Source organism: Rutidosis leptorrhynchoides, chromosome 1 (genome assembly GCF_046630445.1).
Source record: "Rutidosis leptorrhynchoides isolate AG116_Rl617_1_P2 chromosome 1, CSIRO_AGI_Rlap_v1, whole genome shotgun sequence".
NCBI classification, from domain to species: domain Eukaryota; kingdom Viridiplantae; phylum Streptophyta; class Magnoliopsida; order Asterales; family Asteraceae; genus Rutidosis; species Rutidosis leptorrhynchoides.
The window spans coordinates 523,429,479-523,501,567 of record NC_092333.1 but is presented as its reverse complement, the minus strand read 5'-3'; the positions used below and the strand labels follow the sequence as shown (position 1 = coordinate 523,501,567).

Sequence of the window (72,089 nt, the reverse complement as noted above, 5' to 3'; positions counted from 1 at the left end):
TAGTAGTCAAGAGACATGGAAAGACTTGCTATGAATTGCTACATAAAAGGAAGCCTAACATTAAACATTTCGAACCCTTTGGTGCACCGTGTTCAATCATGATACGAGATACTGGAGGAAAATTTAATCCTAAGGCTGTTCCTGGTATATTTCTTGGTTATGGGAATCCAAACAAAAGAGTTTTCAACACTGTATCTAAACGTGTTGAAGAACATTTCGAAGTAGATGTTCAAAGAAATGCTGCTATTCCTGCTGGGAAAGGTTTTTCATGGCAGTTTGATTATGAAAATTTGTTTGATTCTTTTGGTCTTCCGTCTGTTGCTACTGATGATGAAGTTATTGCAAGATTGCTGAATGAAATGCAGACGTCTCCATCACAAATGGTTCCGAAATCTCAAACGGCACCACAACATCACCCAGTGCCGCAACAACAACTTGTTCAAGATGATGAAGAATCCGGTGATTATCAAGATGATCCATCTTATGATGGATCTGATTCTGAAGAGGAGTCATAACCTATAGACAGTGGCGAAAGTGTTCATAATCTGCTACAAAATGTAGAAGTTCAGGAAGAACAACCAGAACCTGAAGGTGTTCGTAGATCATCACGAACAGTTGTCCTACCTCGACACTTAGATGATTTTATTGTTGATTCGAAAGGAGTTTCTGGAGCACCATCAAATGATGCCTCAACGTCTGAAAATCAGAAAGCTTCAACTGAGAATGTTATGTAAGCTTTCTATTCTTCACTAAATAGGTCAGGCAAACTCTTCTTACATGCATATTCATGCTTTGTGTGTCAAATTAAACCAAATTCTGTTGAGGAAGCTCTTCTTTATGATGATTGGGTAAATGCCATGCAAGAAGAGCTTTTGCAATTCAAGCATTTAGGAGTATGGAAACTAGTGACTCCGCCTCATGGTTGCAAACCCTATGGGCTTAGATGGGTATGGAAGAATAAAAAAGACGAGCAAGGTATTGTAATTCGAAATAAAGCTAGATTGGTTGTGAAGGGATATCAGCAGATCCCTGATATAGATTATGATGAAGTATTTGCACCAGTGGCTAGACTTGAGGCAATTCGAATATTTTTGGCATTCGCATCTTTTAAAGGCTTCAAGGTCTATCAAATGGATGTCAAAAGCGCCTTTTTGTACGGGACTCTCAATGAGACCGTGTTTGTTAAACAACCACCGGGTTTTACAGATCCACACTCTCCAGAAAAGGTATATCGTTTAGAAAAAGCACTGTATGGGCTTCATCAAGCTCCAAGAGCGTGGTATGGTACGTTGTCCAACTATATGATTGATAATGGTTTCAGAAGAGGTGTCATCGATCAGACACTTTTCATCAAAGAAAAGGGCAAGCATATAATGCTAGTACAGGTGTACGTGGATGATATTATCTTTGGATCTACAGATAAGACGATGGTGGATGATTTTGAGGAGGTAATGCAGAAACGGTTCAAGATGAGTTCAATGGGAACTATCAAATTCTTCCTTGGTATTCAGGTTGTACAAACAAATCAGGGTATCTTTTTACATCAGACAAAATATGTATCAGATATTCTGAAAAGATTCAAAATGGAAGATGAGCGTCCTGCAAGGACGCCGCTATCGGTGAATCACGGGATTACACCGGATAAGGAAGGTGATAAGGTTGATCAAACATTATATAGAGCCATCATTGGTTCGTTGATGTATCTAACAGCGTCTCGCCCTGATATCATGTTCGCAGTTTGTTTATGTGCTAGCTATCAAGCAAATACGAATGTACATCATTTGCTTGTGGTGAAAAAGATTATGCGTTATTTAAAGCAAACTCCGAATTTGAGCCTATGGTATCCCTGTGATAATGATTTTGTACTGACGGCTTATAGTGATTCCGACTATGGTGGATGCAAGAAAGATTTTAAGTCAACATCAGGAGGTTGTCAATTCCTTGGAATCAGACTAGTTACATGGCAGTGCAAGAAGCTGACAGCAGTGGCCTTGTCCACTTGTGAAGCTGAATACATTGCTGCAGCAAGCTGTGCATCTCAGGTTGTGTGGATACAACAGCAGCTTCGTGACTACGGTTTGCATATTTCTAACACTCCTATTTTTGTTGATAATACTGCTGCCATAGCTGTTACGAAAAATCCTGTGAATCACTCTAAGACCAAACACATAGGGATTAAATATCATTTTATTCGAGACTGTTATGAGAAAAGGCTAATTGATGTTATACAAATTGGCACAACTACGCAAAGGGCTGATCTTTTCACAAAAGCTTTTGATAAACCGCGTTTTGATTTCTTGTTAACTGAGTTAAGTGTCAAAATATTGTCAGATGTCATTCCTGACGAAGAGACCAACGAGTAACTTCATTTTATGTGTTCTGCTTGCATAGCTGTATATACTGTGTGGTTATATTTCTTTTCTTTCTGATTGTTTCTGTGTGTTTAAAATCCAAAAACCAAAAAGATTTTAGATTTTTAGTATTTTAGGGGGAGTAATGAGTGCAACATCAGATATTCAAAAAAAAAAAAAAAAAAAAAAAAACGAGTTTGATCTATATAAAAATGGGATACGGACTTAATCATAGAATGAGATGATCATAATCACAATCATGTAAATATCTTGATAAGGAACTCATGGAAAGGTTTACAGCGGTTGAGGGTAGTCACTTAATTACCACAGGTGCATACTTTAAAGAAAATTGTTGAGGAAATCAACAAAAGGTGAGGGTATCCCCTATCATGACGTATAATCTAGAAACACATGATGTAGAATATCCCCAAGCAAATTCCAAATTGCTGCACCATTGAGTCTCACGACTAATTGGGATATTCAAGCGATCAATAAGCGTTGAAAATGTTCTAATTGACTATGCATACCGACTTCTATCAAAATTTAATTCTTGAATCGTACCTAAACTCCAAAATAGTAAGTTTATCTCAATAAGAGTGTCTTTCCTGTGAACGGGTTGAAAAGTGTGGTTCTATATTACAGACAGTCCATGAATGAATGATTTAAGTTAATTGATACACAAATGAAGAAAAGAGATCTTCATCGCAAGGAAGTCAATTCGAGAACTAAATCAAAGTCAAGACTGCAATGTGTTGTTTAAAAAAAAAAAGGCACATTGCATATCAAGTTATTATATCATGAAAACAAAAGTGAAATCATGGAAGACGAAAATATCAAGGTTAAGATAATGATGAAATCAAGAAGAGAAGTCTTTGCAAGAATACAAATGAGTGTGAAGATTACCAAGAAGAACTTAAATCATTCATACTTCAACAAAACCATTCTATTGGACTTATTATCATTGTCTGTGATATGGGATTGTACCCATTAAGGCCTAGACAGCGAAAGATGTTTTCAGAGAGATATTCTGAATACTCACTTATTAAGAAAGCTACGTCTTTCATTCCGTTTCCTCCAATAACTTTAATAATAAAGAAGGAATGAGATTGATAGCAATTGGTTGATTGCACGATTGATAGAATATTGAATATACTATGAGATCCATCAGAATCATATGAATTGAAAAGTATACGTTACGATAGAAGCTAATGGCTGACAGGGATATTCCAAAATTACTATGAGAATCTTCCTGTTCAATTAGACCTATCGTATGTGCTTGTGGTAACGGAAAGCGTCAATAGACTTGTGCTCAATTGACTACCTAATAAATCGTGCGATCTCAAATGATGTCTAAGTCAATGATTGAATCTAACATAGCAATATGTTAATGTAATTAATTAACTTGATCATCAAAATGTCTAAGAGGAAACTCTGTAAATGTTTAATGAATCTAGAAACCATGTTAAAATCTTTTCTCTGTTATTGTTTGCTTTTACTTGTGAAATTTTGTGTACATACTGTTGTCTGAATGTTAATTGAACATGTATACATTTTGATAATTTAGCTTCTTTAGGTTTATGACTTACAGAAACTGCTTCCTGTAAATAACATGTTTTATGCCATACAATCTTGGATCTTTCTTAACCTTGATCATTGACTTTCTGACATGAATTGTATTTCATTTGCATTGTTATTGTGAAATGTTTTAAAATCCTAAAAACTACAAAAAGATTTTTCAGTGTGTTGATATTTATTTTGAAAAATACAAAAACATTTTATTTGTTTGCTTATGTGAATATGTGTATATTTCCTTGAAGTTACAAATAGTGTCTCGACGTCAAAAAGAAACGAACTACACATCTCAAATCATAAACTTGTTAAAGTCTTCAAAACGAAAATATTTTGCGTGTAAAATCAGCCAGTGGATGTGAATAGAGGGAATTATCGGGGGTTATGTATCGAAAAATAATTTTTTTTTAATTAGGAGGAGACAGTCGACCGATTTGTACTATAAGTCGGTCGACATTGAACAAAAATCGACCGACTTACTTGCTTGTTACATATGTCGGACGTTTGTTACATATGTCGGTCGTTTGTCACGTGTATCGACCGATTGTCACATATGTCGGTCGACATAACACCAAAGTCGACCGATTGTCGAGCTGAGTATAAAAAGGCCTCAGACGGCCGATTTTCTTTATCTCGTGCGATTGTGGTGATTTACCAAAAATTCGAATTTTGCAAGGAAGAGTTTTTGATCGTGTTTTTCGTATACATCTTTGAATTGTGATTCCAGCGCCGTTAACCAATCTAGGTAATTCTTTTTAAATCGAAAGTTATTGAAGTTTTCGTGTTTACGTTTCTGTTTCGATTCAATGTGTGGTGTTTAGGACCTGTAATTGGTAATTGTTGAATAGATAATGTTAATCGGCCTCCTCTGTACATGTATTAGACTTTGATTGAGTCAAAACACCATAAAATCGAAGAATTTATGTTTAGATCTGTGTTTTGCTTCGTTTAATCAGTCGGCCGATTGTCCTTGAAAATCGACCGACTTAGCGTATGTCGGCCGACTTTATAAGTCAATCGATTTACCTGTATGTCGATCGACTGTCCTTGAAAATCGACCGACTTACATTGTATGTCGACCGACTTTTGTTTCCTGTATTTTTTTAAATTTTTCGATTTAACGCTTTTCGATTATTGTATATATGTTTGTATAGCAGAATAAATGGCTCAACTAGGTAGTCCAGTGAACGAAGACGTACATGAGGAAGAGGTGATTCTGTCCAAGAATCTTCCAGGCCTGACGGCAAGCGAAAATGCCAATCTAGAGGCATGTCTAAACGAGGAAGGACCTGAAGCAAAGGAAGGCTTCGTTGATATTATCAAATTCTTGAAAAGGTCCAGGATTCATACTGCAATAACTCTAGAATGCAAAGCATACTACTCACACCAACGAGAATTCTGGAACAATGCTTCTATCGTCACTGAACAAGGAAGAAAGGTAATACGAAGCAGCGTTGGTGGTACAATTGTAAAGATCTCGGCACAGACAGTTCGTGAAGACTTAGGTTTTCCAGATAATGATTCTATGCCAGTCACACTGAATAGAACTAAGGTCCGAAGGTGTCTAGTAAGATGTGGATACTCTGGTGATCCAATGAAAGGAGCTGTTAAGAGAACTTGATTCTGTCATCAATACAAATACCTAACTTTGGTGTTGTTGAGATGCATGAGTCCAATGGTAGGCGGTTTTGATGAGCTGAATGAGACTTATAGCTCAATGTTTGCAGCACTAGTTCTTCATGCGGACTTCAACTTCTCCGAAGTAATTTTCAGAAGCATGTTGGTGAACGTGAAAAAGAAAAGCCACTTAATGTTTCCTAGGTTCTTGCAGGTGATGATTGAAAAGCAAGTGCAAGGTTTGAATAAGGTTTGGGAGGATGAGATTAAGCTGAATCATCTGAACGATTTGACTTTCAATCGAGTCAAGCAAAAGAGAGGTCCGGATGAACCATTCAAGAGATTGGTTGGCCACCTCGCAAATGAAAACTATGTATGTCCACCAGGTGCTGCCTGTCGTCATGAGAACAGTACGTCTGGTAATGAAGATGATATCGTCGCAGTTGGTGAAGACGATCAAGAGGTTAATCAGCCACCGCCAGTTGTTCCAATTGAACAGATACTGGTTGATGAAGATGATGAAGGAGATGACCTTGACCCTGATCAATTCGAGCTGAGAAAGCGAAAACAATCTGAGGGTCCTTCGGTTACAACAAAGCCGAAGCAGAGGCGCATAAGATTCATTAAGAAGGCAAAAAGGACTGAGTCGTCCTCCGCTACTGAACAGCGACAATCACAGCAATCACAACCACAACGACAACCTTCAGCTGCTGCTACTCAAGAAAAACGTGCTGAAACTGATACAGGAGTTCATGCTGCTGCATCCACGACTGCTATTACACAAGATGCTGCGGTTTCTATATTAAGTGAGAAGGTTGTCAATATGGCTTCTGAATTTGAAAAGTTTAAAGAAAAAGCTGATGAACGAGAGAGAAGAAAGGATGCTGAGATTGCCAAACTGACCAAGCAGGTTGAAGATCAACAGGTTGAATTGAAGAAGTTACAAACTAAGTTTGATGCTCAGAATTTGCTGATTGTAAAGGCTGAGACTACAGCGAACAAGGCACTTTCGAAGGTGCTTGAGTGGGAAAATAATTTCGATATTGAGGCTGTTGATCTCGAGGAGGATATAGACTTTGGTAATTTTAACGATCAAGGCGAGGATGAGCTAGGTTTGGATATTGCTAAAGGCACAAGCGAGAACCCACTGTCAGTAATTCCTCTAAATATTGATTATTCTTTACGTGATTTTTTGGCAAAGCAGGATCGTCTGAATCACTCAGTTGTATTTGATGATTTAGAAGAAGGGGAGATCCCGCCGGATATAAGCGCTGAGGAGCAGGCCGAGCTAGTGCGTCAAGAGCAACAAGCAAGTACTTCAGCTGACGCAACTGCTAGCTCATCTTTTGAGAATCGTTACGATTCTTGTGATGATTTTGAGGAAATTGTCGTAAGTAATGAAAACGACAAAGATTTTGATGAAGTAATTATTGAAGATGAACCAATAGGTGATTTTCCAGAGTACGAATGTAATAACGATAAAGATCTACCTACATTTCAAGACTACTTCAAAATGAATGAAGAGCTTCTAAACCGTAAATGCGAAGAAAAAGAAAAGACCGAAGATTTGCCTCCAGGGTTTTTACCGGTCAAGATAAATAAAGAAAAGATAGAAGTTCTAGAAGCTGAGTGGAAGATCCTGTTGAGGATCAGAAAATATTGTGAGAAGCCAGCGCCGGAACCTGAATGGATGAATTACATTAATAGACCGGCGAATCTTTTGGCTAAAGGAAAAATAATTGCGTGGGCCTACATTAAAGAGTTGAATATATACGCAATAAAGAAGGAGTACGGAGTGGATTACATCAAACATGGATACTAGTTCACGTCTCTACCGTACTTTGAATTTATGCAGGTGGCTAGGCTCAAAATGTTATATAGGGATTATGACGGAATTCCTAATATTGTCTGCAAGAAGATAAGACACTCGTACTTGTCAAAGAACTTTGAGGGATTCGGCCCTCAATTTCCCACGATCACTTATCGAACAAACAAGAAAACGGGCGAACGAAGAAAGATTGTCAAATACAAGCCAGTAAATTATATGAGAAAGGTTCCTGTGATGAAAATGCCGCAGAACTTTAGCCCACGTTTTCGCTGGTGGTACTACGATGAACGCTCAGAGGAGGCAGTCATCGTTTTGGACAAATTGAAGGAAGATGAGACAGACTCGATACGGGTTTTAGATCCCGTTTGGTTGAGAAATTGCTGTGAAGCTGACATCTTCACATTGTACTACAATCGGATGCTGTACAGGCCAGAAAATAGAGTTCAAGCACAACAGTACATTCGTGTTGCAAAGGTTTGCTATTTGAACAATATGGTTACAGATCCGTACAGAGATTGAAGCAGATCGAAGACTTATGAGGAACTAGGTCTTAGGGGGAGTTTGTTAGTGCATATTTTGTAATCTCTAGTTCCATGAACTTTAACGTTTTATTCGATCATGTTGTAACCTGTAATATTGTTAAACGTTGATTGTCGATGTGTTATTTTATATTTGTAAACGTTTAAATATAATTCGTAATATTACTCGACAGTCGGCCGACTGACATGGTCAGTCGACCGACTGTCATTCACTGTCGACCGACATAGGAACTGAGGTATTTAAGCCTAATTAAACTTCATTAATTTGGTTAACAACTCAGCACATTACACACACACGAAAAACACTTCTTGGTCGAGTCTCTCTCAATCTTCATGTCCAAATACCACAGAATGTCAGTCTAGGCTTCGTGTTTATCAAGATCTAGTCTTGGTTTGACTTGTACGAACCCGAAAACCCATAGATATTCGTTTAAGCTCTTTCTATTGTTATTCCACCTCTAGATCGTGTTAGGTTGATTCTAAGATCCTCTCTCTTAGCGTCTACAGTTTCAACATACACTTCGATTGTTTTCAAGTTGCACACCAACAGATCTTACAACTAATTACGAGTTACAAGCCTACAATAAGCTACTAGCAGTGTAAACACTTGTATAACAATGACACAAAGGTAAAATAGTTTCTGGATATTTGTTTGTCTCTCATCCCCAACCATCAATGAAATCAAAGTCTTATTAACGACAGAAACATTAATTAATGGTCCGGAGGCGTACATCAATCAAAGTATGTTTAAGATAACAAATGAATAAACTACACATGTTGTGAAAGGTATATATATTACAGCCTTTTTTCAGGTAATATTTTACTTGGCCGTGCCCTTGGATCGGTTTCAAGGTTTCCTCCCGGGCAGCGATTGGGGCGGGGTTATTATCGCTGCATCGGAATAGTCGAAACGGGAGATGATCGCAACGGGTGGTTTAGTCCCTGATCCTATTCGCTGTCCAAAAAAAAAAAACCGAAACATTACCTGAAAAAAGGTCGCTTAATTGTATGTAGGGTAATTGTTGATTTGGAATTGTAACTCGTATCGATTATAATTTGAGCTCCACTTGGGTTTCAACAAAAAATCATACCATTGAGGAAAATAATGTTCCAAAAGAAGGACAATAACTCAGACCTTCAATAACGAAAAGAACTTATTAACAACTTAAACTATAGTATGCATTCGCACTTGCATAACTTTGTGTAAGCATTGAATAAAAACGAAAAAGAAAGACAAAAAACAGATTTGACTCAAACTAGTCAAACACATATCAGTTAATCAATTGGAATAGTAAGGTTTAAAAAATCAGACCATGGTAAAGCCTAATACAGCTTGCTCCTAATGCAACATTGCCAATCCATCCGTTCTATTTGAGCTGCAACCACACAACAAATATTAGGGTCATTTTATGTATAGGTTTCTTAAGTAATAAACGTTTTCGGTTTTCCAAACATTTAAACATCTGATTATTACAGCTTAAACAACAAAAGCCCATCGAAAAACCCATTCCTACAATCCGCTTAGCTACAGCTGGTAATGTTTTCAATTTATTCTGTATAACATAAGGTTTAAGATATGGCTAACCTCATTTTTAGATATGGCTCCCGAAGGAATTGGACAATACGCTTCATCAATGTCCCTATCCTACCAAATATTGATTGTATATTCAATGGAAACAAAAAGAAAAATGACATTATGAACTTTGATTGTCCAAAACATTCACGAAATGGAAATAAGAACATGAAATAATCAACCTGTGTGTAACCGGTTAAAAATGGGCCGGACATCATCATGCAATAAATTTATTTAGCAGCGTCTTCAACGGTCCATTCGAAGTTACCTGCAACGCAAAGAAAGTTTAAAACAGAACTTATATCAAAAGCTTGACTGTCGGTTTGTTTTGAGCATTTGACGCTTTCATCATGCGGGATCCACAGATTGAAGGTTAGAAGGCTTAGAAAAATTAATTATGCCTTAAACATGAATAGACTTAGTTCACTTAAAAAACTCGGATTCAGTTGAACATGGATCTTCCATATACATACGACTCCCCAAATTCAGGGACCATATCGTTTTAGAAGATCTGAATTGCACGCAAATATGTTTGATGGCTAATGAAGAGTAGCAACTCAATGTCTAACAAAAATAATCTTTCATGACATGTTAAAGGAAAAGATAGTTCATAAAACTGGAGCATATATATAATATATAAGAGTATAATATCACAGGCTGAAACTATAGAATAGATTAAATGATATGAAGATAATTCAGTTGTGCAAAGCAGAGAACCTCAAAGCTATTAGAAATAATTGACATGGTTGAAAATATAAAGAATGTTGAAGTGGGTGGTATCAGCTTAGGTGTTGAGTAACAGATTTTAACTTCTTAGATGTAGCTACAAAATCATAATTAGAAATTGAGATATATAAAAGTATATAAGGAAAATGCTTATAGATGAAAACTAGACAATAAAAAGAAAATAGTTATGGAGGCCAATACCAACATGATCGGAAAAACGTTAGAAACGATTACAAAGTTTATTGAGAAGAAATAACTAAATCAATGATGATGAGAACATCAAAGGTACCCCCTATCAAGAAAATCAACTCCACTAGTTTAAAAGCACAAAAAGGTTGAAATAGGTGTTTAATTAGGTGTTCTAGTTAGGGGATTCAAGTCCTTGAATGTGAGGTAAAATATATTATTGGAACGCAAAACAAATGAAGACAAAAATCAGTAAATTGTGCTTAAAACTACCATTAAAAAGAAGCAGAATAAATAACAAATAAGCAACAAAATCACAAAAAAAAAAAAAAAAAAAAAAAAAAAAAAAAAAAGGGTATATATAACAGAATTTACAATATCAAGAAAACAAGGCTTTCCGAATAAAATATTCACTCTATTTTATTAAAAAGAAGTGATATTTAACAATGTTTCTTGAAATACTAAATAAAAACTCAATTTTCCTTAAGGAATATACTCAGAAACCCTAATCTACAACCTGCTGATGATTCAAGATTAACAATTTAACACTGGTAAAGAAACACATTAAAGATGAATATGCCGTACGTATGTACATACATGTAAACAAAGAAACAAAACCCTAAATTCGTATTATCAGCAGCGTACCTGATGAAACTGTTGTAACAAAAGAAAAACCCTAAATTCGTGTGTATTAGCAGCGCACTTGATGAAATTGTTGTAATTATTTTTGCCTCAACATCACGAAATGAGATTTTGTAGCCGTTAAACAGAGGCGGTTGTATTTATTTTTTGGCCATCGGTATTTCTTTAGTTTTGTTTATTGTTTTTCATAAATATATATAACTAGTCGAAGTCTCGCTTCGGGTCGGGTGTTCGATTTTCAATGTATTTTATTGCGTTTAATTTGTAAAATTATTTCATGGCTAAAGAATGATGTCGTTGAAGCGCAACTCGAGTCGAACTAAAATGCATAACCCGTGAAAGATTTAAATATTATTTTAAATTAACAATATATGTCCATCTCCGCGTTTAGCTATGTAATTATCGACTTTTAAAAATTTAACGCAAATTCAATGTATATGAAAAGTACCCCAAATATTTAGCGTTTTTTAAAAAGCGTCCGTTTTGCGTATAGTTAGTGACATTGTGTTCCTAAAATTATTTCGAGTTTAACGATGGTGTCGGAAAAATTTTACTCGTTGCGAGCGAGAAGATATGACCCGTTGAATATTTGGGTGGAGTTTATTTAAGATTTTTTATAAAAATGGTTATTTGACACTTTACCCCTGTTTGGGGGGTCGATTTGAATATTTGAAAAAAATGTGTGGTCTTTGTTGGTGTTGTGAAATTTAATTAGGAAAAAAAAGGTAAAAGGACGAAAATGCCCCTAGTTACTATTCATCATTATACCTATACATCTAAAAGATATATACAACAAATGAATAGGAAACTCTAGGGGTTTCACACCTCCACCACAAAAGTTTTACTTTTTACAAATTGACCACACTTTTTACCACCCTTGTCTTTATAGTTTTCACAAACTTATCAAACACTTCTCACTTCTTATAATTTAACCACAAAACTTCTCATCCATTATAAATCCACCACATATCCTTTTTCAATTTACTAACTCCTCATCATCATCATCATCATCATCATCATCATTATTATTATTATTATTATTATTATTATTATTACTTTACTCACTATACTAAAACAACTACCAAAGTGAACAATAACTCACACGTGCTTCATCGGGTTGTACCTCACGCTTAAACAGTTGTACCCACAAGGGGTACTATTGTGCTACAGTAACTTCTTTTTTTTTGTCCCCAACAATAAAGAAGCAATTTTCATAAAAGGAACAACCCTATACATCAACTAACTTTTTTTTTTTGTCCTCAACGATAAAAGAAGCAACTTTCATAAAAAGAACAACCTTTCAATGTTACCAAAAGATGTCGGAATTTTTTTTTTTACAAAATAGATCAACCAATTTTTTTTTAAAAGCTCGAACGCTAAAAGAAACAACTTTCACAAAAAGAACAACCCTTCAACGTTAGATGTCGAAAAAAAATTCTTGTTTACCTATTATTATTATTATTATTATTATTATTATTATTATTATTAGATAATTATTATTATTATTTATTGCACTTTAAACTAATATATCACACAAATAATTTATTAAACTCACGTTACAACCCTTCAATTGGTTCAACGTGCAATTGCCCTTCCATGACTATTTATATTTTGTTATAATATATATATATATATATATATATATATATATATATATATATATATATATATATATATATATATATATATATATATATATATATATATATATATATATATATTATAAATGAATAGTCAATTATTGATACACAAAAGTAATATTATTGTATTACCTAAACTTGTGATATTTTTGCTATAAATAGCCATGAATGCAACCATTAAACTTGCATCATTTCTCACACTTACAAAGTGTTTCTTTCTTTCTCTCCATTATCATCTTTGTACTTACACTTCATTATTAGTATTCTTAATCAAGAATCAAACCAGTAAAGGTAGTTATAAGTCTACTGAATTATAACATCAATAATCAAACCACTAAAGGTAGTTATAAGCCTACTGAATTATAACACGTTATCAGCACGATAATCTTAATACTAAATATGGTTGGCTCTGCCACCTAAATGATATGTGGTCGGTTATACCACCTGAAAAATATTTGGTCGACAATGTCGCCTAATTATTATTTATGTTACTAACATTTATATTTCTATTATCTAAAATTTATATGGTCGACATTGTCGCCTAATTATCATTTATGTTTACTAATATTTATATTTTTGTTATATAACATTTATTTATGATTGCTTGCACATGGTTGACACTGTCGCCTACTTATCATTATGTTATCTTAAATTTATGTTTAGTGTTTATATACTTATGAATATAAATTGACTCTAATTTATCATGTTGTTTGTTTTAATTTTTGATAATAGAAAATGTCGAATCTGGAAAAGCTTAAATTTACTCCTTTAGAATCAACTGGAAACAACTACATGCCATGGGTTATAAAAGTAAAAATGCATCTTAAATCAATGTGCATTCTTGAAACCATAAATAAAAACAACACTTGTTTTGAAAAAGAACAAGCAACGGCATGTTGCTTTATTCATCAACATATTGATGAATGCTTACAAAATAATTATGTGACTGTAGAAGATCCCTATGTTTTATGGGAAGGTCTCAAAAGCAGATTCAATAATCAAAGAGAAATTTTACTTCCAGCTGCTATGGAACAATGGAGAACATTAAGGTTCCAAGACTTTAAGAAAGTAAATGAATACAGCTCAGATCTGTATAATACATGTTCACAACTTAAATTCTGTGGACATGAAATAAGTGATGCAGACATGATGGAGAAAACTTTCTCCACAATGAATGCTGCAAACATCACAGTGCAAAGAAATTTGAGAATGCTAAAGTTCAAAACATATCCTGAACTTAATTCATATCTCTTAGTTGCAGAGCAAAATGATGAGCTATTAATGAAAAATCAGCAATCCCGTCCTACTGGTACACTTGCAATCCCTGAAGCAAATACTGCAAATAATTATAAACAGAGGCAAGGACACAAGCAAGGTCGTGGTTATAATAACCATCACCATCATCATGCCAAAAGCCATAACTATGGTAGAAATCATCCTTATGGTAATGGTAATAGGCGTGGATGTGGTCGTGGTCGTGGCCGTGATGGTCAAAGAAATAATAATCCACGAAAATATAAATATCAACCACAAAACAAGCCCACTAAACAAGATGTTGAAGAAAATTCTTCTAAAAATTCTGAAGAATCTTGCTACAGATGTGGTAGAATGGGCCACTGGGCTAATACTTGCCGAACATCTAAACATCTTGTTAAGATGTATCAGGATTCGCTGAAAGATAAAGAAAAGGAAGTAAACTTTGTGGATTACCTCGATCCAACAGTCACTGAGAAACCATCTGATTTATATGAAGATTTCTTGAATGTTTAAGTTGTTGTGTGTCTTTCGAAAAATAAACGATTTAATATCGTCTGTCTTTGTCATTATGTTTGCTAAATGTTTCAGTACTATCTATTTGCGTGTAAAATATTGTGTAATATTAATGTACTCACTATTTATTTCTTATATATGAAATTTAATATGAATTTTGCTAGAATACAACATCAATCAAGTGGTGGAGATCTTTGTATAGCAGACAGTGGAACTACACACACTATACTTAAATCCGAGAAATATTTTATTGATCTAAAACCAACGGAAGGAACCATACATACAATATCAGGACCTGCTAACTTGATAAAAGGGATAGGAAAGGCAAATTTCATACTACCAAATGGTACAAAATTTTTAATAAATGATGCCTTATTTTCTCCCAAGTCAAGCAGAAATTTATTGAGTTTCTCCGACATATACCTTAATGGGTATGATTATCAGTCAGTGACAACAGAAAATGAGAAATATTTAAGTATCACTGACAAGAGTCATGTGGTTGAAAAACTGCCAAGACTTAGTTCTGGATTACATTATACACATATAAATGTACCAGAAACACATATGATAGTTAATGAAAAATATATTGATCCTGGTGTATTCAGTTTATGGCATAACCGATTAGGCCATCCAGGATCAACAATGATGAAAAGGATTATTGAATGTACTCATGGACATCCACTAAAGGATAGAAAAATCCATCATGATACAATGGTTCCATGTACATCTTGCTCTCTTGGAAAATTGATAACTAGACCCTCACCACTTAAGGTTGAGAAAGAATCACCAATGTTTCTTGAAAGAATTCAAGGTGATATATGTAGACCAATTCATCCACCATGTGGACCATTTAGATATTTCATGGTTATAATAGACGCATCTAGCAGATGGTCTCATGTTTGTCTGTTATCAAGTCGTAATGTGGCATTTGCAAAATTTCTTGCCCAAATTATTAAATTGAGAGCACATTTTCCTGATTACACCATTAAAAAAGTGAGACTTGATAATGCTGGTGAATTTACATCTCAAGCATTTAATGACTATTGCATGTCTATAGGAATTGTTGTTGAACATTATGTTGCTCATGTGCATACACAAAATGGTTTAGCCGAGTCACTGATTAAACGTTTACAGTTAATCGCTAGACCATTGATAATTAGAACAAAACTCCTTGTATCTATATGGGGTCATGCAATTTTACATGCTGCTGCATTGATTCGCATCAGACCGAGTGCAAGTCATAAATATTCCCCCCTACAACTTGCTTTTGGTCAAGAGCCAAATATTTCCCACCTTAGAACATTTGGTTGTGCATTATATGTTCCAATTGCGACACCACAACGTACAAAAATGGGTCCTCAAAGGAGGTTGGGAATATATGTTGGATATGAAACATCTTCAATCTTAAGGTATATTGAACCTATGACAGGTGACGTTTTTACAGCACGTTTTGCTGATTGTCATTTTAATGAAACATTGTTCCCTAGATTAGGGAGAGAAATGAAAAATAAAGAAAATGATGTTTCATGGTGTGAACCTCAATTAAAGTATCTTGATCCTCGCACAAAAGAATGCGAGACAGAAGTTCAAAAGATAATGCATATACAAGAACTTGCAAATCAATTGCCTGATGCATTTACATATACAAAAATGGTGACAAAATCATATATACCAGCAGTAAATACTCCAGCTCGAATTGAAATTCCAAAAGCTGGCAATAACGTCACTCATGAATCTTTGCCACGTCAGAAACGTGGAAGACCAATTGGTTCAAAGGATAAAAATCCTCGAAAAAGAAAGTCAGCTGATAATGAGGTAAAAGAAAGTGTTTAAGAAGAACTACAAATCAGTACTCCTACTGCAGAGGAGATTGATGATGTCAATACAGAAATTGCAATCAATTATGCATATTCAAAAATATTATGGAACCGAAATGAAATGAAAAATCTTGATGAGAAATTTTCATTTAATGTTGCATATGACATCATGAATAACGATGATGATCCAGAACCAACATCTATGGTTAAATGTCAAAATAGACATGATTGGGCTCAATGGAAAGAAGCAATACGAGCTGAATTAGAATCACTCAATAAAAGAAAAGTTTTCGGATCCATCATTCTCACTCCTAAAGATGTGAAACCTGTAGGATACAGATGGATTTTTGTCCGAAAAAGAAATGAGAAAAATGAAGTTACAAGGTATAAAGCTAGACTTGTAGCTCAAGGTTTTTCTCAAAGACCGGGAATTGATTATGAAGAAACTTATTCCCCTGTTATGGATGAAATTACTTTTAGATACTTAATCAGCCTGGCAGTTTCTAAAAATTTAGAAATGCATCTCATGGATGTTGTGACTGCTTATCTATATGGATCACTTGATAGTGATATATATATATGAAGATACCTGAAGGATTTAAGGTACCAGAAGCATCAAATGCAAAACCCAAAGAAATGTATTCGATTAAATTACAAAGATCTTTATATGGGTTAAAACAATCAGGACGTATGTGGTATAACCGATTAAGTGATTACTTGATAAGCAAAGGGTATACAAATAACCTTACTTGCCCTTGTGTTTTCATTAAGAAAACAATATCCGGATATGTGATCATAGCTGTTTATGTTAATGATCTTAACATCATAGGTACAAATAAAGAGATCCATGAAGCCATTCAACTTCTAAAGAAAGAATTTGAAATTAAAGATCTCGGAAAAACCAAGTATTGCCTTGGTTTACAAATTGAGCATATGCCTAATGGTTTACTTGTACATCAAACAACATATACTGAAAAGATTTTGAAACGTTTCAATATGGACAAGGCAAAACCATTAAGTACTCATATGGTTGTTAGATCACTCAATGTTGAAGCTGATCCATTTCGTCCATGAGAAGATCATGAAGATATTCTTGGACCAGAAGTACCATATCTTAGTGCAATTTGAGCTCTTATGTATCTTACAAATTGTACAAGACCTGACATTTCTTTTACAGTTAATTTGTTGGTAAGGTTCAGCTCTGCTCCTATCAAAAGACACTGGAATGAGATCAAACACATATTTCGATACCTTCGAGGAACTACTGATTTAGGATTATTTTATTCTAACGAATCAAAACAAGATTTGGTTGGTTATGCAGATGCAGGTTATTTATCTGATCCACATAAAGCTAAATCTCAAACTGGATATGTATTCCTAAATGGAGGTACTGCAATATCATGGCGTTCTAAAAAAAACACTTATTGAAACATCATCAAATTATGCCGAAGTGATTGCATTACATGAAGCTACTCGGGAATATTTTTGGTTGAGATCAATGACACAACTCATTATTGATTCTTGTGGACTAGAACGCGATAAAAGTCCAACAACTATCTATGAAGATAATGCAGCTTGCATAGCACAGATGAAAGAAGGGTATATCAAAAGTGACCGAACAAAACACATACCTCCTAGATTCTTCTCATACACTCAAAATCTCATTAAGAACAACCAGATTGAAATGAGATATGTTCAATCTAGCAAAAACTCTGCTGATCTTTTCACGAAAGCACTTCCAACTGCTATTTTCAGAACACACGTTCATAACATTGGCGTGAGACATGTTCAAAAGATGTAACAACTGAAGCGATGTCTACTTGAGAGGGAGTCAACTCCATGCTGCACTCTTTTTTCCTTAGCTAAAATTTTTCCCCACTGGGTTTTCTATAGCAAGGTTTTTAACGAGGCAGTAACTTACAGTTGATCTTCAACAAACAAAATTGCTATCCAAGGGGGAGTGTTATAATATAGAATATATAAATATATATTATATAAATGGATAATCAATTATTGATACACAAAAGTAATATTATTGTATTACCTAAACTTGTGATATTTTTGCTATAAATAGCCATGAATGCAAGCATTAAACTTGCACCATTTCTCACACTTACAAAGTGTTTCTTTCTTTCTCTCCATTATCATCTTTGTTCTTACACTTCATTATTAGTATTCTTAATCAAGAATCAAACCACTAAAGGTAGTTATAAGCCTACTGAATTATAACATATTTATATTTATCATAGCCGGCACAAAATCGCGGTAAAGTGATTGACAGTTTGAACCCAGTTTTTTAAGAACTTCAATTTTGTAATATGTAATACATTTAATTTAACTAGGAAAAATAAATAAATAAATAAATAAATACCATGACAAAGTGATCGACGGCTCGAGGCCTTGTATGTAATTCTAATGCTAGTATTTTTTTACGTGTAGTGAGACAATGTTAGTTGTGTTTTTTTTAAATAACTTATATTATTCGTTAGCCCCTAAGGGACTTTTTATAAATAATTCTTTATGTGCTTCTTGAGATTCAAACAAAATGCTATGAGTGGATTACTAAACGATCTAACAAGATATCCTTCGATTGGCAACAATGGCTTTCACATCCAGGTTCGTGCGGCTTGGTATCTTCAAATCGTGAAGGAGTGGGTTAAGGTTCTGCTCCCTTTGTCGTCTGCCTCAGCTTCCTGTGTTGTCTACCTCACGTTTTTGCTTCGTTCGTTTTGATGTAATATAAAGGCTGTATAGTTCTGTATCTAGTATAGTATAGTTCGTGTCTGTATTTGGATACCTTCCTGGTGTCCCCGATGTACTTCTATTTTTCGTTTTCTAATATATTGGCCTTTCAAGAAATAAAAAATAAAATAAAAAATAACGATTACTTCATCAAAAAATAAAGGGGACCCACAACACATATACAACCAAGACACACAAAGATAGACTCCGGTTAGTAAACAAGAAACAATATGCTAACTGGACCGAGCCCAATTCGGGCTAAAACGCCAACACCAAACTAATACAAGCAAGCAACTAATTGACTAAAACATCAAAACCAATCTAAACAAAAACAAGCAACAAATCAAACACCAAACATGCAATAAATGAACAAACAAAAGTAAGACGACCTAAGTGGTCTTGGGACTACCATTAATATATGTAATTGAAATTGTAGAGTGGTACTACTTTATTTATATTTAAAATTCACAATAAATGTTGCTAAAAATTAAACAATTAATGGCATTACAAAATTTTTTAACACGTACTGTTAATTTTTTATTGTTTTATAACTAAATACAAACTCAATTTAATAAAAATATAATTAAACCACATAATATTTCATTCTTTATATAATTTTCTTATATATTTATTCTTTCAACATTCTATGAAGTTTTTTCAAGCAAACTTCCATCTGCATACCAATTAATTATAATTATAATTATAATTATAATACATATTACACTACAAGCTTTAATGTGATTAGTCTACATAAAATGAATGTAATACAATAAAACCTCTATAAATTAATAATGTTGGGACTGAGATATTTTATTAATTTAGCGAGATATTATTATATTGATATATCAATAAATTATTAATTTAAAAAAATTAGCTTATATTTCCAACTCTCAAATTAATGCATCAACATTCAAAATTACCATGTCCGTTCACTTTACCTATTTGAATAAAACATAAACAATGATATTCAAAATTCCTATGCACGTACATTCACATATTAATGAATTTGTCAAGTTCAATGTAAAAGTGACTATAGGTTCATTTTTTACTAGAAATTTTTAGAATAATGAAATATTTTAATATATATTAATTTATAATTTTGTTGGGACCCATATATTTGCATTGGGATTTGACAAAAACTATTATCTTATTATTTTATCGATTGTGACCTAATTTTGTACTGGTCCCAAGTTGGGACCAGATAAATTATTAATTTTATCGAGATTATTAATTTATCGAGTATTAAATTATAGAGGTTTTAATGTAATGTCAATTTTTAATTTTTTATATATTTGATTTAAATAAACACGTAAATTTACGAGTCTTTTAATTTTAACTAGTTTATATATAATTCAAACAAATTGACCTGTTAAGTATGCATTCAGTGTTTCCCTACAACTTGACAATATGATACCTTGGGAGTCTGGATGACCAATTCAAACTGTTTAAGTAACGAAATTCAACTGTAAGTATGTAATATTTAATACGGAGTAGATTTAAAAAAAATAAGTAATTCTCACACACCACTTTTTAATTCATGTACATTTCATCTATATAATTTAATTATCTAGATTCACACAGAATTAAAGTAATCGTTTAAAATATTGTTCAGATAAACCTTCCCCTGTAACCATGAGATTTTGCATGCTTTTAAATACAACTTACATGTAAGCTTTCCATTAACAGAAAGCAAAACAAGTTAAGATTTGTTCCAACTTTGTCTCGTTTGCTGTCTTGTAAGTCAAACTACGATGATGAGCGCAATGATACGTCTCATGATCATGGTCGTGCTAATTTCTATATCGTTAGAGGTTGCTTCTGCGAAGACTCTGATAGCTTCATATCATGTAACTACGTTTAACTTATCTCAATCTATTCTTAATCGTATGTTGTTCTTAATTAAATGTGTACGAGTAGTGTCATAAAATAGTTTTTTTTTTTTTTTTGGAAGGCATAGTGTCTGAAATAGTACTGTTGGCCGTGGATTCAATCCCTGCCCCCAGGGGCGGTACATTATAGGGACAAAAGGAGGTATCCGCCCCCCCTCGATTTCGGGGAAAAAAAAAATTACACTAAATTTTTTTTTTTTACGGAAAAATAAGGTTTTTTTTAGTGTTTACCCCCCTTCGATTAGTTTCGCCCCCCTCGAGTCGGGGTCAAGTTCCGCCACTGCCTGCCCCATGTCCCTTTAACCATGGGTTACGCTATTTACCTTTTTTTATAATATTGTAGTTGGTTTAGCACGTTGATGCAAAAAGGCATATAAAAATAGAAATAATACGTAACATTTGTTTGATTGGATAATACATATAAAGGAAATACTTGGTATCAATGGTTAAAAGTGTTGTAATTGTTACCACTATAATTACAATTATATCATCAGAAAAACAATTACGTAGTATATCATTAGAAAACATGGTTTTACTGTTTACACCGTTATTTTATTGACTAAATGGAAAATTCCTCTTTTTACACCCTTGGTATATCCCCTTAATATTTGGAAGCCCCTCGACCGCTCCATTTGTATTCATACCAGAAAATCAGTCAATAGTTTTTGTTTGATTGTAAGACAAACTTTGGGTTGTAATAATCAGTCAATTAGATGTTTGATTGTAAGAAAAACAATTATAGCATTAGAAAACATAACGTAATAGGGTTTTTTTGGTTGAAAATAAGCGTAGAATAAAAGGTAAAAAGGTAAAAGGTAGAAGGTTTTTTCTGTTTGGGCTATCCGGGAGGGCGGGTAATCCGACTTCATACTCGGATGTACGCAGTCCAGCAAGATTACTCCCTGGCTGTTTCCAACATTTCCCTGACAACCACTAAATATTCATCGCATATGAGATTCGAACCTGAGACTTCTTGCAAGGAACTCAGGACCCCAACCAGTGAAAATAATCGTAGAATGTATCATTCAAATGTTAGGAAGTCGTATCGAAATTTAACTATTTACTATCTACACTTAACTTGAAGTTGATATGTTTAAAATACAACTACATACATATTATTGATCTATAAATATATTATATCATGTAGAGTTTTTTTTTTTTTTTTTTTTTTTTTGAACATCAATCTTACGGCCTAACTAACATGATATATACAACCACGAATATATATTATATAACTCTTTGTCTAAAATGAGATTTGAATTCACTACCTCTTATTTAAGGTCCCTCATATACCTCTAAATCAACGGCCTTCGGTATTAAGCTTTTAATAATGAACATGATCGTATTACTATATTCATTTTTATATCATAAACTTATTGCCGTTTTATCATAGTTATACTCTTCTTTTCATCACTTAGCTATTAGGTTGAACGTTTTCCTTAATTACAATTATATCCAGCGTATGTGCGACATATTGATCTTTTGATACATATACAGTTTTTGGTATATACAGTTGTCTTTGTACATTGTGGGTATTTATTTTTTTAATTTTGAATAAAATGTATACAAAAATGAAATAACTAATGGTTAATGAACGTTTATTAAATTATCCTATTGATTTTGATCATATGTTGTCCCACACTATAATATTAATATATTGTTATTATATATCTGATAATATTAGAGTTTACACCATTAGTTTTCATACAAAAATGAGTTGACTTAAAAAAAATTAGTTTAAATCGGTAACGTGCAAAAAAATACTTGTAAACTTCAATAACCACCTTCCAAAAGTAAAAATTATAAACCGCCATATACAACTAATTAATGCAAACTAACAACAACCCTAAAGAGTTTCGTTACATATATATATATATATATATATATATATATATATATATATATATATATATATATATATATATATATATATATATATATATAATAACATTATATTTGTTAAGAAGATAATTTAATCAAGCTATTAATATCCTTATAAACAAGTTTTCAAATTCTATTTTCACTATAATTGCATCTTATTTGTGAAAGAAATTTGAAATCTACAAATTTTACCACGTACTATGTATATATTAACTGGTGCAGGTGCATAATATGACGGTAAATCGCATGTGCATAAAGCAAGAAATAAGTGATGTTAAATTCAAAGGAAGTCTTCCAGGACCCATATTGAAAGTCAACGATGAAGATAATATAGTAGTTCGTGTCTTCAACGAGTCCCCTTCCAACCTAAGAGTTCGTTGGAAACTTTTTCCGAATTCTACCTTTGTGGTATGTTTATATAAACATCGTTTGTCTCATACTTTAGTAGTTGATCGTGGTTTATTTTAGTCATTTATTAGAATTAGAATTTGAATTAGTATTCCACTTTGGTAGCCATGTAACGTTTAGTTGGTTAGTGGCTATTTTTTCTCTATTTCTGTTTGTACGTAAGGCTATATATAGCCAGTGGTTTACACTTAATAAATCAGTCAATTTGGCTATCTTTTGTTTCTAATAACTTTACAATCGGTTATCATAGCCTCTAATCAAAAGGTGAAGAAAGCACCTCTAGATTCTTCGCGCAAAGAGTTTGAGGTGTTACTGATCAAGAATGATGAAAGTATAACGGAATACTTTGCAAGAGTCATGACAGTCTTAAATAAAACGAAGACCAATGAAGAGTAGATGTCGGATTTAAAGATAAAATGAGGAGCATGAAAACGTAAGAGAATGTCGAATGTGACATGGCTATTGTGTTCGGCACAAAAGGCTTGCTGTAATAGGATTTAATAGGTTAAGTATAGTCAACAAACCCACATTATCTTCAAAAATTATTGGGCCAACTTAAGAACAAGGCCCATTATGTATTAGGTCAAGATGTGTTGGTTCAGCCTATATTGAGCCATTAAGTTATGATTGGCCTGAAAATTCTTCTAGAGCTGGCATTAATTGTTATCTAATGACTTCAAGAGCCATTAAGTTGTGTTCAGTAGATTTCCATGATGGCTTTCGCGAGTTATCAGATTAATCAAACTCAACAACATGCAGCGGCGGAACTTGAACCCGACTACAGAGGGGGCGAGTTTAAAAATTTAATAAATTTTTCATTGTCAGCAGGGGCGAACACTAAAAAAAAACCTTATTTTTTGGTAAAAAAAAAAATTTTTTAGTGTAAAATTTTTTTTCCCGTTAAATCCAGGGGGGCGGATACCCCCTTTGGATTGCTCTATGTTCCGCCACTGACAACATGTCCTACAATATAAATCTAAGAGTCCTCGTTTTCTCTAAAACGAATTGGTAGTAGGGGAAGTCACCCTAAAACGTATATGCATACATTTGTTTTGTTTCATGACCGATGTGGGACTTTGGTTTGCACCCTTACACAATGAACTTAGCCCGGGATCAAAGAGTATAGAGTAAGTGGAATATGCGAGAGGTGGTATACTCCTCTTTTTAGTGGTATAAGACCATTCCTAGTGATGACGGTGACGTCAGAGGCAGTTTTTGCGTTTTTTGCCTAAAAAGCGCAAACTGGCTGTGAGTCAGCAGGGTCAGTTTCTGACCTTTTCTAACAGTCAGGGTCAGTTTTTTGTGTCAGTTTTCAGTAGAGTCCACCAGTTTATTATTTTTTACATTTTCTTTATTTCTAACATATTATTTAATAAAAATTAAAATAGAAAGTTCATTAAATAAAAAAAATACAAACTACAAATGAAAGAAATACTTAAAATGAAATAAGTTAAAAAAAAAAAAAAACATAAACTAGTAAACTAGTTGTCGTTGTCGTCTTCAGAGGTTGCGTCGGGTTCTTGTGGTGGTTTGTCGACCAAATGCATAAACTCTTCAAGGTACAATTTTTGAAGCTTCATGATATAGGATTTGTGACCCGGCTCCTTGATGTCACTTGCATTAACGGTCAAAATACTTGCACCAGCAAAAGCGGTTCGTAGTGTTTCTTTGTATGTGTATACTGTATGTATCTATATGTATACTGTATGTATATGTATACCGTATGCATCTATATGTATACCGTATGTATATGTATATGTATACCGTATGTATCTATATGTATAAAAATAAACCGAATTACCTTGCTTCTTTGTATGTTTTCTTGTTCGACGTACTTGAGGAGTTTTCGGGATCGATTCTTCTTGGCTATGCGCATCATTTGGTGGGATACTTTCCGACACCGAATCGTGAGTCATTGTTGGAGTCGGCGGATTCAACAACATTGATTGAAAAGAGCCCCGATGTTGTTGGTCGAAAAGGCGTTGTTGTTCTAAAAGTTGTTGTTGTTCCATATAAAATTGATGTTGTTGTTCGGGAGTAAGATAACGATAATTGGGCATAACGATTGGAATTTGTTGAAGATCGTTCGAATTCGATGAACTACCACCCACGTACGAATGTACGATCCATATCTCCAATCGTTGGGGTTTGGTGGTCTTTGATTTGGGTTAGACATAATTATTATTTTTTTGACAAAATGTTAAAGATGAGTCGAAGATGAAAGAGTGAAGTGTTGAAGATGAGTTGTAAAATGGTGTATATGTATATATAGAAGATAATATATTAAGGAAAAGAAAAAAAAAATAAAAAAAAAATTACAAACGGCTCTATAGCCGTTGGTGGGTGTGGAGTCACCAAAATTTCGAACGAACCAATCACACTAGGCCACGTTGATCTGACGATTTTCATCCTTTCCGTCAAAGTCCTAACTAACACCTCTAACTAACGGAAACTGATGCCCCGTTAACGGCCGTCAGTTTCCGTTACATTTGCCATGTCAACTAACGAACGGGAACTAACGGATCGTTAGATATGGTCTAAGGGAAGTTCGTCTATTATTATTTTGTGTCAATATTCAACTTCGTTAGTCACAGCCTCCCAATGAGCCAAGACTTTGCTTGCTGCTTGTGTTTGTCCGGCACGACAAACACTATTGTAAATCTTTGTGAAATCACTATTATAAATTTCCACCAAGAGTATTATCCTTATTATCTTAAGATATGTTACTATGGGAGGTTTGAACCATAAATCTTTGTGAAATTATTAGGCTGGATGATTATTATAACTTCATCCACCCATACATACATTACATAGCTATAAGATTGCAAACTGGAATGGAATATGGTGTTCGTATCTTAGACTCGACGTCTGTTTTGTGGCTTACGAAGAGCATTGATAAACGAGTAATTTCACCTCAGATGTATGTGGAAATTTAAACACCCAATGTTCTGTTTCATATGTTCAATGTCTAATCCCTTTATACGCCCTTTACATATCGGCTCGCGAGCATTAAGCAATATATACTAATCTTCATACTTTTCAAAAATATAAAAACAAATTTTAGGGTGAGATATATATAAACACAAAAGATTGCCATGAACCTCTTTAACCAAACTTTTTGTTTCCTTATCACCTTCATTTTTTAGCAAAATTTAAATAGTTATAAATAACACCATGTTTTCATATTCAAGCCAAATACTTCTCCAATTTTTCCACTTCCTCAACACTTCCAATGTATAGAGGAACTCGTTGATGAATCTGCAATAACATCAATCCAAATCAATACCAAATATTAACAAAAATATATATAAAAACAATTAATCTACACGAACCTCGGTTGGCTGGATGTCAAGTACTCGTTGATGTCCATCGGACCCTTTTCCACCAGCTTGTTCAACCAAGTAACTCATAGGTGCACACTCATACAAAAGCCTAAGCTTTCCATTTTTGCTCTTAGCGTCTCGTGGGTACCCATAAATCCCTCCATACAAAAGGGTTCTATGAAAATCACCAACCAAACTACCAATATACCTAGCCGAATAAGGCTTGCCACTAGGACCAGGTTCCTTTAAGCTATCCATGTAGCTCTTAAGCTTATCATCCCATAATGCATAGTTTCCTTCATTGAAGGAGTATATCTTTCCTGATTTAGGAATTTGGATCTTTTCTTGAGTCAAAACAAACTCACCGTACATTGGGTCTAATGTGAACGCGTAAACACCGGTTCCTATGGACAGAACAAAGATTATGGAGCTCGAGTACATACAATAACCAGCTGCTAGTAGGTTGCTCCCTGGCTGGCATACGCTAACGATACACTTTTGTTCCTCACTGTCAAGCTGCAGGCATTTTGACTTTAAGGTCAAACTTGCACATTTTTAAACTCATATCAACAAGTATATAAGAAATAACTTTACTCAATATTAATCTCTCAGATTATTGGATATGTTATAATGTCTAATGGATTTATTAAAATTTTCTTAGAAACTTTATACAGTTTGATGAATTTAGGATTTTGAAATGAATCTTTTTGACTATTTGAAGTCAAACTAGACATTTAGAGTTGTGAATTTACCGTAGAGTCAAAATCAATATCAGCAAGGCACTCGTTGTTGGGGCTGTAGATACCGAAGATAGAACCGGTTGAAACTGCTGCATCGATGTTCGATGAACCATCAAGAGGATCAAACACAACAATGTAGTTCCCAGAGTAACTCTCTTCAACTGCCACAGGCACATCTTCTTCTTCTGATGCTATGATTCCGGTTCTTCCACTCGATCTTAAACAGTTCGAGAACACCTGATCAATACAAAAAATTTCAACTTTTTTATGTTTTAACAGGTTGTTCGGATTCAAGTAGATTATAATACATTGTCATATCAATATTATGGACGTGATTCAATTATCTAAGAAAAAAACGAATAAGATTTTCCTTGTTCAGACAATCCGGAGAAGCTGGGTATTATTACTTGGATGCACGGCCTAACTGGGTTATCCGGTAACCGGTTCGGGTTTCTGAACCTTTCCCTGTTTTTTTAGAACATCGAAAAGAAATCTTTTTTGTCCACGACAGGACCGCCAGGCTAGAAGCCCTTCGGTTTGAACCTGAGGAAGTGAGGATTTCAAGACCTCAACCAATAGGCTATCTTGGGGATGATTTGTTAGACTCAAAACAAGATTTTTTTTAAGGGCAAAATTAGGAGTCCTGACGGGGACCACCACTGGAGTTCCCACCACCCGATCATATCTGTGTCCCACCAAAACCGAACAACTGCCATTAGACATGCTCGTAATCACCCTTGGGAAGCACCCTGAACAACTGTCATAGGACATGCTCAGACAGAAATGCCGCCGCCGAGATTCGAACTCAATCAAACTCAAGACGTTCTGCTCCGATGAACCCGGATAGCCGGAGTACCGTTCGGGCAATGCCTACATGGTTAGACCCAAAACCAGATGGGGTATATCAACCATTATTTTGGTTACATGTTACTTTTAACTGCACGAAAATGATCAATGCAATTGATATGTTACAGAATTCGGTTTGGGCTACAAACTAGTAGTACTATCTTACTTGATACTTAATGGTAATTGTTACTCAGTTAGAAAGTTTTATTAGTAATTAAAGGAAACAAATGAAGTGAACCTCATTGGAGATGACATCGAGCTTCTTCTGGTCCTCACCCTGAATATTTACAGCTCCTTGCCCACCAGTAAGGTTCGAGATACCGGCTCGTTGCACCAACGATGCAATCTGCTTACAAGCCATTGCAATGCTAGACAACACAATAGTAAGTTCAGCATCAATAACACCAGTTTGTTCTTGTTTCAACAACCAGTTTGTCAATGTAATTATTTGATAAGAACTTGTTTTCGGTTTAGACTCGGCCTCAGATGCTACCGCCATGCACCGTACTGATCCTGCACTGGCGGTCCCACCAGTGGCCGAAGTTAACCGTTTCTTGGAACATGAAAAGACGGTGGTTTTGAGAGGGGTAAGGCGTGAAATTGAGCGACAACTAGAGAAATGGAGGAGGTTTGAAGATGCTGTTGTTGCTGCCATAGTTGCCATTGTAAAGGCAAAGATTTGTGTTTTTGTGAAGTTATGAAAATAAATTTGTTGTTTTATTAAAAGTTGAGATTGGGTTATGAAAAATGTAAGGTTGATATGGTGGTGTATGTTCATGGGTCCCAGTCATCCACCACTCATTTGTGATCCTTGTAGGTTGATTATTTAGTTTTTTAGCCGTTGAAAATTACCCCTAAAACAAACATGATCAATTCTCCTTGCTGTTAAATATTGCTAAGAATTAAGATTGTATGAATGATGTTAATTAGTTGTTGTTACATTGTTATTTTCAGTTAACACTTAAGTTTTAGATTGTCTGAAGGGAATATAACCAGAGGGAAATGTGAACAATTAAATTTTCTTGAATCAAGGAAAATACATGTGATTAGCAATAAATAAATAAATAAAATACTAATAAAAGAGCAATTTCATAATACAACTAGGGTAGTCTACAAATCTAAAACTTGGAATCAAAAATAATAAAGCTAACAAAATACCCTCTAATTCATAACACAATAAGAGATGCAAAGGGATTTGTTTAGCGGTCTTTAAGTTTTAGAGGAAAATATCGACAAAGCAAGTCATAATGAAACTTGGTTTCATCATCTATGCTGCATCCAGTACTTCAACGTTCACATTGTCACTATCTTCATTCACCCTCCCATTCGCTTGATTTCTCGGCCTCTGTAAAACCAACATTCAAAAAATATCATCAGTGAGTTTATAATATCACAACTAATAATCCAAATAATAGAAGTTACGAAACTTAACCAGTGAATTACAATGACAACTATTACACTCTTTTTTGATCCATTTACACTTTTGGTTTAAATATGACTAATTCATCCCCTCAATAGTTTACACCATCCACCCTCTAACTCTTCCTACTTGAGGGTATTATAGTCATATTCAAACAAAATTCAAACAAAAAGTGTGGATGGATCAAAAAATTGTGTGTGAGAATCACACTCCCATCTTTAAGCTCTATTCATCATGTGTGAATAAGCAAAAATGTTCAGGTGAAAATTAAAAAATGGAAAAATGGATAGACAGGTTAGATAACGAATTAAAAAGTTTTAGGGATGTAGGTTAATATACATCTGTTCAGGTCGACTCGTAACTTTCTTCTTCATATTAAATAGAATAGAAATTATTACAAAACTAAATACAACAACAACAACAAAACCCAATACCACCTAAGGTGGTGTATGGGAGAGGTGATATGTAGACAATTTTTCCCCTATCCGAGAATAAAGACAAGTCATTTCTCCACCCAGAGTAAAAACACTCTCAAAAGTAGAGAAAGTCATCCCTCTCTCTATTCGACGGATAGAGAGATTGTTTCCGAGTGGACCTCCGGCCAATAAGTAGGAAAAAAATTTTAAACAATAAAATAAAATTGAGACGCCATGAAAATGGTAAAATCAAATTTCCATGGGTTTTAAATCCTGCCTGAAATTATTGAATTTGATAAATCATTACTAATAATAATCTAAAGTTTTGAATTTGCGGATTTTAAAGTATGCATTATATACACTTCGAATAATATTAGACCAACCACTCGAGGGTGCTGAGTGTGGTTTAACACTTGAGAAATAAAGCACTCCAAAGAAGTTGCAGCATGTTGTTAAAGTCCCACATATTATTCTTTGTAGCGGTTTGACCCGCTCTACCCATTTGACATATTCACTTTGTAGCTTAATTACTTAATATTTTGCTAAAATCCGTTTGAGATAAAACATAACCCAAATCGACCAATTTCATATCTAAAAGGGTTGAAAGTGATACCTGTATAGGATCTCCAGAGTTGCCGTTCAGAAGCTTAGTGACTTCTTCTTTATTTCGGTTATCCTTGCTCAACGGCAACAGAAGTGCACCTACGCTGCGATCAGGCATCTCTGCAAGGTAATCATTTAACGTTTCAGTATGTTAAAGTCTGTAAACAAAATTCAAAAGTAGCATATGTGAAAAAATTTAGACTAATGATGCTGACCTGGCAACTTGTGGTCAACGAAGAACACGACCAAATTAACTGTGTACCTGCAATAACAAATTTGTTATTTGTTATCTTACATAATACAAATACAATAATTCCATGCATGAGAAAGAACTATGGACATCATGAAGAAGAATAATTTTACCATGCCACAATGACGTCAACTGTGTAATGCTTACGAGATGCAATAATTAACAAACTTTGAACAGCAGCAATTAACCATGCACACTGCTTTATAAATCTGCAAGCAATGATCAAGAAGTGTACGGATATTAAGAACAATACACAATTTTTTATTAAATTCTAAATAAAGCACCCAATTATGGTTTTAATTGATAAAGCACCATGATGTTTATGGTTTCGATAATGAATTAAAAATCTGAAGAAAAATCTGATAACTATGATTTCTTTTAAATAACCTTTACACATAAGACTTTACTTCGTTACACCCATAATTCCAAAAGTATCAACTTGAATAATATGCTGGTACAAAACATAAGATCTTATATTCCGAAGTCAGGTTTTGCGGATTTCACAACACAAGTTACTCACCAAACAAGTCTTTTTTGCCCCACTTATGAAAATATGGTTAAGATGAGAATATAGCTATATTAAGTTCAGTGTTACCTTCGTGTGCCATATTTTTGATATGTCCGAATGAATACTAGAGAAAATATCATATGAGATGAGAATATCAAATCACCACAGCCATAAAGAACGCCCCGAGGAACTGTAATTTCAGATAATGAAGTTAAACACTAATGGAAGTGCATTAGTAATAAAAAAGTATTAGAGATATATAGCAAACATAATTAAACTTACTGATTAAAAAAACCTCAAGAAGATTATCCGGACGAGGTAGTGTTGCAAGGCGTGAACCCTGTGATCATGATCGGGGATTGTAATTACAGTATCACTGCTTAATTTGCTTGCATGAAAATGTATATGCTAACAGCAAAAAAAAAAAAAAAAAAAAAAAAAAACACACACACACACACACAAGTAGATAGAAAAAAAGTCAGATACCTCACGGCAGTGATAGTTTGGACCAGGCAGTATAGTTGAATAAAATGTAACAATACGGAGGATTTGACAAGCCTGCAGAAGATATATTTAAGTATTGACCTTAATTATTTGCAGCTTGATTACTAAATAGATGCTATATTACTTTGTCCCATAAATCCACACTTTAAAGAGGTAAACTGTTTTATAAATATATATTTTTTTTACTTTTAATTATTAGTCAAATGACATATGCAATCAATATTGACGATAAAGTTCAAGGGAGATAGGCAATAGGTAAATCTACATTTAGAGATTTACAGCTTGCTTTTTTAAAGTTGTCTTTCTCATAAATTACAAGTTTAATGGAACAGGGGGAATATTGGTTTAAGTTGAAAACGGAACATCTAAAACCCAGACAATATTTGCGATTAACAAACTTGATGATAGTAAGATTGGAGCATGTAAACAAACATATGTTAAGGACTCAAAGGTCATTAACCTTCAACTAGAAACAGAAATGCATGTAGAAGTACTTGCATTGTTGCATATATGTATACATACTAAGTCATAAATATAGATATAGATATGTGTGAGTAAATAGATGGAGGTCTTAACAGTGTGACAGGACCTATTTTCTTGACCATAAGTACTTGAAATTGGTACAATTTTAGCTCAGTTTACCCAAAAGCACAAACATACAAGTATTCATTATGCACTTACAACTAAGAAAGCAAGGACCCGACACCATATGAGAACTGTGTAGATCTTTTTGCTCTTGAATATGAAAGGATGGAAGGTCCACTGTACCAATAGATTAGTCAAACAGTACAAAATAATGGATCAGTACAAAATGTACATAACAAGAGGCAAGAGCAAACTCCAATTTACAAAAAGTTAAAAAAAAAAAAAAAATTAAGGAAAACATAATTACCAAGACAAAGGATAGGAAGATAAACGTGAATACAGTCTCACTAACATATGCTCTCTCCTGCCCAAGTTCCTAAAAACCATAGAATTACAAACATAATCAGTAGCAACTTCGTTTATCGTCAAAACTGAGACAACAACCCCAATTAGTCCAGATGACAACGCAAATCTCCAAACGACATAGCTTACACGTAAATGATCTAAGTTAAATATAATCAAAAGACTGATCCTTTAAGCTATACATACAGGAAGCAGATAGAAGCCTGTGTCCTGAAGAACTGGTCCAGGACGATGAAAATAATGAACTCCTCTAGCAGCCAAACCATGAATATACTGAAACACATATACAAATAGATCAGATAATAGAGCTAGAATATGACTCCAATATAAATAATCAATACATCACCATTTACAAAAGTGCAAATTTAAAGAGTACCAACAACAACTCTACATATATATTATTGCATAATCTCTATAATCAAGCCTTAAATCAAATTAACAAAATAATACTAGCAAACAAAAATAAAAATAAATATTGAAATTATAAAAAGGAGTAACACACCTGGCAAATTAAACCACCGAGAATATACTTCCAATTCTCAACAAGAAGATTGATTTCTGTAGTAGTTTCCGCACAAATTCTTTTCCATAACTTCATAAAACAACAGATCACAAATAAGAATTTAAAAAAAAAATTATTTAACAAACTAATTAATTAATAATAATAATATACATGATTAACAAGAGTGTAAGAGACATTATTATACCTTAGAAGCCTCACGACTAATGTAAAACGACATCGTATGAGTGTGTATCAACCAATGCCATATCACAACATCACGAATCTAATAACAGTTAGCGTCAACGTCGCTCTTTCACAAAATCAACCACCAAAACCTAACTTTTCCCCTTCAAAACCTAATTTCAAATTATATAATCGTCTGACACCGGTTTAAATTTTCAATTCACGCGATTCGTAAATCAAAATGAGAAGATGAAATTGACGATGAAGCAAAAGTTTTAACGAATCAGATTTGATAAACAAAGATCGTATACAGATATGGAAATAATAATATATGCGTATATATAATAAAAATAAAAAATAAATAATAAATGAAAATATAGTTATTAGAAGTTAAAGAAGGAAAAGTAAAAATTCAAGAGTGGCTGCTACTTCTATTAAGAAAATAAGAAAATTCTCGTCTCTTTCTGAATATATGATTTCGGTGAAACGCGAGTTGAACACGGAGAGACCGTTGATACAATACGGAAAAAAATAAAATAAAAATAAAAGAGGATGAAAAGGGGTTTTTAGTTTTGTCTTAGTTCATTAAGCCGCCTCAAGTTTACGAGTATATCATTTACGCCTCATTTAGATTATTAAAGTGACAAAAAGACCCTTTTATTAGTATTTTTATTCAAAAAATTGTTAACTTGTTATATGAGATTTTAAAAAGTAAGTTTTTTTCGAATGTTTCATCCTTTTTACCGTGTTAACTTCTAAAGTAATTAATCATTATTTATACTATAAATTATTTAGTGGCAAGATTATTAGTGGTTGTACTCATTTACTTTAAGAGACGTCTATCATTTAAAAGAATTCTATGACTAGAGGCGTTATGCATTTTTATTTTTTGGGGCCTAGAAGACGGTGATGATTAAATAATGCTATTAGTCTCACGGTGTGTGTTAAATTCACTTTGTATCGAAGTCTACTCTCTTTTTGAGTCAAGCTTTACCCCAAAAGGTATTTTGGAATATTCAAGTGAAAATTTGTAACATGCGAGAGCCTAAAAGAGACGAACAAGAAGATAATTTGAAAAAGTCAAACAATTCAACATAAATTATATATTGCAAGTTAAATGTTGTTAGTTAATAACTTATGCGAAGAAACGAATCGTTAACCTCCTATAGCCACGAATCTCTAATTGAGCACAAATCATAGTATTCATAATATTCATTCATAATAATAATATATAACGACCAAATAAACAATTCAAATGTGAGTTCCTACATCCAAGTGAGCACAAAGAACTTGCCAATCATCTAGAATAACACAAACACACAAACAAACAATACACGCTAATAACATACTAGATTTGAGGAAATGATCAAACCAAGAGTGCTAGTAGTTTTATTGTGAAGAAGGATTCAGAGAATTAGTAAAGTTGAGTGAATATGAAATTTGACCAATAGCAACTCAGATTTTCACACAGCTTTGTAGAAATTGCTATGAAATAAAATTGGACCATAAATTGAACTAATCACCTGGACCCAAAAAAAGGCTCGGACAATTAAACAATCACTATCGTTATTTTTGAAGAATGGCCTGATTGAGAGCTTTGAAGCTTTCAATATCTAAATTGTCATTTCGTATGAAGTTAAGATGTGATCTTACTTTAAAAGAAGGCTTAGTATGTTAGCACCCCCCTCTTTTTTAGTTGTTCTAACTCCTATTAACTTTGAACCACGATTACTCCAAGTTGGAAGAGAGAGATATCGTTGTCACCCAAATTAAACTCCCCTCCTTTACAAACACATCAGTACTAACCTCGCTATAATCTGATACGTAGCGCAACGCGCGTGGTGACGCGTAAGGTGTTAGATGACAACGAGGTTAGTATTTGCGAGTTTACCAAAAATAGACGGGTTTAATGGTGGTTGTAGTGAGATCTAACTTTTTTAAATTAAGAAAAAATTGTTGTTCAAAATTTGTGGGTTTTAAGTTTGAATTGTGACAGAGAGAGAAGTTGGAACACGAGGGATCCGCTTATTAGCACATTAAGGTGTTCTTTGTTTTTCAGTATGTAGATCTTATTATGTGGACATAAAAGAATAGTTGGACTTAAAACTATCCTTACAAGAATATATGATATAATATTGATCACTCAAAATTTTTAGGGCACACCCCTTCTCATCTTTATTAAGATTCACCTATACCCTTAATTTTTTTTTTTTTTAAAAAGAAAAAAACATGTTTTGCTCTTCCGTAACTTTTCTGTTTGGTTGAGCTTGTAATTCTTGTTTGTAACTAGAAAAGTGGCCCGCGCGATGCCGCGGTGCCTTTCGGGTTACATAATAATAGTTAACGTAGCGTTATGTATTTACGGTAATAAAAACGCTTTGTTACGGGTGTTTTTGGATACACGTAGTTAGTAACTAGTATACCTAATGGCATATGCATTTTTAACGTCACGAAGATTGTATAAAAAATGGAAACATAACCATCGATATGATGTAGGTAGTTTGGGTTGTTTAACATAAGTGTATGTATATGTATTGAAGATAGCCCGAGGTGTTTAGCGTTTTCTGAGGAGTGTCCGTTTCGCGTATAGTTAGTCCCGTTGGGTTCGTAAGATTTTTTCGAGTTGAACGGTGGTCTCGAAAAAATTTAACTCGAACCGAGCGAGAAGATAAGGCTCGTTATAAATTCGGGTGGAATTAGTTTCTTTTATTTTAATAAAATTATATATTTACACTTTTTACCCTGAAAAAGTGTAAATTTGAGGGGCCGTTGCGTAAATATACCCGAATGTGAGGGACCGTTTGTAGTGTGAACGCAAACTTAAAACGACAATCCGAAACAAATGAAACGAGGAAGAAAATCGTCGCGACTTTTAGTATATAGGTAAAATAAAATAAAATGGTTTCTCAAGGTTCATTTTTTCAGATAAATTCCTATTTGGTTATATATTTATAGTTTTTGCGCCAAAAAAAATAAAAATAAAAATTCACCCTTACCATTAGCTTTATTTTAGAAAGCGAGAAAATTTTTATTAATGCATTAAAAGGATTACAAGATATACAAAAATGGGAAGTTTACCCCAAACTAAAAATCAAAAGATGGGTTTAACTTGAAGTTACCCCTACCACTAGTACATCGTTAGTTGATAAAAATGATGAAATACCAACTCATATTTGAAATTTATTTTGCATTAAAATTATTAAAGAACCAAACGAGTATCGAGTTTAACCATAAACAATGGAGTGATAAGAAAATTGAGTTCTGATGTATAATAGATTATTATTACTATATTATTTAATAGACAATAATGGTGAATAGTAACTAGGGGTATTTTTGTTATTTCACCTTTTTTAATCCCAATTAAATTTCACTACACCAACAAAGACCCCCACATTTTTTCCAAATATTCAAATCGACCCCCCAAACAGGGGTACAGTGTCAAATAATCATTTTCATAAAAAATCTTAAATAAACTCCACCCAAATATTCAACGGGTCATATCTTCTCGCTCGCAACGAGTTAAATTTTTTCGACATCATCGTTAAACTCGAAATAATTTTGGGAACACAATGTCACTAACTATACGTAAAACGGATGCTTTTTAAAAAACGCTAAATATTTGGGGTACTTTTCATACACGTTGATTTTGCGTTAAATTTTTAAAAATCGATAAATATATAGCTAAACGCGAAGACGGACATATATTGTTAATTTAACATAACATTTAAATCTGTCACGGGTTATACCTTTTAGTTCGACTCGAGTTGCGCTTCAACGACATCATTCTTTAGCCACGAAATAATTTTACAAACTAAACGCAATAAAATACATTGAAAACCGAACCCCCGGCGCGAAGCGAGAGTTCAACAACTAGTTTGAAATATTGACCCATTAATGTGAGAAAATGAAGTAAAAAAGAATTAAATTCCACTAAACAATAAAAATTCATTAGTACTGCAGTTTTGGCTGAGTGGTATTTAATGATGCGATTATGGGTTGTTCTGAGAGGTCTCGAGTTCGAGCCCGGCAGGGTGTTTTCCTTGGATACCACCTGTCCGCACCTTTGTGGAAGGGTTTAAGGGTATGGGTTTAATAAAGTTTCATCTTAAAGCGTGAATGAGTGACAAGTGATCGCGAAGGTTGTTAATACAACTATGGGTGATGCCGAAACAACGTTAAAAAAATGAAAATTCATTAACATATTAATTTCAGTCAAATATAGAAAGGATATACACATTTAAATTTTGGATTATACATTAGGTGTAAAGACCCGTCCTTATCCACCTGAACGAAGTCATCAACATTTGGTTCCATTGCGACGATCGACTCCAAGTAATGTCCTTAATATGAGCAAATGCACAGCGGAAGACTTAATTCGTACCTGAGAATAACATGCGTTAAAACGTCAACATAAAGTTGGTGAGATATAGGTTTGATGCTAACAGCGTTATAACTATGGACCACAAGATTTCATATGATTAAACATAATACACTCGCAAGTGTATGAAAAGCATTCTAAGTAGTGGGCACCCGGTAACTAGCCTTAACGAGAGTGTGTACCCCTGAGTTATAATAATATGTGCACCGAATCAAGTGCGTTCCGTTAACCTCGAAGTACTAAACACCCGTTCTTCTAGTTTACTAGAACAACATCTGGGTGGGGGTGTAAAACCCGATAGATCTATCTTTAGGATTCGCGCCTACCAGTTCATAAACCAATAGTTAAAGTTACCAAGCTAGGGGATTTTTGATTCAAACCCATGTAGAACGTAATTTTAGTCACTTGTGTCCATAACGTAAATCATTTATAAAAATAGCGCATGTATTCTCAGCCCAAAAATATTTAAAGTTTAAAAGGGATCTATATACTCACCATACTGTATTTTGTAGTAAAAATACATATAACATCATTGAACACGTATAAGGTTGGCCTCGGATTCACGAACCTATATCATTTGGATATATATATTAACACACGTAATTGAAATTAAACAAATATATATATATATTATTAGTGATATACTTTTATATCAACAATTTATATATTTCATTATATATATATTTTTAATAAATAAAAGTATAAATTTTTGTTATGTTATATGTACTAGATACATTTTCATTTATATATATATATATATCATTTGTTTGTTAAAACAGTAAATGCGAAGATAATATTTGTAATGACAATAATGATAATGATAATACTAATAATAACATTCATAATAGTATTAGTAGTAAAAGTAATAATAATCTTAATATCTACGGTAATAATTTTAATAATAATTATAGTTATGATAATATTCATTTTAATGATAATAATATGTAATTACATTATTATAGTAATGTTATTGATTATCTTAACTATAATAACAATAATACTTATAATTGTAACTATATTTATAATAATAATAATATTTGATAATTAACACTCTTATCAGCATCAATTATAATATTAATAGTTATAATTCTAGTTATAATTCTAATAATAATATTAATAATAATAATATATTGATAATAAAGGAAATGATAAAATTGAGAACTACCTTTAATGTCAAGCTGTTTTTGAAAAAAAAACTCCATTAGGGACTCGAACCCCCGAACCCCCATCACCCTCTTAAACCATCTGAGCTATCGCCCGTTTTCTGTATTAATACCGAATCCATTTTTATTTAACCGTTAAATCTTATCTGTCATAGCTTCATCTTCCTCATATTCAAATCGACCCAGCATCAATACCACAACCAAATTAAATGTTTAAAACTTTGTAAACAAAACAGATACGACTTGATTATAAACGAATTGGAATTAATAGAACACAGAAAGAAAAAAAAATGTTTTAAAAACAGGTTCTGTGGTTCGCGAAGAACACAAACAACTCGGATTCAGATTTTAAATTCCAAATCGTTTTAGACAATATTCATAACACAAAATATGTTGCAAAAGGATCATGGAAGCTTTATGAATCATTAATTTCAATTGGAACAACACCTATAACTCCAATTTAATCCTAAAACACTCGGTTTACTTTTGAAACATAAAACTTTGATTCCGAAATTGAAATTCGTTTTGAAGAATTGAGACTTAAGGTTTTACAAATAGTTTAAACGTAAGATTCTTAACCTGACTTCAATAAAGAATTTTTTTTTAAATCGAACTTAAATTCAAGGTAAAAAAAAAAAAAAAAAAAAAAAAAGAAACACGAACAGGGGTTCACGAGTATACCTTCATCAGTTTTCTGATATTTTACCCATTTTAAGGAACGTACAAGTAATTGAAACAGATAAGTCAAAGAGTGCCTCATAAATCATTAACAGTTTTATTTATAAAGAAGCTGTGAGATTCGGTTTAGTCACGGACACACAGAACAAACAAAAGAAGAATAAAAAAAAAATCAGACATTGGATCCATTTGAAACACATCTGTATTCGTAATTATAGTGTGTGTATATATGTTTTTATAATTTGTTTTTTAATTTTCTTACTAATTATATTATATATATTAATAATAATACAATTATTAATCATATTAGAAATAATTAAGATACATATTAGAAATAATTAAGATACTAATAATAATTATCTTTATAATATAAATACTGATTTTTAATATATATCTGTATGTAATAGTTTATGCATATATATTTATTTATATAATATCTATTTATAATTTTATTTTCATTATGTTAATATTAATGTTAAATATTAATAATGTTATTAAAAATGATAATAAACATATTAGTGATAATAATAATATAACAAATTAGATATATCAAATTTTATTTAAGTTTATAATGTTCATAATGTTGATATTTGTTTAACTATAAACCCTAAATTTTAATATTAATAATAAGGTATTAATAATAACTATAATAAAATTATTAATAGAAATTTCGAAATAATATGAAATCAATTTATATATCAATTTCATATCTTTAGATTACATATTTAGTTAATATTTCTATTTATATATTTATTTACACACAATGATTCGTGAATCGTCAGGCACAGTCAAAAAGGTAATTGATTACATGAATTAAATTCCAAAGCTTTCGAAACTCAACATTACAGATTTTGCTTATCGTGTCGGAAACATAAAGAGATTAGAGTTTAAATTTGGTCGGAAATTTCCGGGTCGTTACAGTACCCACCCGTTAAAGAAATTTCGTCCCGAAATTTGTTAGAGGTCGTTATGGATAACAATAGGAATGCTTTCATGACGAATATGTAGTGATAACAAAGTTTTATCATTATTAGATATAGATAAAACATTTCGATTATGTGAAGCGTACTAGCGAAGCTAAAAGGGAGTGAAATGAGTAAATATAGAATTGTTGTAACCGATGACATGATTATGATTGATTTCCGGAATTTAAGGGTTTCGAGAAAAATCTTATGTAATAAGATTTGGCTTTGCGGCGATCAGGATCTTCTTTGATTTAACGCAGCAATCTGTTTTGATTTCTTTGTCGAACATCTCACTATAAATTTACCTCCTTCTTTTCCTTACTGCCCACACCTTCTATTCTTTCTCTTTAGTTTCTACTTTAAGACATTCACTAAAAATGCTCCATCCCATTCTAATCCTTGTTATATTTCTAACTTTCATATCTTTCATTCTTCTTTTTCATCTATCACCAGAAGAATCTATTTTCTTTTATCCTTTCCTTGGAATTATAATGTCTTTAATTCTCCCGTGCCTTTACGTTGCCATACGTATTGATATGCACGGTTTGTAGTTTCAAGGTTGTGGTTAGGTTTTATATCTTCCCGTCCTCGAACCAAGCGAATAATGATCCGAATTTCGTAGGTATGAGATTCAGAATGAACATAGATATTGCTCTTAGAAAGAAATGGTAATGGTATGATTTTGATTAGTAAAAATTACCAGAATATTTTGGGAAATTAGAACTATCAGGGTGATACGTTCTAATATGTTTGAAGATTGTATAGAATGTAAGAGCCGCGTAACATGGCACATGAGGATGGTACTGTGAATCATCACATTTCATTAAAAACTTATTATATCTTAATGTAATATAATGAAGTTGATCAAGTTTCATTATATTATACTAATTTATGCATCAGTTCTCAACACTGCTTCAGAACATTCTTATTTTAACCTGAAGGTTTCAGAATTTAGAAACTAACACAGTTTCTTTTACGTTGTAACGTAGATATTACGGAGGAATGAATGATTTCAAATAAGGATAGCTTCGAAAACATCTTCAGAAATATTGAGGATATTTATAATGAATGATATGATAATGTTTTAGAATTTCTAATGTCGAAGGATGATGATGAAGATTGACCCGTAAGGGTTTAGATTCGGAAGCAAGGTGTTTGCTATGGAATTGTCATGATTCTTTTATGTACAAGTTTAGTCCTTGTAATTTGTTCAGAGTCTCCTTCACGATTTGCTCAATCCGGTTTTCAGTACCAAATTTTCTATCGAGCATTCCTAACACTTCCTCTTTTTATCATCAAGTTTTGGTCATTATGACTGTCTTACAACATGTTGCTTCGTCGGTATTTCAAGAACTACTTCATAGTTCAAGACGTTCTTCAGAAACTTCACATTCGGGGTATGAAGTTCTTAGAGATAATATCATAAGTATAGATGAAGAAATTCTGCAAGATTTTCAAAATACGACTTGCGGATTCCGTCCTAGGAATGTCAAGCTGCTGGTACATCTGCTGATAACGTTGTGAATTATAAAAGATTCTTCGGTGGTAACGGCGAAAGAACAAGGTATAGATTTCGAGATTATAGTAGGAGTAGTCTTACTGAGAAGCCGAAGTGGAGCTGTGACAAAATTAGCTTCTTGAAAAGGAATTGTAGGGTTGTTTTGCTAATGAATGACGGAGGATTCAACACAGTATGTGTTAAACTTATGAATTTGGTTTCGAGAGTTTTCCGGCGTATAAATCTTTGTTTCGGTAGACGAGGCGCGGCGGTTTCGACTTCTCGATCGAAATGTTTTCAAGAATCATGAAAGGATTTGAATACGAATTGTAATCGTCAAGATACGAATGAGGTTTGAGATAAAATCAAGTGGCAAACTTGAAGAATTGTTTAGTTTCATATGTTATATTCTATATTTTAATTCATTTTACTTGTCCATAGTTAGCAGTCTGTTAGTTCGATTGTCCAATAATACAATAGTTAAATAATATATATATATTATAATATTCGAATTAAATAATACATATCGTGACCCGTGTACCGGTCTCGGTATTGATCACAACTCAAACTATATATATAGATGGGTCGATATGATAAATCGAAACCTTGTATACGTGTCCCGTTATATAAAGTGCGTAAAATAAATAAATGTATATCATGACCCATGCACCGGTGTTGTCTCAGAATTAATCCGACGTGTTGCGTACATGTGTCCCGACAGTAGTACAGTGCGGAAATTAAAATTGCGGGAATGTAAATTGCGGAAATGTAAATTGCGAGAATGTAAATTGCGAGAATATAAATTGCGATAAATTAAATGTTAATCAGTTAGCTGGGAACAGTTAGCCGGAACAGTTAGCGTGAAATCCTTAATAGATTTTCAATTAGTTAAATCGTGTGTTTCTAACAATTTTAATATATCCAATGTTTTCTTCATTATGCCACTTGTTGGATTCTGATAAGTCAAAATCCGAATATGAAATGAGAATGGTTATTCTGGGATGAGCGGATACGAATACCGGTGGTTGCGAGTAAAATAATAGATGACCGTTGAATCAGATTCAAAGAATGTACAGTGTACTTATTAATGTGAATTCTAAATATTCCTCGGGTGCTACCCACCCGTTAAAATATTTTCATCATTAACAGTTTGTACGAAAGAAATTTTTAATTACAATCTTTATGAAAATATACTTGCATATATATTTTCATCGGATGTAATTATGGATTTAATGAGTAAAGAAAATATTATACTCATTTGATTTACTGTTGGCACTTGATTTCATGATCTCTGAACATTAGAGATTACGTAGTTGTCATGTTAAACGGAAGTAAATGAGGTAGGACGTAAGGCGAAGGTAATCGATGTCGAACGAAAATTTAGTAGATGGAACGATACGTAGAACGGTGACTATACTCATGGTATAGTTTATGACGTTGAGGTTTATGACGCGACTGTGGCTGCTGCTGGTGTTTGTAACCGTCACACCATATTTTCCATTGCTGTCACACAAACGCGAAGTTTATTAACTTATACTTGTACACCGGATTGATTGGCGATTGAAGCGAGCGGATGTATAAAATTCGGAATATGAGATGGTATATAATTATGATGAGATATCCGTAAAAAGGAGAAAAGAAATGGTTTCTCGAACAGGTTCGTCGGTAAGTGCTTTCAGGTTCATCGTCAAACGAGCAGTTTGGTGGATGGAAGGGATCGTCGATGTGAAATGATTTTCGGATATCGGATGATATTCTAGCTATATAGAATATCTATAATACCAAAGATTTCGTAGACTACAGAAGCACCTACGGCATACATCAGGCAAGTCTACAGATGCGCTAAGATATGAATTCTAGTCTATACACTATCAATGCACTAAATGCAATAAGACGTGTCTAGACTTAAGATTGATAAGTAGGCAATTCCCTAAGGATGATAAGCAGATGATTTCCGACTAGATATGATAAGCAAAACTTTTGACAGGCAGACACGGTCAAAGTCCAGACTCACTAATGTATCCTAACAACTACCAGTTAGACACACTAATGCAAGACCTGGTTCACTAAGACCAACGCTCTGATACCAACTGTAAAGACCCGTCCTTATCCACCTGAACGAAGTCATCAACATTTGGTTCCATTGCGACGATCGACTCCAAGTAATGTCCTTAATATGAGCAAATGCACAGCGGAAGACTTAATTCGTACCTGAGAATAACATGCGTTAAAACGTCAACATAAAGTTGGTGAGATATAGGTTTGATGCTAACAGCGTTATAACTATGGACCACAAGATTTCATATGATTAAACATAATACACTCGCAAGTGTATGAAAAGCATTCTAAGTAGTGGGCACCCGGTAACTAGCCTTAACGAGAGTGTGTACCCCTGAGTTATAATAATATGTGCACCGAATCAAGTGCGTTCCGTTAACCTCGAAGTACTAAACACCCGTTCTTCTAGTTTACTAGAACAACATCTGGGTGGGGGTGTAAAACCCGATAGATCTATCTTTAGGATTCGCGCCTACCAGTTCATAAACCAATAGTTAAAGTTACCAAGCTAGGGGATTTTTGATTCAAACCCATGTAGAACGTAATTTTAGTCACTTGTGTCCATAACGTAAATCATTTATAAAAATAGCGCATGTATTCTCAGCCCAAAAATATTTAAAGTTTAAAAGGGATCTATATACTCACCATACTGTATTTTGTAGTAAAAATACATATAACATCATTGAACACGTATAAGGTTGGCCTCGGATTCACGAACCTATATCATTTGGATATATATATTAACACACGTAATTGAAATTAAACAAATATATATATATATATTATTAGTGATATACTTTTATATCAACAATTTATATATTTCATTATATATATATTTTTAATAAATAAAAGTATAAATTTTTGTTATGTTATATGTACTAGATACATTTTCATTTATATATATATATATATCATTTGTTTGTTAAAACAGTAAATGCGAAGATAATATTTGTAATGACAATAATGATAATGATAATACTAATAATAACATTCATAATAGTATTAGTAGTAAAAGTAATAATAATCTTAATATCTACGGTAATAATTTTAATAATAATTATAGTTATGATAATATTCATTTTAATGATAATAATATGTAATTACATTATTATAGTAATGTTATTGATTATCTTAACTATAATAACAATAATACTTATAATTGTAACTATATTTATAATAATAATAATATTTGATAATTAACACTCTTATCAGCATCAATTATAATATTAATAGTTATAATTCTAGTTATAATTCTAATAATAATATTAATAATAATAATATATTGATAATAAAGGAAATGATAAAATTGAGAACTACCTTTAATGTCAAGCTGTTTTTGAAAAAAAAACTCCATTAGGGACTCGAACCCCCGAACCCCCATCACCCTCTTAAACCATCTGAGCTATCGCCCGTTTTCTGTATTAATACCGAATCCATTTTTATTTAACCGTTAAATCTTATCTGTCATAGCTTCATCTTCCTCATATTCAAATCGACCCAGCATCAATACCACAACCAAATTAAATGTTTAAAACTTTGTAAACAAAACAGATACGACTTGATTATAAACGAATTGGAATTAATAGAACACAGAAAGAAAAAAAAATGTTTTAAAAACAGGTTCTGTGGTTCGCGAAGAACACAAACAACTCGGATTCAGATTTTAAATTCCAAATCGTTTTAGACAATATTCATAACACAAAATATGTTGCAAAAGGATCATGGAAGCTTTATGAATCATTAATTTCAATTGGAACAACACCTATAACTCCAATTTAATCCTAAAACACTCGGTTTACTTTTGAAACATAAAACTTTGATTCCGAAATTGAAATTCGTTTTGAAGAATTGAGACTTAAGGTTTTACAAATAGTTTAAACGTAAGATTCTTAACCTGACTTCAATAAAGAATTTTTTTTTAAATCGAACTTAAATTCAAGGTAAAAAAAAAAAAAAAAAAAAAAAAAGAAACACGAACAGGGGTTCACGAGTATACCTTCATCAGTTTTCTGATATTTTACCCATTTTAAGGAACGTACAAGTAATTGAAACAGATAAGTCAAAGAGTGCCTCATAAATCATTAACAGTTTTATTTATAAAGAAGCTGTGAGATTCGGTTTAGTCACGGACACACAGAACAAACAAAAGAAGAATAAAAAAAAAATCAGACATTGGATCCATTTGAAACACATCTGTATTCGTAATTATAGTGTGTGTATATATGTTTTTATAATTTGTTTTTTAATTTTCTTACTAATTATATTATATATATTAATAATAATACAATTATTAATCATATTAGAAATAATTAAGATACATATTAGAAATAATTAAGATACTAATAATAATTATCTTTATAATATAAATACTGATTTTTAATATATATCTGTATGTAATAGTTTATGCATATATATTTATTTATATAATATCTATTTATAATTTTATTTTCATTATGTTAATATTAATGTTAAATATTAATAATGTTATTAAAAATGATAATAAACATATTAGTGATAATAATAATATAACAAATTAGATATATCAAATTTTATTTAAGTTTATAATGTTCATAATGTTGATATTTGTTTAACTATAAACCCTAAATTTTAATATTAATAATAAGGTATTAATAATAACTATAATAAAATTATTAATAGAAATTTCGAAATAATATGAAATCAATTTATATATCAATTTCATATCTTTAGATTACATATTTAGTTAATATTTCTATTTATATATTTATTTACACACAATGATTCGTGAATCGTCAGGCACAGTCAAAAAGGTAATTGATTACATGAATTAAATTCCAAAGCTTTCGAAACTCAACATTACAGATTTTGCTTATCGTGTCGGAAACATAAAGAGATTAGAGTTTAAATTTGGTCGGAAATTTCCGGGTCGTTACATTAGGAAATCAAGAAAATATATCATTTTGTGTCTTTAGGACACCCGTTTATGAAAACGAATTTTTTTTTTTAGAACACTCAATATATATATATATATATATATATATATATATATATATATATATATATATATATATATATATATATATATATATATATATATATATATATCATATGTAGCTAAATAATCATCTTAAAATTTAGAATAATGTAAATACTCTTATATTTACAGAAAAAACAAACAAATAATAGAAATTGTGTTAATATAAGAAATTTGTGTGTAGTTAAATTTGTTTGAATGTAAATTTATGCAATTTGGCATACATGGATCGACATATGAATTTGAGTGCATACAACATCATTTTCAGATATACTGATTTACAAACACAAGTTGATTAACTTGGTGATCTTAGAATGTATAATCTCTTAAGTTTTAGGCAAATCCCTTCTGGTTTTATAAATCAAAGGTCATATGGATTTTAATTCGAATGCAGATGGTTTATTGGCATGTAAATGAAAATGTTATAAACATCAGAGACCACAACTAAAAACACGCTAAAACATTAGGGTCCACAGTTGTAACTAACTTTTTTTTTTTTATCTATTTCAAACCTGTTTTGGGCGGAGCATCGAATGTCACGAACACACGATCACGGGTCTCGATAATTACAACCAACGCCCCTCATCTCTTCGTCGTTTTCAAAAACCTCCGAAATCCTAAATCAAACAAATTCAATGTTAAAGTATCTTTAATCTCCAATCATACAGCTTCACGTTGACGGTCAATACCATGTGATTGTCTCTAGGCTTCCCACTAATTTTTTGTAAGTTTTAAAACTTTTAAGTTTTTATAATAATAATAATAATAATAATAATAATAATAAGGGGGATGATTCTCACACACTGTTTTTTGATCGTCACACACCCTTTTACATAGGGAGGAGTTCAAGTAAATTGATGTGTGAGGATAAAAAACAGTGTGTGAGAATCATTCCCCTAATAATAATAAAAAATAATTAATTAATTAATTAATACTGGAAATATGGGGATGGCAATGGCACATGGCATCATGCAGTTGCTTTTAGCATGTCTGTCCTATTATTATTATTTTATTATATTATTTTATTTTATTTAATTCAGTTTTATAGTCAATGGAGTAAATTAGTTGGTTCTACAGATTTTCACGAGTTTCTTTAGAAACCGTTAGTTATATAAATATTAAATTAAATATATTTTATATTTTATGATACATGAGGTAGAAAACAGATAAACAAAAAGGTTTAGTTTAATCATTACTCTTTTCTCATATATTTTTTCCAGTCCAAATAAGAAGTCTTAGAGCTCTAGGAGTCGAACCAAATTGCTACCGTTAAAGAGATTTAACACCGGAGACACCGGTGCGCACGACTCCCCTCCGGTATTAAATCACCGTTAAATCGATGTTAAATACATCACCATTACCAGGCTAACGCTGTGTTAAGAGATTTAACACCGGGGACACCGGTGCACACGACTCCCCTCCGGTGTTAAATCACCGTTAAATCACCAACCAAACAAATAATATTATTAAAAGTGTTAAAAACAATTAATTAATGATTTAACACTAAACAATTTCCCATGTTTTGAGGTCTCGGTGTTAAGCTCCTGATGCTCTTACACATAAGTTCAAAAATCATTTAGTATTTTATAATCAATTGATGATAAAAGGAGGCCCCTTAGAATTATTTCTATTCGATGTGGGATTTGTCTTTCACTTTAATAACATCACTCTAAGGTAGGGATGGCAAAATGACCCGTACCCGATGGGGAAGCTCGAAATCCGTTATAATTGGGCCTAGTCAGACCCGAGTCCATCGGGTCATGGGCTGAGTATGGGGATGGTTACAAAAAAATTTCCGGGTTCGGGTATGGTTTTGGATACAAACCCGTTTACCCGACCCGTTTACTCAACCCGCATACCCGTATATCCGGCTCGAAGAATTTTAATAATAATTTTTATGTAAATTTTAGTATTAGTATTATATTGTTTATGTATGAAAGATTTTCTTTATTTGTTTTGAAAACGATTATAATTTTATTCAATATAATCATATACAACAAGTTGATGTGATATTTTATATACTTTGTGTATTTGAGTATTTTAGAAACTTTTCAATCAACTTTTTGTATGTGATATTTTATAATACTTTAAACATGAAGTAGTTAAGTTATTTTTCGATATTTTGATTTGGTAACTTGTTGAAAAATAGATACAGAATGACTAATCGGGTATATCCGTTTACCCGTGGAAAAACCCGAAATGGGGATCCGACGGGTTTCGGGTCGGGTTTGGGCGGGGTTTCTTAATCGGGTTCGGATTTGGGATTACCTAAACCCGACCCAAACCCGACTCGATAACATCCCTACTCTAAGGTCATATTCTAAAGAATAAAGTGTGAATCGTTTAATTTTTAGAACAAATTAATGTAATTTTGATTAGGTTCTATAGCTAAATTGAATTTATGTTAATCAAACATTAAATGTCATTAGTTTTAACTAATTCCTACTGATCACAAAAGTTAGGGATCATACATCTTTTTCTTGTGATAGTACCATAAATGTGTGTGGCGGGATCAGAATGTGGACAAACGTGAATATCGAGACCTTTAATTCTTGTGCTTATACTCCGTATAATTAATTGGTACGAGACTTGGGACTGTTTTGCATGAATCTAAAGATCGTATGTATGTTATTCTCACGGTGACGATTTTTATGTTATGGCGTTTTCGTAATAGTTGTTTTGATAGTATTCTAATAAACAGGAGTATATTTTTTTTAATTATATTTGTAGTTATGCTTTCGTTGCTATTGATATAGAGGTTGTAAGAATAATTTGTTATTTTTCTCTAGCATGTGGTACTTTTTATTTTTAATAAAATTATTATACAGAGTATATGACTTTCCAGGAAAGACATTTCATAATTGTCATTCTGCCGTACTTGAAATTGTTGGGACATTGTCAATCAGTCGTTGATGCCAACAAAGGGACCCTCTGCTACTACCACTTGTCTTTCCTTTCCCTTGCTTCAAAATCTGCTTCTTAACATATTATTTAGATATTAAATTAAAATTTAACAATACAAAAATTTAAAATTTACAATGGTATAAATTTAATCTGATAAACTATTAAATGAGCTAATGTAAGACCCGTTTATTCATACGATATATATATATATATATATATATATATATATATATATATATATATATATATATATATATATATATATATATATATATATATATATATATATATATATATGGGGATGATTCTCACACACACTTTTTTGATCCTCACACACCAATTTAAAGAAATGGAGTATTATTAGAAGAGTAAAAGGTTAAAATAGGTGTGTGAGGATCAAAAAGGGTGTGTTAGAATCATCCCCATATATATATATATATATATATATATATATATATATATATATATATATATATATATATATATATATATATACATAAATAGCGTACGATGGGTTTAACGAGATATTATTCGAATTGTGACGTGAAGTTATGAAGTACGTGAATGCATGCGAGAGAATATATATACGTATGCATGTACATGAGAATATATACATGTGTATATGTACGTGCATAAGAGTGCATGAGAATATGTACGTATATATGCATGGAGAGATAATGAAAGCGTTCAAGAATGTAAACGATATGTGTATATATGTATGTTTATGCATGTACGTTGCATGCATGTATATAGAGGGTTCGAGGATGATCGAAGGAAGGTTATACGTGTTCTAAAGTGTTTCTATGTTGCGTGAATGAAGAGAACAAAGCGTGTACGATTGGAAGGGTGTTAGTAAGCGAAAAATGGTCAAAATATGCCTACGATCGCGGCGCGGGACTCGATGGTCGCGGCGTGGAGAATCAAGGGATTCGGCAACAGCAGCTCGACAAAATGGATCCCAGACCGAGGAAAAACCCGCGGCGCTGAGGATTTCGGTCGCGGCGCAACCCCTCTGGGTGTTTGGTCCGAAATTTCGTAAAATGAAGGGTTTTTCGAGGGCGTTTTGGCCATTTCATGTATGGGGCAGATTTAAGCCCCAATTCTGGTCCACTCATTCATTTATTTCATTTCTTTTTCTCTTTTTCTTTCACCCTTTATCTCTAAACTTCATTTCTTCTAATCCATTCAAAGTGTAAATCGAAGGAGAGGAAGCGGGATTCGATCTTTGGAGCAAGAACAAACGTCGTTCTCCTCGTTCTTAGCTACGGTTTGATACTAGTGGTAAGTCTCCTATCCGAATTTCGTTCTTATGATTCATGTTCATATTTAGGGGTTTTTGATTGTGAGTTCATAATGAAACCCTATTAGTTGTTAATGGAAGGTTAACAGCAAGATTCGGGTTTATAAGTGATGAAGGCGGGTTTTGGGTTTGGTGAACAAGTTTAACTCATGTGAGACTTGCAAATGAGTGTAATCACTAGTATTTAATGATTATTGAAGTGATGGAAGCCTTTTGTGCTCATTTAATTGACTAATTTTGAATATAGTCAAAACTAGGGTTTGTTGGGGATAATGGACCGATTATCGATTGTGTGAGGTTTGTAAACTTAAAATGAGTTAAGTTAAGGTACAAAATTGAGTTAATGGCGTTTTGGAGTCAAAACTAGCAAATGTGAGAATTTGACTTTGTTAAGGGTCAAAATGGGTTTTTGGCCAAATAGGCAGGCTAGTGGGTGTTTAATGGCTATATGTGGTGTCTTTGGGTATTTCAGAAACGCGGGAACTAGTCTCGTTAGTTTTGGAACTTCGGGTAGCGTTAAAAGTGTAAAAGGGTGTATTTTGCACTTGTTGTTCATTTGGGCGGGTCGAGAGTTCAAATGAGGTTGTATTGATGATTATGTGATAAACGGAATAGGTACGTTCCATTGGCGAGTTGCGAGATTTAGATTTCACTTCATCTAGGCGTTAAGGTGAGTGGGATATTTATGCATGTATGTATATAGTATATTTATTTGTATGCTATGGCATGATCCACGGAGCCGGAAGCGCCATAGTGTGTGCGAGTGTGCTATGATGTCATCCACGGAGCCGGTGGCATCATGGTACGTGTATTGTTATGTGAACCACGAAGCCGGTAACATCAAAGTGTGAACCATGGAGCCGGTAGCACTATAAAATGAGGTGTGAACCACGGAGCCGGTAACACCAAAGTGTGAACCAAGGAGCCGCTAGCACTATAAAAGAGTATGACTCAAATGCGTAGTGGCGTGAACCAAGGAGCCGGTAGTGTCATAGCATTACGTATGGTGTGAACCACGGAGCCGGTAGCACCATGATGCAAGTATGGTTAACCATATAGTTTGTGTATGTATTGTAGTATAGCATATTATATTTTGGAGTACATGCTATTGTTTATGCTAGTTGCGGTAATGGAGGTTATTAGCTTTATACTTGGGGTTCGTATGGTAATATTATATTGCTAGCATGTTTGTGGTATGTGAGTAGGTGGTTGCAAGTAGGTATATTATATATGCATGTGTATACTTATTGCACTCACTAAGCGTTAGCTTACCCCTCTCGTTGTTTACCTTTTTACAGGTATTGTGATTGTAAGGCTAGCTAGTCGTTAGACTAGACGCGTAGGAGCGCTTGGGCTCGATGTGGTAGCTTTCAGAGATTTGGACGCGGATTGGGGATCTGGTAGTCCCCGGGATTATGCTCTTGGTATTGGGTTGGGTTATTGAGTATTAACCCATGTTTTGTGTATTTGGGTCATTGTTACAAATGATTTTGTAATGTGTCATTTGTGTACCAAAGGTTATATTAAGTTGTTAAACGTAACGTTATGATATTATGTTTTCGGTTAAAACAGAGTTGAAAATGTTATGTATTATTAACGGGATATTGGGACCTAAAATTAAATAAAAAATGTGCTTCGTTTTCGGTAAACGGATTTGGGGTCGTTACAAGTGGTATCAGAGCATAGTCTAAGGGAATTAGGTGACCTTGGAATAGGTGCCTAGTCTTAGACTTATTGGCGGTTATGCATTATATGCGAGACTTGTAGGAATACGGGTCGGATTGAGAATTGTTAATACCTTAGAGTAGGTGACTAACTAGGACTAGTGTTTGTCCAATGTGGGGCCTTATTTCGCGTGTAAATTAGTGCCTTAGATAGCTAGTGCCTAATGTAAGTAGGCAAACTTGGACGTTGTTTTAGTGATAGTCACCTAGGTTGTAGGTTGACTTGTTGTTGTGGTGTACTTGTGTACGTTTATTATTATATTGAATATTGGTGTATATATATACAGGTATCTATTGTGTAACGACCCGACTTTTTTGACTTTTATTTATATTTATTACTTTTACGAAACTGCGTATTTGTGCGTACTGTGATAGATTATATTCTGGGGTCATTAATATTGTGTTAATTACTTTCGTTAATGCCTTACAACGTGATATTAAGTGCTTAACATGATCCTTGAATGCATTTACGACCGTTAGTATCACTTACCGTTTAAAACTAGCTACGTACTTGGTACACGTTAAACTTTGGTCATAATTGGAATATTATGACTACGTAAACATAATTGTTATTTATTTATGACAATTACCTAGCTTTATGGTTCCTTAATTATGCTTAGTGGTTACTAATGCTTACTAGTTAGTTTTAATGGACCTAACACCTTAATGGACCTAGTTAATTAAAGGCCCAACCTACTTAACTTAATGGACTCACTTAATGGACTAGTTAGCCCATTACTACATGAGACAAGTCCATTAGACATTAAGACAAGTATTAAGCATGCTAGTGTACCATTACTTACATGTTTTAACATCTTTTGCCATGCCACCCAACATGTACAACCACCACCATGTACCACCATCCAATAGCAAGCAAATGGTCCCCCCACACCCCCACTACAACCGTCGGCCTATAGGGTCAACACCAACACTACCATTTCATTTCAAACACTCTCATTTCATTTCAAAAACACACACTTCTTTTCTCTCAAATTCTCTCTAACTTTTCTCTCAACTTTTCTTGAAGAACTTGAAGGTTTTAATTCTTTTTCTCTTCTTTTTCTTCCTTTAAAACCGTAAATCATCATTATTTATTTTTGGATTTTGGTTTTTATAACTTCAATCCTCATGTTATCTTGCAACCTTTGATCACTTTTATGATAAAGAAGCAAGAACAAGGATCAAAGCTTTGTAGCTTTTGGTTCTACATGAACTTGTAACAAATTTAAGGATCAAACACTTTAAGATCCTTTTTATGTTCAAGTGTTGGAACTTTAAAGTTCATTTTATGGAGATTCAAGTTTGTGACTTGATATCTCTTTATGTATGAATCCAAACTTGAACTTGTTTATTTTTAACTTTAAATTTGTCATTTATGTTTGTGGATTTCGATTTGTATAAGTTACTTGGTCAAAGATTACTTGTTAACTTTGATCTCATAAATCTTGTAACCAAAGTCTAACTTTGAAAGTTCAAGAACAAGAAAGTTTAAGCTTACTAGTTTATAACTTTCACTCATCTAAGATTGATCTAAGTTCCATAACTTATGGTCATCTAACTTGTTAAAACAATAGTTCATTAATTTGTGCTCACCTTACTTTACAAAATCTAAGTTTCATAACTTATGGTTGTGTAAAGTTGAAAGTCTAAGTGTTTTGACTTAGGGTTTCACCAAGAACATGAGATCTAGACTTTTTAGTCTAAGATCTTTAATATCTAGTTAAGATCTAAGCTCTCTAGCTTAAGGTCTTGATTATTTAGTTTGATTCAAAGTTTATAGCTTAATAGAACTTGTGATTGTGTTGAAACTAGGAAATTGATGTAACTTTGGTTCATCATCTTGCTCAAACTCTTACATAAGTTGTATTTTGGTTCCTAGTCTTAACCTTGTGTGTTGATGGTTAAACCTTGGTCAAAGTGATGCACCGTGATGAGCATCAAGCACCAAGAATCCCACCGGAGCACTTACTTTCTGTTTTTCAGGGTCTGATCAGACTCTCTGGGCTACTGGAAAGTTGATTTTCAGTTAGTTCGGTTCGAGTAGATGACTTTTCATTTAGGCCTCGCCTAAATCCAATATACGATTTAGGATTTATAGCCTTCCGAAAGTCACTACGCCCTTGTAACGTTGTGCTGAAATTTCTGACCTACTCGCACTTAAACCGTCGCCACGGTTAAACGAAGACGAGTTTGGTTCTGAAAAATGATCAACGATTAGAGGACTCATATACGGAGCCATGGCCACTGGCCTCACGTCATTTCAGTTTGTATAGAGGTCGTAACAGCTGAACGAAGTCAGCCTTTGTTTCGGTCTCTATTTTTGATTAAAAACTTACTTTACTTTTTACATATTATATTGATGATGATGACACTTAAGACTTAAATTACGTATTTTTAAACCCGTTGGGACGATTTACTGACTTAGTAAATTTTACCTTAGGTTGACGACCTTTCGGACCGACTTACTTGCTTACTTACCTCGTATCGACTTTTACCGCGCATTCACTGTGAGTTATAGCTCCCTTTTTACTTCAACTATTTTTGGGACTGAGAATACATGCGCTTTTTATGTTTTACTTACTAGGCACGAGTACTTAAACTTTATATATGTGTGGGTTATATAATGGCATAAACTTTCCCCTTAGCTAAACACTCAAACTTCAACTAACTTCCATATTATTGTTCAACAAATTATTTTTACTACGGAGTATATGTCAAACACTATTAACACATGCGTTATGATGTCATCATGACCAAAATCGCTCTAGTTTTAGTGATGGCGTAGAAAAGATCATATTAGCAACCGCCTTATTTGCAGCTTCTGTGTAATGAACACCGTCCCAAACTATTGCTGATGTCACATTATCACATATGCTGTATCCTGGCTGCCCACATGTAGCTTTCACATTATAATTATTTGGATCCCCTCCGGACCCACAACACGCCTTATGTGGTTGTTTAAACCCTGTTAACCGATAAAAACTAGTCTCAATATGCAATCGGATTAATTATTAGTTTAAGTAATTTGAATATTTTGATTTACCATATTTTGAGGGGTTGGCAAAGAGGTTGTATTTAAATTTGTAGATATCCACATACACAATAGTAGCATCTTTTAGTACTAGTTTCAACTCTTTGCACATTTTACGTAACCCTTTGTTGAAAAGTTTGGCTAGATCATTGTGGATACGAAAGCATCCGATTTTGTCAAGATCGGTACTGTTGTGAGGATGTAATGCAAGTTCTTTTGGAGCACATCCGAGCGGCCCTGTGTTGTGTATCCAAAACTTTCGTCCACCGTATATGTAAATATTCTACATACATTGCACAGAAACTTTAACATGTATAATATTGAGGGATATAAAGTATGGGGTGTTTGTTATTGCTTGTTTAAGTGATTACATGCTTATTTGCTTATTTTTACAGCATATAAACAATTCCAACTACTCTTTTATAAATTGCTTATCTAGTAAACGGATAAGGTTTTTCCTATTCAGGTTACTCGGGGAAGAAGAGTATTTTTACTCCAGATGTTCGCAGTATGCAATCTAACCAGGTTATCCTGTAACCGTTTATGACCCTTTTCTCGACCACCACAAGATATGTTTCTAGTGAGGTTTTAAACCTGTTTATTCTTAAGCAGATAAGCACATAAAATTAAGTCTTCACATACATCTGCATAGTACTAGTATAAGAAAACATAAACGAGAGATTTTTACTTGAATAGCTAGTTTAATTTCTGCTATAAAAGATGGGATTTGGGCTGCAACTGGTGCAAAGGTAAGATTTGCTTGATAAAGTGCAACAAGGATATCATTTTGTCCAATATCTATCATGTAAAGCGAGCTACGAAATCCGTCTTCATTGATAAGGTTCCTAGCACCTGTTTATCAAAGCTGTTAAAAAAGGATTGGATACGTAGAACTGTTAAAAATTATGCATGAAATGTAGACGTATATACCGAGTGAAAGTAGTTCAAGTGAGTGATTCTTGAAATGGATAAATTGACGAATTTGAACATCGAGTTGAAAAGGAACAAATTTCGGTAGAGTCATAGCTCCAGCTACAGCAAAGTTCACTCCACTCGTGAAATTCGGTGCTAGTGAATCCAAATACGGGCTCAGGTAACTCAGCTTCAAATGTTCACCTGTTCAATGAGCATTGTAGTTTTGTCCAAAGTCTAAAATTTATGAAAAATTACACGAAATGGAAGACGGGAAAGTTAATTTACAAAAAAGTCAATGATGAGTCGGCCATCACCAAAACGACCCGTGCCTCTGTGAAAGAATGTAATGCCATGTGGCAGGCCAATGGGGAGGCCTGTACCGGCTAGTACGCCTCCTGTGTCAGAATTTGAATCACCAAAGTTAATAAGCATCGGTCTGGTTACTTTGCTCGAAACCGAGATACTTAACAGCATCAAGCTTACACATAGAAGATTCAATGATAGATTTACCCTCTTCATATTCGTTTTCATGAGACTTGATCTGGTTGACTTAACCTTTTGGGCTACTTATAACTGAAGGGTTTATCAACTTGATATAGAATATTGATATTCATATTCATATTCATGCACTATGAAGAACATGTGCAATGAGCATCATTTGAAGAAGTTATAGATACAAGTTGATGTTTAGTAAGAGTGAATGTAGTAAGGAAATGTCAAAGGTACATGTGATTGGGCACCAGTTTGGGATCTAGATCCAGGAGTCTCTTTGTAAGGATAGGACTTGTGAGGGAACTATATTATATCTACCATCATTACTTACTCCCTCCGTCAAATAGTGCGTTTTGACTTTTTATTGAATTTAAGATATAATATTGAATTTAAGATATAATAATGAATTATCTAATTTACCATTCATTTCATTTAATGTAGTTATAAAATAAAGAGTAATAAATAAATTAATTGTTATATTTAAAGTTTTAATTTCTAAAATTAAAAGATACATAATTAGAACTTTTATTAGTATGTATTAACATATTGTATTCTATAATAGGCTTGTTACAGAAGAGACCCTTGAATGTGTATAAAGGTGTCACTTATAAAAAATGTCATGGATATATAACTTATAACTAAAAAAATGATATAATGTCATTATCTTGTAGTTAATACGTGCACATAGATTGTTCTTCAGTTGACATAATTGCAAAACTCTCGCACAAAATTATACATACATCAGCAAAATTATACACCACTTTAGTGTTAAGTTTTATTGCAGGCCGGTCTGAGCGTTTTGATGCCCTAATTGTTGCATATTTTACGCATATTATGGTTTATAAATGATAAAAGTCAGAGGTATTTGGAAGCTAAATAGAAGAATATATGAGTTTTTGGTGAAAACATGATAATTAGAGACGATTCGCGAAAAGTAATTAAAAAGCAGCAAGTCATCAACATTTTAACATTGGCTTAAATTACGTCAGTCTTGACATAATTCACGCCCAAGGGAAAACAAGGTCAGAGAATAAATTCACATGGTGGCGTAAAATTACGTCAAGGTTTCATATTGGGGAGTAATTTACGCCAGACTTGGCGTAAATTACGCCAGTGCATTTTTTCTTCACTCGGATTTTGAGGAATTTTTGCTTTGGGAACAAGTTTCTTATCTCCTATTTAAAGGGAGCCCTAGACTACTAATTTATCAGCTTTTTCATCAGTTTTTGAGCAGAGAGTAAAAACCCTAAGCACCAAAATTCATCTACTTTCAAGAATCAAAAGCAAAATCTTCATGCATCATCAACAATCCGTCATGATCATCATCATCAACATGAGCGTCTAGTTTCTTTATCTTTATTTCTTCCATGCACTACTAATGCATGTATTTTTCGTTCAAGTTTTTAAGTGGTTTATGAAATTGCAATACTTAAGTCGTTTGGATTATTATATTGTAAACTAATTGAGCCTTGATTAATTCAAGTTTATGATTTTGATTATTGCAAGTTGAGTTATTGTGATTTAACATTGTGTGTTTAATTCAACTTAGTGTTAATTAGATTAAGGAGAAAAACAAAGTGTCTAGATCACATAATTCAATCCCAAGATGATTGTGATTAATAAATGTAAGAATTATTGTCTATGAGATTTAATCATTACTTTATAGCGTAAGACTTTTTTGAATAAGTGCATGCTTAGTTGGGATTGTGAAGGAATAAAGGCATTTAATCCAATTACTTACATCTCGTCATTTTACTTCATTGTTTATGTTCTTGGTTCTTAATCATTAAAGTTTTCTTCTTGCAAAGATAATCGTTAAGTTAGTTACTTGTTAGTTAATCACCTAGATAATTATTTATTACATAACCAAATCCTGAAAATTGCTTTCTTACAACCATCACTTCTCGAGGAACGAATCCTGCTTACCCTAGCTAACTTAGAGTAATTAGGTCATTTTTGATTGGTACTTCACGCCAATCATGCCCCGAGCGAAAAGATAAAAGAGTGCCCTTCAAAACTTCATAAACTAATAATCCGTCAAAAACTACTCCGTATTTATTAGTGTTTCGATAAGCTCATTTTGTGAAACTTAATTACTTATTTGTGAGGTAATTTGTAATAAGATCAAAATTTATTGTTTATTCGCATATAAACAATAAGCTATTCAAACAAGTTCTCTCAATATCTCCTAGTTGTTTATAGCTTACTTTTGCACCAATTTGTTAAATTATATTGTATAGGCTGAACAAATATACTCCAAATTATATTGTATAGTAAATTGTCTGTAAAGTTTAAACAATTCAAATTTACACCTCTATTTACTGCTTTGAAACAACTATGAAGTACTCGATGTACCTTTGTGCTTAGCTATTGTAATAGACACTCTACTGCTACTGCTACTGCTATTGGTTACTGCCTACTGGCTACTGGCTACTGCTACTGCTACTGCTACTGCTACTGCTACCGCTACTGCTACTGCTACTGGCTACTGGCTACTGCTACTGCAACTGCTACTGCTACTACTACTACTACTACTACTAACAATATTTTGAATGCAAAGTAACGGTTAAATTGCAACAACGCTCAAGCCAGACCTATTTCTAGTTATAAATATGATGTACTCCATAAATCATATCTACACACAAACAACCATAAAATCAACATGGTTCTTTTTTATGTAATTCTCTCCATCGTTGCATTCATACGAATTACTAAAATAGTCCTTGAAAAGAATAAAAATTTACCCCCAAGCCCATTCCCATGTTTACCCATAGTTGGTCATCTTTATCTAGTCTAAAGCCCTCTTTATCGAGCCTTAACTAAACTCTTGAACCATTATGGTCCAGTACTCATGCTTCAGTTTGATAGCCGTAAAACCCTTTTGGGATAATAATGATTTGTAATATTTATAATTTTGATTCAGATAATAACAATTATTATATAAATCACGAGACTAGATATAATAAGGTGTTAATTTTGGGTCATCCCCATGTTTAGGTGCCGATATCATATGTAACATCCCACCTTTTTCCGTTTTCTTTTCCGTTATACTAATTTAAACTCCGTTATATGTTTACAACATCTCCCGTTAATACGCGTTTTAAAATATTCCGTTTAGGTATTTTCCGCACCCGACTACAAACTCGAGGGACTAAAATTGACACGGGGCAAACTAGTTGACTAGGTCACCTAGTCTACCCCAATTACCACCATTCAACCATCTCTCACTCTCTCTCTCTTTCTCTCTAGCAAGAACACACCCAATTTCCAAATTCATTCATTCATCATCTAAATCCGGATTAAGGAGCTAGCAACCAAATAAATTACATATTCGTGATCCTCTCTTCATCCTCTTCATTTTGGTACCAACTTCATCTCATTTGGGTAACTTTCTAAAATCACTAGATTTTGTGTTCTTGATGTTTTTAACTTATAAAAGTGTTAATTAGTGTCTATGGCTCAAGTCTAACATGAATATATGATTTATATGCTCGATCTCGTTGTTTTAGTGTAACTAGCATGAACTTGAATTTTGGATGATCATATGTTGTTAGATGTTAAAAGTTGGTGTTTTAATTGTGTTACTAGCATCACTAGCTTCAATTTGATGTGTAGGTTGCCTTAGAAAACTTCATGAACTTGATTATTGATTTTGGTGAATTTGAGTTAGGGTTTGATGAACTTGAAATGGACTTTTGATGCATTGAATGCCATGGATTATTATTGGTAAGTGTTTAGTTGGATTGTATGCTTGATTACCTTCGAAACGGCATATCATTCATGTAAATTGGTTGCCCGAATCATTGAATTGCATTTATGAACTTGTATGCGGTTAATGTTAAGCATTAGATGCGGTTTTGGTTGTTGTAATAGGTAGATTGATTGATGAAATGTGTTTAGTTGTTTTCCTCGTCAAATTACCTTCCCAACGGTATAAGATACTTGTCTTGATTGTTTGCGGATCATAAATGGTGATTGTTTGAAGTTAGGTTCGTGCATAAAACTTAAAAACTGCCAGAATTCTCTGCACAGGTAATGGCGCGGCGCGCCATATACCCGCGCGGCGCGCCATTTGGGTCTGTCCAACTTGGTCAATTTTTGAATAATGTTTGCTATGCTACGCACCTCCGATTCACATGTAACTTGTCCTAACATGCTCATACATGATTAAAAACCTCAGAAAAATAGTTCGGGACACGACCCGAACGTGTTGACTTTTTCGTTGACTTTGACCGACCAAAGTTTGACTTTTTGTCAAACTTAACCAAATGAGTATGCAACCTTCCTAACTTGTTTATATACTTGTACCTTGCATGAAACTTGACAATTTGATTTCACATGCTACATAATCGAGTCGTAACGAGCCATAGGACTAATTGAACATCTTGACCTATCGTGTTTACCGTTATTGATACGACCTATTTGTTTAGGTCAAGACTAGCACTATCCTTCGCACACGTTATTTTGTGAAGTACTTTTTGTACGTGCACTCAAGGTGAGATCATAGTCCCACTTTTACTCTTTTTGAACTTATATTTGGGATGAGAAAACATAAACGATTCTTTTGAACTAAGTGAACACAAGAACGGGAAAACAAACATTCTACATACGAGTTTAGAACAAAAATCCTCAATTCGATTATCATTAGTTACACTTGCCGGGTGTAAGCGAGAACTTATGTTATATGGCCATATGGGTTGACAACCCTCATCTTTGACGGTTCGCTACCGTCTACGGATGAAATATATTTTCGAGAATCAGTGTTTGTTCTAGCACTATGGATGGGGTATACAAAGGATGGAATGTTAAGCTTTGATAATTGGGTGCTCGTGAAACAAACTTTTGGAATGTATTACTATTATTTCATTGATGCAAATCTTGTGGTTCACTTGTACTTACTTACTTAAACCTATGATTTCACCAACGTTTTCGTTGACAGATTTCTATGTTTTTCTCAGGTCCTTGAACGATACATGATACATGCTTCCGCTCATTATTTTGATACTTGCATTGGATGTCGAGTATACATGCATACATGGAGCGTCTTTTGGATACTTTTAAATTGTGTCGCATAAGTTTCATTTGTACTTAAAACTTTGTATCGTAACTTGTGGTGGAACTATTCTTGTAAAACTTGAACAACCTTTACATTTGAAATGAATGCGACATATCTTTTGGTCAAACGTTGTTTTAAAGACTTATGACCACGTAACGGGACCTAAGTAGACGGCGCCGTCAATGACGATTTGGTCGGGTCGCTACAGATGGTATCAGAGCGTTGGTTGTAGGGATTTAGAGTTCATTAGTGTCAACCCCGAGTCATAGGGTACATTGGTGAGTCTAGACTACAACCGGCATATAGACTTGAAGTAGGAATTACTTGACTACTTGTGCATTTATACTCGAACGCTTCTACTCATATCTACTCTTAGTTCATCTTAATCTCACGTTGTTTAATTTGATTGACGCGCCACCTTGACTATATGAAATGATGTCGAATGCACATATGAATCAGGGTAATATAATTTCCGGGATTATATTACGGTGACTCATATGAACGTTCCGACATTATGACATAAAGAATTTAAGGCGAGTCGAGGAAAAACTTCTCTTTATCTTTATTCTATATCACGGTTAGTATTATTGAGAATACTAATCAATGATATTCTTGTGTCTTGAAGGAACAATGGCTCCTCGTCGTGTACGCCGCAATGAAACTCCCGAACAAGCTCTCGAACGGATGATAGCCACCGCCGTAGATGCGGCCATGGCCGGTCACTCATCCAACAACAATAATAATAACAACCACAACAACAACAACAACAACCAAGGAGCCGGTAACTCTAGCGAAGGGTGCTCCTACAAAGCTTTCATGGGGTGCAAACCCCACACTTATGATGGAACCGGGGGACCGGTTGTGCTTACTCGTTGGTTTGAACAAACCGAGGCCGTCTTTAGCATAAGCGGTTGCCGGGATCAAGACAAGGTCAAATACTCCACTCACACTTTCTCCGGAATTGCTCTAACATGGTGGAACACCTATGTTCAATCGGTGGGTACCGATGAAGCTCATGCCCTCTCTTGGGCCGATCTAAAGGAAAAGATGATTGTTGAATATTTTCCGCGCGAAGAAACCCGAAAGCTTGAGGAAGAACTAAGAGCTTTGAAAGCAGTCGGAAACGATCTTAAAGCTTATAATCAACGCTTCGCCGAACTATCCTTGATGTGTCCTAATCTTGTTAACCCCGAATCTCAAAGGATTGAGCTCTACATGCTCGGTCTCCCAAAAAGCATCAAACAAGGGGTGATGTCATCCAAACCCACTACTCATCAAGCCGCTATGAACATGGCTCGCCAACTAATTGAAACGGTTGACGAAATCGTAGTTCCGGCACCTAAGGCCGAGGATAAATCGGGCGGCAACAAAAGAAAGTGGGAACCCTCCCAATCAAGCAACAACAACTTTGCTAAGAAGCCTTACACCTCCGACGGCAAGAAAGGTTATGCCGGGAACCTACCTCTTTGCAACAAATGCAACAAACATCACTTTGGCGAATGTAGTAAGTTAATTTGCCACCGGTGCCAAGGAGTTGGTCATAAGGCCAACGATTGTAAAAGTGCCACTCCCGTCGCTCGAAAGTGGCCCAATGCACCAAAGACGGGCACTTGTTACGAATGTGGCCAAACGGGTCATTTTAGAAATGCATGCCCAAAGAAGAAAGATAACCCCAATACGCGCGGCCGAGCTTTCAACATAAACACCGAGGAAGCCCGGGATGACACTGAACTAGTCACGGGTACGTTTCTTCTCAACAATTCTTATGTCTCTTGCTTATTCGATTCAGGTGCCGATAAATGCTTTGTATCCAAGACTTTGACTCATTCTTTTAACACTCCACCTCTTCCATTAGATACCACTTATACCATTGAAGTGGCTAACGGGAAACTATTAAGTGCCGACACATATTACCGGGGGTGTACGATAAACATTTTGGGTAAGGAATTTGAAATTGATTTGGTACCCATGGAACTAGGAAGCTTTGATGTAATAATCGGTATGAATTGGTTAGTCAAAACGAAATCTCACATTCTTTGTGATCTTAACGCAATCCGAATTCCTATCGAGAATGGTGAACCTTTGATCGTCTATGGCGATAAGAGTTGCACCGGACTCAACCTCGTTTCGTGTGTTAAAGTTAGAAAACTACTCCGTAAGGGTTGTTTTGCGATCCTTGCTCACGTTAAGAAAGTCGAGTCCGATGAGAAGCACATCGATGATGTGCCAATTGTTAGTGACTATTCCGATGTATTTCCCGGCCAGATCTTCCGCCTCATCGACCGGTTGAATTCCAAATCGATCTTATTCCGGGAGCCGCACCCGTAGCGCGTGCACCGTATAGACTCGCTCCATCTGAAATGCAAGAATTGCAAAGTCAAATCCAAGAACTACTTGATCGTGGTTTTATCCAACCTAGCCATTCACCTTGGGGCGCTCCGATTTTGTTTGTTAAAAAGAAAGACGGATCCCTACGAACGTGCATTGATTATCGTGAACTAAATAAATTGACGGTTAAGAACCGATATCCTCTTCCTCGCATCGATGACCTCTTTGATCAACTACAAGGGTCTTGTGTATATTCGAAAATCGATCTCCGCTCGGGTTATCATCAATTGAGGGTTAAGGGGGAAGATGTCTCCAAAACCGCTTTCCGAACTCGTTATGGTAGTTATGAATTCCTTGTCATGCCATTTGGTCTCACTAACGCACCGGCGGTGTTCATGGATCTTATGAACCGCGTGTGCAAACCATATCTCGATAAATTCGTTATTGTGTTCATCGATGACATATTGATTTATTCTAAAAATGAAGAAGAGCACGAACAACATCTCCGACTTGTGCTTGAACTTTTAAGACAAGAACAACTCTATGCCAAATTCTCCAAGTGTGAATTTTGGTTAAAGGAAGTTCAATTTCTTGGTCATGTTGTAAGTGACCAAGGTATTAAAGTCGATCCAACGAAAATCGAAGCCATTAGCAAATGGGAGACTCCTACTACTCCTACTCACATTCGTCAATTTTTGGGTCTCGCCGGGTACTATCGTAGATTCATCGAAAATTTCTCTTTGATTGCACGTCCTCTAACCGCATTGACTCACAAGGGAAAGAAATTCATTTGGGCGACCGAACATGAATCCGCATTCCAAATCTTGAAAACGAAGCTAACCACCGCTCCTATCTTGTCACTTCCCGAAGGCAATGATGACTTTGTTGTATATTGCGATGCCTCAAAACATGGTTTTGGGTGTGTATTGATGCAACGAACGAAAGTCATTGCTTATGCTTCTCGACAACTCAAAATTCATGAACGAAACTATACGACACATGATCTCGAACTCGGAGCCGTTGTCTTTGCACTTAAAATGTGGAGACACTATCTTTATGGAACCAAGAGTACTATCTTCACCGATCACAAAAGCCTTCAACACATTTTCGATCAAAAGCAACTAAACATGAGACAACGAAGGTGGATTGAAACCTTAAACGATTACGATTGCGAGCTTCGTTACCATCCCGGGAAGGCAAATGTAGTAGCCGATGCCTTAAGTCGAAAAGAAAGAGTGGTGCCTCTTCGTGTCCGAGCCTTAAACATCACCATCCACACAAACCTTAATAGCCAAATTCGGGTAGCCCAAGATGAGGCTCTCAAGGATGAAAACATCTCTCTCGAACACTTGAACGTCCTCACCTCTCGATTCGAAGTTAAAGAAACCGGACTCCGATATTTCGCCGGAAGGATTTGGGTGCCTAGTTATGGGGACCTACGAAGCCTTATTTTAGATGAAGCCCATAAGTCACGATACTCGATTCACCCCGGTGCCAATAAGATGTACCACGACCTTAAACAGCTATATTGGTGGCCGAACATCAAAAGGGACGTATCTACTTATGTTTCCAAGTGTTTGACATGTTCCAAAGTCAAAGCCGAACACCAAAGACCGTCCGGACTACTTCGACAACCCGAGATCCCGCAATGGAAGTGGGAAAGGATAACGATGGATTTTATCACCAAACTACCAAAAACGACGGGCGGTTATGATACCATTTGGGTTATTGTTGACCGTCTCACCAAATCCGCACACTTCCTTGCCATGAAAGAAACGGACAAAATGGAGAAACTTGCACAACTTTACATTAAGGAGATCGTAGCCCGACACGGTGTACCTTTATCGATTATCTCCGACCGAGATGGCCGTTTCGTTTCTAGATTTTGGCGTACATTGCAAGAAGCGTTGGGAACGCGTTTAGACATGAGCACTGCATATCATCCTCAAACCGATGGACAAAGCGAACGTACAATTCAAACCTTAGAGGACATGTTACGAGCTTGCGTGGTTGATTTCGGAAAAGCTTGGGACAAGCACTTACCTCTCACCGAGTTCTCTTACAACAATAGTTATCACGCGAGTATTAAAGCCGCACCTTTTGAAGCGCTATATGGCCGCAAATGTCGTTCACCTCTTTGTTGGGCCGAGGTAGGCGACGTGCAAATCACCGGACCCGAACTCATTCACGAAACCACCGAGAAAATCGTTCAAATCCGAGATAGGCTTAGGACGGCCCGAAGTCGTCAAAAGAGCTATACCGACAAACGACGCAACGATCTTGAATTTCAAGTCGGTGACAGAGTAATGTTAAAAGTCGCACCTTGGAAGGGTGTAATCCGTTTTGGGAAACGCGGGAAGCTAAATCCGCGGTATATTGGTCCTTTCGAAATCTTGGAGCGTATTGGAACCGTTGCTTATCGTTTAGATCTTCCGCCTCAATTGAACTCCGTTCATCCTACCTTCCATGTATCTAACTTGAAAAAGTGTCTTGCCGAACCCGATATCGTCATCCCTCACAAAGAACTTACTATTGATGACAAACTTCATTTTGTGGAGGAACCGGTTGAAATTGTGGACACCTCCGTCAAGGCATTGAAACAAAGCCGAATCCCGATTGTCAAGGTTCGTTGGAATGCCAAAAGAGGACCCGAGTTTACTTGGGAAAGACAAGATCAAATGCAAAGGAAGTATCCTCATCTATTTGAGAATTCAGAAACGCAAGATCTCGAGGAAGAAACAACGACTACTACGCCTACTTAAATTTCGGGACGAAATTTCTTTTAAGGAGTAGGTAATGTAACATCCCACCTTTTTCCGTTTTCTTTTCCGTTATACTAATTTAAACTCCGTTATATGTTTACAACATCTCCCGTTAATACGCGTTTTAAAATATTCCGTTTAGGTATTTTCCGCACCCGACTACAAACTCGAGGGACTAAAATTGACACGGGGCAAACTAGTTGACTAGGTCACCTAGTCTACCCCAATTACCACCATTCAACCATCTCTCACTCTCTCTCTCTCTTTCTCTCTAGCAAGAACACACCCAATTTCTAAATTCATTCATTCATCATCTAAATCTGGATTAAGGAGCTAGCAACCAAATAAATTACATATTCGTGATCCTCTCTTCATCCTCTTCATTTTGGTACCAACTTCATCTCATTTGGGTAACTTTCTAAAATCACTAGATTTTGTGTTCTTGATGTTTTTAACTTATAAAAGTGTTAATTAGTGTCTATGGCTCAAGTCTAACATGAATATATGATTTATATGCTCGATCTCGTTGTTTTAGTGTAACTAGCATGAACTTGAATTTTGGATGATCATATGTTGTTAGATGTTAAAAGTTGGTGTTTTAATTGTGTTACTAGCATCACTAGCTTCAATTTGATGTGTAGGTTGCCTTAGAAAACTTCATGAACTTGATTATTGATTTTGGTGAATTTGAGTTAGGGTTTGATGAACTTGAAATGGACTTTTGATGCATTGAATGCCATGGATTATTATTGGTAAGTGTTTAGTTGGATTGTATGCTTGATTACCTTCGAAACGGCATATCATTCATGTAAATTGGTTGCCCGAATCATTGAATTGCATTTATGAACTTGTATGCGGTTAATGTTAAGCATTAGATGCGGTTTTGGTTGTTGTAATAGGTAGATTGATTGATGAAATGTGTTTAGTTGTTTTCCTCGTCAAATTACCTTCCCAACGGTATAAGATACTTGTCTTGATTGTTTGCGGATCATAAATGGTGATTGTTTGAAGTTAGGTTCGTGCATAAAACTTAAAAACTACCAGAATTCTCTGCACAGGTAATGGCGCGGCGCGCCATATACCCGCGCGGCGCGCCATTTGGGTCTGTCCAACTTGGTCAATTTTCGAATAATGTTTGCTATGCTACGCACCTCTGATTCACATGTAACTTGTCCTAACATGCTCATACATGATTAAAAACCTCAGAAAAATAGTTCGGGACACGACCCGAACGTGTTGACTTTTTCGTTGACTTTGACTGACCAAAGTTTGACTTTTTGTCAAACTTAACCAAATGAGTATGCAACCTTCCTAACTTGTTTATATACTTGTACCTTGCATGAAACTTGACAATTTGATTTCACATGCTACATAATCGAGTCGTAACGAGCCATAGGACTAATTGAACATCTTGACCTATCGTGTTTACCGTTATTGATACGACCTATTTGTTTAGGTCAAGACTAGCACTATCCTTCGCACACGTTATTTTGTGAAGTACTTTTCGTACGTGCACTCAAGGTGAGATCATAGTCCCACTTTTACTCTTTTTGAACTTATATTTGGGATGAGAAAACATAAACGATTCTTTTGAACTAAGTGAACACAAGAACGGGAAAACAAACATTCTACATACGAGTTTAGAACAAAAATCCTCAATTCGATTATCATTAGTTACACTTGCCGGGTGTAAGCGAGAACTTATGTTATATGGCCATATGGGTTGACAACCCTCATCTTTGACGGTTCGCTACCGTCTACGGATGAAATATATTTTCGAGAATCAGTGTTTGTTCTAGCACTATGGATGGGGTATACAATGGATGGAATGTTAAGCTTTGATAATTGGGTGCTCGTGAAACAAACTTTTGGAATGTATTACTATTATTTCATTGATGCAAATCTTGTGGTTCACTTGTACTTACTTACTTAAACCTATGATTTCACCAACGTTTTCGTTGACAAATTTCTATGTTTTTCTCAGGTCCTTGAACGATACATGATACATGCTTCCGCTCATTATTTTGATACTTGCATTGGATGTCGAGTATACATGCATACATGGAGCGTCTTTTGGATACTTTTAAATTGTGTCGCATAAGTTTCATTTGTACTTAAAACTTTGTATCGTAACTTGTGGTGGAACTATTCTTGTAAAACTTGAACAACCTTTACATTTGAAATGAATGCGACATATCTTTTGGTCAAACGTTGTTTTAAAGACTTATGACCACGTAACGGGACCTAAGTAGACGGCGCCGTCAATGACGATTTGGTCGGGTCGCTACATCATATAACCATGAGAGTCAATCTGTTTGTTGGAATTCATTTCATGCCTTTTTCATCCCACATCGGTGAGTGAAATTAAAAAGGGATTCTAAAAAATCAAAAGTTATAGGTTATCGTTTAAAAATCAGAAAACTTGGGCTTTATTCCCTTCGGCCTTATTACTCTTCAACATTTTAAATGACATGGGCTTGTAAATTATTTGGGCCTAAATGACATGGGCTTGTAAATCATTTGGGCTCCCAAAAAATAGGCCCCTGAGCAATTGATTATGTTGCTCCCCTTTGGGCTTTATTCCCATTGGCCTTATAATCTTTAACATTTTAAATGGCACCTACTTCTAAATCATTTGGGCCCCTAAAAATATAGGTCCATGAGCAATTGATCATGTTGCTCCTCTTTGGTTCGGGCATGTTTTATTGCATTCTCAGAGTTTTAACAAGGAAAAGGAAAGAAAACGGACATTGTCGAGATTTATTTAAAAGGAAAAAAAGGAAATGAGAGGAAATGAAAGGAAAATAAAAGAGACCGAGTCATTTTCGAGTTTTATTTCAAAGCGGTAAGGAAAGAAAATGAAATAAAAGGATTAAGAATGAGAGTACCTAATTTATTTGTTAACAACATTTCCACTCATATTTGGGCTAATTGAAAGAGAAATTTACCTTTTATATCTCTACACTATATTATAAATATAAATCAGAAATTGAAAATTATTATCCTTAATCCTTTTTACAAAGTTATAACCAACGTATTATATGGTAACATAAAGAACTCAAAAAAATCAGTGTAAGTTCTCTCCTTATTCGGCAATACGTGTGTATTTAGTTTTCTCCTTATTTAGCAACGTATGTGTATTTTGTTACTTAGTCTTATAACTATCTTTTCACATATAAAAATTAACTTTGATGAGAATCAAAACTATTCTTTCTAAGTTCCTTAAAAAAACCTTCCTTTCCTAACGAATGGCTCGATCCCGAGTCCACATGAGACCACTTACACGCCCCGTCCACTTTAGACGCACCCACGTCTTCCTCATCCTCACTACCATCCCGTAATCTAAACGATTTATCCGATTCCTTCGACTTAGTCGGACTCTTTGTTTTGCCCTTTAATGAGGCTGTAAGTAACTAGAGGGGGTGAATAGTTACTTAATACGATTTTAAAAACTTTTTCGATGATCAATATGATATGAACGATACTTGATCATGTTAGTCAACTTAAATTAATGTGTGGTGTGTTTATGTTTGTAATTTTGCGAAAAGTAAAGTAAAGAACATAAACACAAGGATTTATAGTGGTTCGAGTGGATGTTAACTAATCCACCTTAATCCACTCCCCGATTCACTAATCGGGATTTGTTGCTTCACTAAACACTTTTCTCCAAATCCGGTGGAGATCCGATTTACAAGTCTTGTACTTCTCATTAGACAACAAACCTAACCCCTCTATCCCTTTGAAGGATTACCTCCAACTTAGATCAACTTGTCTTCAATTTGGACAAGCATTAATCTCCAATGAGATTAATCAACTCCTTAGTTCCCTTTAAAGAAGATGATAGCTAAGCTAGCATATGCCTCTAATTACAAAGTACAAAGACTCACCCTTTTCTAGTGATGATAATCCTAAGACAATTCTAAGAATTATTAAATCACTATGAAAACTTACAAAGATTATAATATGAAAGTAAGTTTACAAATACCCCTTTTATAATCTATGAGATTATAAAACTTTTCTTGCTTTAATCACAAACATATGTAGAAGTATTATGTTCTTGTGATTTTCTGATGAATTTGAGTTGAAGCATGCAAGAGGTCCAAGTCTTCAAAGTTCTCCAAGTCTTGCTATTTATATGGAGAGATAAAAAAAAGTCAGCCTTGTCTGCGGCTTGACTCACGATCGACCATGGGTCGACCGCATGTGCTCCAGTCTAAAATATGTATCTGTTGCATAGCCGTTTGAATCAATTTTGGACAGCACTTCTTGGACACTTTATTTCATTTAACACTTTCAAAAAGGTACCCCACATCTTATACAAGTACTATATGCATTGAATATCCATTTACCTTAGATGGATTGCTTTGATAGTGACTTATCATGTCCAAAGTGGAAAGTCTAAG

At 34.1% G+C, this 72,089-nt stretch overlaps 2 protein-coding genes, 1 long non-coding RNA gene and 1 pseudogene across 3 annotated transcripts; all 4 read right to left on the bottom strand.

The window, feature by feature from the left end:
- Window positions 1-9,514: 9,514 nt before the first annotated feature.
- On the bottom strand, window positions 9,515-11,076 carry LOC139877082 (uncharacterized). Its single transcript, XR_011768460.1, has 3 exons — window positions 11,035-11,076; window positions 9,660-9,745; window positions 9,515-9,549 (listed from the first exon to the last, which is right to left on the bottom strand). It is a non-coding gene; the product is annotated as an uncharacterized lncRNA (long non-coding RNA).
- Window positions 11,077-26,197: 15,121 nt separating this feature from the next.
- On the bottom strand, window positions 26,198-28,795 carry LOC139877077 (fructose-1,6-bisphosphatase, chloroplastic). The gene is made up of 4 exons (XM_071864487.1): window positions 28,326-28,795; window positions 27,254-27,478; window positions 26,511-27,017; window positions 26,198-26,436 (listed from the first exon to the last, which is right to left on the bottom strand). The coding sequence occupies exons 1-4, from the start codon at window positions 28,749-28,751 to the stop codon at window positions 26,365-26,367; spliced, it is 1,230 nt and encodes a 409-aa protein (XP_071720588.1). The 5' UTR covers window positions 28,752-28,795; the 3' UTR covers window positions 26,198-26,364.
- Window positions 28,796-29,092: 297 nt separating this feature from the next.
- On the bottom strand, window positions 29,093-33,898 carry LOC139877069 (phosphatidylinositol:ceramide inositolphosphotransferase 1). The gene is made up of 12 exons (XM_071864477.1): window positions 33,444-33,898; window positions 33,239-33,328; window positions 32,923-33,009; window positions 32,681-32,749; window positions 32,470-32,550; window positions 31,771-31,842; window positions 31,567-31,624; window positions 31,372-31,474; window positions 30,890-30,985; window positions 30,742-30,788; window positions 30,537-30,646; window positions 29,093-29,432 (listed from the first exon to the last, which is right to left on the bottom strand). The coding sequence occupies exons 1-12, from the start codon at window positions 33,474-33,476 to the stop codon at window positions 29,355-29,357; spliced, it is 924 nt and encodes a 307-aa protein (XP_071720578.1). The 5' UTR covers window positions 33,477-33,898; the 3' UTR covers window positions 29,093-29,354.
- A 21,951-nt stretch (window positions 33,899-55,849) lies between these two features.
- Window positions 55,850-57,567, bottom strand: LOC139841873 (GDSL esterase/lipase At3g62280-like; annotated as a pseudogene).
- Between the last annotated feature and the right edge of the window lie 14,522 nt (window positions 57,568-72,089).

What these genes read in the sequence shown, in the direction of transcription:
- LOC139877077 (XM_071864487.1), bottom strand. Translation starts at nt 28,751, where the DNA reads ATGGCAACTATGGCAGCAACAACAGCATCTTCAAACCTCCTCCATTTC. An exon ending in ATATTGATTTTGACTCTACG is followed by an intron (nt 27,018 to 27,253) that starts GTAAATTCACAA and finishes AAATGCCTGCAG; the next exon opens with CTTGACAGTGAGGAACAAAA. An exon ending in TTGACATCCAGCCAACCGAG is followed by an intron (nt 26,437 to 26,510) that starts GTTCGTGTAGAT and finishes ATGTTATTGCAG; the next exon opens with ATTCATCAACGAGTTCCTCT.
- LOC139877069 (XM_071864477.1), bottom strand. Translation starts at nt 33,476, where the DNA reads ATGTCGTTTTACATTAGTCGTGAGGCTTCTAAG. An exon ending in GTTGACGTCATTGTGGCATG is followed by an intron (nt 30,789 to 30,889) that starts GTAAAATTATTC and finishes TTGTTATTGCAG; the next exon opens with GTACACAGTTAATTTGGTCG. An exon ending in ACTCTGGAGATCCTATACAG is followed by an intron (nt 29,433 to 30,536) that starts GTATCACTTTCA and finishes TTGGTTTTACAG; the next exon opens with AGGCCGAGAAATCAAGCGAA.